Raw genomic sequence first — 52,412 nt, 5'->3', positions numbered from 1 at the left:
CTACAATAAAAAATAGAGTATGATACTTTTATTAAATTTTTGTGTATTTATCTATAACTAATTATAATTTACAAAATTATTAAGCTTAAACTCTATATAAACAAAGGATAGTCATATGAAACATTCAAATTATATGAACATTGACTTAATCAAAATTTATAATATTTCGTATTAAATTATAATTATTAAAAATAACTATTCTATATAACATAAGATATTGTAATATGCTATAAAAAGAACACCAACTATTGAATTACGTAATTCAATTTTTTTTATATACGAAAGTACATTAAAATTATCCATGGTTATGAATGTATTGATATATATCTTCCTTTTAAACGAATAAAAATATTATATTCTTTTAAAACAGTAATATTTTAATATATTATTAAAATAAAATTGTTAAAAATATACAGAAAACGAAATATAACAATCAATGTACATCTGATGATAAACATATATTATTATTTTAAAATAAAAAACTAGTTCCACAATGATTTTACTATGGAAAACTCATATTTTATATTATTTATTTATCTGGTAGTGTATATTTATGAAAGAAAATGAGCACATTTAGAATATGTGTCTCTATTTGCATACATATTATGATTTTACTAGTAAAAATTCATTATTATAAAATATTATTAAAAGTATATATTTAATTTACATGTAATGTTATAGTATATATAAAGTGCACTAAAAATTAAAATGACAAACAACTTAAATGATAAATGTTTAATGTCCACAAAAAAATATAATTGTATGTACTGAAACGATAAATAAATTTTTTTTATTAGAAACTATTTGAAAAATACAAGGACGCACTTATTATACATAATATATCCAATAAGTAATAAGAGGACTATTATAAAGTATCAAAAAGAGGTAACTTATATATTACGTGGGAATATTAATATAGAGTAAAAAAGAGATAATATGATATTGTGCTAAAATTTAAAATAAACCATATAAGAACTATCATAATTGTTGTAACGAAAATAATATATATATTTTAAAAAAATAAAAATATAATATTGTTAATTTTTACTTATTTTCTTTTTTTAATTTAAAAATAGAATTTAAATTAAGTTATATTTTAATATTTTAATTATTTACTAAGAAGAATAATATTTTTTAAAGAGAACAATAATATAAAGTTAAATATTAGATGATTCAAATAATTTACTGTGCATACATTATGTAATTATCATTATAAGGATTACAATATATAGCGAACACAAACATATGAAAATAGCAACTTTTTAATGATCAAATTATTTTTGATAAAATACTATTTATTCAATATCACATTATAAGGTATGCCTCTGAGATATGCTCCTAATATTATGAAAAGTATATGAATAAATGAAAAAATAACATATTTCCCCTAAAATTATCAAGATAAAAATTACTAAATTAAATATATTAATAAATTATATCTGTATTCCTTCCTATTTATTATACATATATAAATAATGTATGTTAATTATATTAGAAAATATATATCACTTAAAATATTGTAAAATTAATGCATCTTCATATTTCATTTCCATCTGAATTTTAACTGTGATATCTTTTTATTTTTATTATTTTTACTAAATATATATATTTAATTAAAAGTAATCCAGAATAAATGATTGGAGTTTTAATTTGCATCATTTAAAAATAATGACATAATTTGAACTTGAATATTATAATTTTCCAAAAAGTATTATTCAAAAATAAAAAACTATAATTTATTTACCTTTTAAATGTATGTTTTTTTACATATTTGTTAGTTCATTATAATTTTAACTCTATAACTATATTAAAAACTTTTAAAAAATGAAAGTTCTATGATTAATGTATTATAAAATGTTATACAAAATAGTACTCTCACCGTTAATCATAACTGCTACTTTATTTGTTTAATTATATAAAAAATATTTTACAATAACAACTTTTTCCAAAATGTAATGTTTATAAATTTATAATTATTAACAGGAAAACTTCTTTTAAATTATTATTTTCTATTTTCATATATAACAGTGCATAACCTATATTCTATATAATTCCTACTCCATAAAATTAATATTTAATAATATTCTTAAATCATATAATTTTTTTTCTATTAATTCAAAAAGAAACTGATAAAAAATTATCTAATTAGTTTAATTTATTAATTAATTAATTTGCATATTTGGAATATTTATCAATGAATTTAAACTTTATTATTTTATTAATAGCTAGTTTTTTATAAGATTAAGATGTAAATTTTATAATATATATTTAAAAATATTTTTATTTGCCATTGCTGTAAAAAAAAATATAGTTATATAAATTTTAAGTTTTTAAAAAAATATTATAAAAAAAAAATAATAATTAATTATAATGTCTGTTATAATTAAAAAAATATTATATTGTTAATAATTTATACTTTATTGTAGAGAACACAATAATAATAATCTATATCATGGAACAAAAAATTAATTCAATTTTTTTTTTCAAATTTTTTTCATTTTTCCTTTTAATTTGGAGACTCTACTTTAACAATAATATTGTATGATAATATAATTTAAGCATATTTTCGTTATCCATATTTTTTGCGTTTCATTTTTAATAATACATTTTTATAACGTTAAATTATTTATTTTTTAAATAAAAATTATTTACTTGGTTTTTTTAGAGTACACACAGCAAATTATTGAAAGTAAAGTACAACATCAATATAAATTTAAGTACAAGAACTTATAGATCATTAACAAAATATAAGCAGGACAAGCATACAAATATTTTAGCATTAAAAGAGATACATTGCAATGGAGTAAACCAAAAAAATGATATATATAATAATGAAAAAAGAGATAATGTAAAATATATACAATTAACTGGAAGTTCCTTAAACGAAATGGAATGCCATAAACAAACTAAGAAAAACAAATCTTATATATTTGAAACAAAAAAATGTTCTCGTTCAGAAAAAAAAATATTTAAAGAACTTGATTATATAAACTTTCTTAAAAACAACAAAACTATTAGTAATAAGCTTTACAACAAAATAATACGTAAAAAATACGGACTAAAAATTACTTCACCTTTAATATTTTTATTGTTGTTCTTAGTAGTATTCATATTAGATTTATTTGTTGGTTATGGCTTTATAAAAGGATTGTTCAAAGTATTTACCGCTTTGAAATTATGGGGTGGACTAAAACCCTTTTATTCATTTTTAATGAAATCCCCTTTTAAATCGCTGTGTTTACCCGTGAATATAACAAAGTGTACAAACGCAGGTAAAAAATATTTTCCCGTTTTAGATGTCTTTTTTGTTTTTCTAATATATATTTTACCTTTCCTTATATTAGGTGCCTTAACTGTATTAAGGCTTATTTATTATCATAAGAAGGTTAAAAAATATGATAAAATTAAGTTCAGAAAAGGGTAATATGAATAATAAAGAATATGTTTCTTTTATGATGAAATATGCTTTATAACATATTATCTATAATATCTTTAGCAATATACTTAAAAAACAGATTCATAATTGCGTGAATTTTAAAGTATATATACATACACTTGGAATTTCTAAAATATAACTCTAAAAAAAATGATACTAGTTTTTTTGTGAATTTAAATTTTTTAGTGTTTTTCACCTTGTATTTTAATCTGATGTTTCAACATAATTAGTTATTTAGTTTTAATGTTTATATTGGTGTATATAAATATATTTATATGAAAAATATATTTGTGTATGTTAATATTAATGTATAATAGTAAAATACATATAATTTTATTCAAGTCTTGTGTTAATTTATTTTTGATATGTACGATATGCTTCTCCCTATTTTTTACTATAGCTTCTGTTCAAAACTATTATTTGTTCAGTTTACTAAATAAATTTGTTATTATTTTTACAGTAAAAATATATGTCTTTTTTGAATAAAATAAAATAAAGTGAATGTATTTGGTTCCTTATATATATTTTTTTTTCTTTTAAAAAAGTTTTATATTTTTTCTATAAATAAGTTTTATAAGAAATATGTTAAAATATATATTTATCGTAAAAAACCTTATATGTTTGCTTTTTTTATTTTGCAAATCATAAATATAAAGTTATAAATATATTATACAAAATATTCCTATCAAATAAATACTATTTTTTTTTTGTTTATTGATTTCTTATTTTTAAAACGTCACAAATATATGAAAAGAAATAAAGTTTAATTTTTCATTATTTTGTTTAATTATGAAGTTAATTAAATTTTATAGAATTATTAAGATATATATTATATAGAAAATTTATAAATAAATATTCTATTAAATTATTATTTTTAATTATTAGTGTATTAATTAAATGATTTAAATATATTCATATATTAATAGGCAATTTTTTGAATTTTTTTTTCTTTTATTTTCTTTATTTTTTCATAATGATAGATAACAAAAAAATACTTTATATATATTTTAAAATTTTTATTAGGAGTCATAAATGTCAATACACTTTTTTCTGAAATAATATAAACATACGTTGGTAAAAAATTTATATATATGAACAATTTTTTACTCTTAACTATAAATATATTATATAAAGTGTTAATATTATTTTAAATATATATAAATATAATAAGTATTTATTTTTTTATAGATATTTTTTAAATTCATAACATTGATTTTATTAGTTATATATGTTTTAATGAGGTATACTTAAAAATCAGTTATTTCATTTCATACAATGTTTAATTAAATATGTATTAAAAATAAGTTTCCCCTTTCAACCTTTTTTAGCGTAATATCTTTTTATTAAAATTATATTTTTTATAGGTATTAATAAAAATAATAATATAATGTTAATGTATTTTTTAGTTTTTATAATTTCATACACTTTAAAATGCACTGTTTAATCAATTAAATGACACATGCATATATTTTTTGCACAAAAATATATAGTCCTCAGAAAAAATGAGACTAGCTTACATGGAAAATGCTTCCTTGGTATGGTCATAACACTAATATTAAAAAATTAATAAAAATTATATATATATTAATATTAAGAATTATACATTTTTTTAAATATTTTTTTCTATGAATAAAATACATATGCGGAAATACTTTAAGATAATATGTTTATTTTATTTTTTTAGTTTATTAATTTTTCTTTATTAATAATAGATATTTATATGAAAAAATATTAATGATTTTCTATTTTTTTCGATCACAAATAATAATTTTTATCACATGATAAATTCTTAATAATTAGCCTAAATATTATAATCCACATAGAAAAAAATAAGTCATAATTTCATTATTATAAAAAATTTTTACATTATATAAAAACATTAACTTTTTATGATTTTTCCTAAAAATATGTTTTTAAAAATATAAAATTATATAAAATAGTACAATATGAATTCCTTATAAATGTTTCCAACAGAATAATTATTAAATCTTCCGTTTTCATAATTTTTTGTTATCGTCCTTTTATATAAATTATGTTTGTTTAATCCATGTTATTTTTGTTCATAATGTTATAAGGACGTAATTATTTTTGAAATTATTTAATTGCACACTAATATCTTATTTCAAACTTATTTTTACTTTCTCTTTTTTTTTTTTCTTTTTAGATATATTAATATTTCTCTAAATAAATATTTATTTATATTTATAAAAGTAAAAAAATAAATTGAATTTATGAATTTTTAAACTATTCATTAAAAAATTAAAAAAAAAAATTATATTTGGATTTATATACAAATTATAATACTGCAAAATAATCACACATATACTGCTCATTATTATAGTACTTCTAAAAATATATATGTAAATTCATAGATTTCTTAATTACCTTAAACTTTATCATATTAATACATAAAATTTTATAAAGTAACTCGTATCTTTTTTTATTTAGATATATAGTACTAGTGTATATTTCATATAATAAAAAGTGTATCACATTGTGATATTTATTTTGTTATTTTACTTATTTTTATAACTAATATTGTTTAGCTATAATACAAGTATATAAAAAAAATATATATAAAACATTAGAGTTATTTTATGATAACAAAACAACATAAACGTTTGTAACTTTTGAATATAAATATTAATATACATTTTTAACATGTAGTACATTCTTTTAAATATACAAAAAATTTTCATTGATGATTATATAATTTTTAATTTTATTTTTAATTATGTACATTATATTATTTTTTTTTCTTTTTTAAAAAGATTATCAAACAAAAAAATTCATAATTTTACTATTAAAAAATAAGATTTAATGCATTTAATATTTATTATTTATTTTTATTTAAAATATTGTCATTAAGTATTCAATTTTATAACATTCTAATATAAAAATTAAATAAACCAATTTTAATGTTATTATGAATTTGTAAAAATTAGTATGATTCATATTTACATAAATTCAATTTATTAAACTTAAATAGAATAGATATATCAATAATAAAAATATAAAAAGATTCTTCTGTAATTTGCAAGATTTAAAAGATAGTTAACAACCTCATAAATCTAACATTTAATAGTATTAAAGCACAATAATGGAAGGAAATTTTAAGTATCACATTTTTATTAAAATACTTGCATTTATCTTTTTAATTTTAATAAGCCATTATAACAATAATTTGGAATTATAATAATATATCTTTTCTTTATTTATCTATTATTTTTTATTTATAAATGTAATAATTTCTTACTGTAGAAATGTACATCCTTAAAAATAATAAATATTTACTTTTTTTACTGTTTATAGAATAACTGTTATAGATCGTTAGATAATAATTATAATATAGATGATCATTTAGAATTAAAATCTAATATAGTACTAGAAGAAGATTCAGTGGATGTAAATTCAACGGATAATATATCAGGGAACAAATTAAATAATGAATTACTACATTAGGAAAAAGATATATTTATAAATAAAAAAGACTCTGTAGCAGAAAGAGAAGAATTAAAAGAAAGTATATTAAACACGGAAAAATGGGATAACATAGATAAGAAAAAAAAGTCTTCTATAGTTAATAAAATAGGTATATATTTAGGACAGAGAATATTCAACCTGTTAAATTCCTTATATAAAATTAAGAATAACACGAAAATTAATAAAAGAACTACTAATGGAATGAAAAATGGGAAGTTATCTTTAGTTTTTACGTTCTCCATTTTAGTTTCTTTGATAATAATAACAGCTTTTATAACAATTATATATTTTATAACTTCGGGAAATTATATATTATTTCAACTTTCAGTTGCATTATTATTAGTTTTATCAATTTTGACTGGATTCGTTATAACAAGTATTCTTTATATTTCAGTGAAAATTGGAAAACATAAAAAAATGAAGGAAATTAATCTTAAAAATTCTAATAATGATTTAAGTTCTTTCATAAAAAAAACTTTTTATGGCCATATGTCACTTATTTAGTTCAATTAAGAATATTATATATATAAGATTTGATCAATGCATTATTTAATTTTTGTAGTACTATATATTCATAACTATTTTCATATGAAATATAAAAAATAAAATATTTTAATCTTAACACTTGGTAAATTTGATTCTTTTACTTTTTAAAATTCTATTTTAAAAAATTGTTTGAATGTAATTTGACAATTTAGAATAATTTACGTATGTTTATTTAAGTATAATATGCATTTAAAATATATTTATTTTCTATAAAATGCACATAAGAAAGTTCAGATAGGTATGGTTTGTTAAATTAGTAAGAATTTTCTTCTTATTATGTTTAAAAGTTTAAATTATTCTGTTTTAATTTCTTAATGACTTTTTAGACCAAAATGACTATTTCGCGACATAATTAAAATAAAATATGTTTTGTGTTTTAAATTAATACTGAATGTCTTTTTCTGTATATAAATTTATTGAATATGCATTTTTATTTTCTATAGTAAAAAGTAAATATAATTAATATTTATAACATATTTTATTATAGTAAGCGTATTACAATGCATATTTATTACAACCTCCTATTTAATATATGATTAAATTTTTACACGTTTTATAAATAAAAATATAAATATGTAATAAAATAGCACTATTTTTAAGAGTGAATTTTATATAGTTCCTTATTAATTTTGAGTTTTATAAATTTTTGTAGGTAAACATATTATAAGAACTTATAATGTTTTACAAATGTTTTTAATTTAATTTATATGAATTAACTAAATAATTATTATAAAAATATGCTTCGAACATATATTCTACTTTTCTTTTTACCTTTTATTAATTTCAACTATTTATTATACTAATGAACTACGGTTAGTAGGTTTTTAAATGTCAGTATATACATATACTCATTTTTATTCTCCCAGAATGAATTATATATATCCAAAGGTTTAATTACGAATAAATTGAACAAAAATAGATATATTTTTTTTTTTGATAATCTTATAATTATTTTCATGATTATCCGATAATGTATATTTCTCTCTATATGTTCTAAAAGTATGATGAATAATGTATTAAAGTTGTTCAAAATTAAGCAAAATTAATATTAGGAACTACCAATATTTTTACACTAATTGTGCTCCTTTAAACATATACAAAAGTAATAAATATAAATCAATATTAATTTTGCTTTATTCAAAAATGTATAATTTACTCTTTATTAATTTGATTTTTTATAATTAGAGTTAATTAAACTAGTAATTCAATTTTTTTTTGTTAATTTAACTGCATACTTTTTTTATAAACATTCATATAAAGATTCATGGGCTACAAAAAGTGAAACTGTCAAATGGAACATTATAAGTTGAAAAATATATAATAAAAAGGATACAAATTTAAACTAAATAAGGTTATCTTTTTTATTTTTTATTTAATAATAAACATTACAAAATTTTGTTAAAATAATGTTATTTACATAATATATATATATATATTATATTGCAAAATATAATAAATAAAAAATACTTTATGCACAAGAACAAATTAAAATTTTCATAACATATTTTTATCCAGGAATAATATGGATATATAAGTTTCCTGTATGTATTCATTATAAATAAGACAAAATTAATATTATAGTTGAAAATATAATGTAACCTTTTACTATCTGTAAGTTTTACCTCTTATCTTTCATTTATTGATATAGTTTAAATTATAAAGTTAAATACTTATATACAAATATATATTTTTTTTAATTTAATTTGAACTATCTATATTTATAAAAATACTTTAAATATATTTAGAACAATTTTAAAAATTAAGTATGTAGCATATTTATATCTGGTAACAAGGTGGTATCACATATTCAATTGGGCATTGTATATTTTTGTAATAAATCTATGCTTAAATAAACAAGAGTACTAAAAAAATGGAAATTTAAAGTTAATTTTAAATTAATTTGTAGCATCATTAAGTAATAATATTTATTTCAACTTAGATAAAAATTTCAAAACTAAAACTCCTTAAATAAAGTAATTTTTTTTTTCTTTTAGTATACTTCAAGAATAACAGATGGAATTAGTATGCATACAATATACTGGTCATATTCAAATATTTTTATTTATAATCATAATAAAATAATTAAAATGATATTATATATTATTATAAGTATGCAATATAATGGCATCTATGATCTCATATGCTAAAAAAATACATTTTTTTTTATTATATGAGGAAACATGGAAAATAATTAACATACATAGTGCAATTAATATTTATTAGCTTTGGTTTAATAAAATAATCAAAAACAATATATAATAATTTAAAGCCTTCTCCTATTTAAGATAATGTTGCATTTTATATTTTTATAAATATATGGTGATAGATAAACTAAAAAACAAAAAAATTTGATTTATGATATTCATTAAAAATTTAATAAATAAATAAATAAACAAAACATAGGGAAACATATAAATTAAAAGGTTTTCTTTTTAAAGTGAAGAAAAATATAATTCACATAAGTAAATAAAATGAAATAATAATTTATTATAATCATATAGCTCATAAAAAGATAAATATTGTTTTAATTAACATTGTATTATATAATTTTATAATTTTATTTAATTATACAATCAAAAATATTATTTCATTTTTTTATAATTATGAATGTTTATTTTATTATCATTTACTGGTATTATTTTATTTGTACGCTTAACACGTAATTGAAAAATTACTGGTCGTAATTCTTATTAATTCAAAAATTGACGTAAGGACATATGTATAGCTATTAATTATGCTTTTATTTATCTTTTACTTTATTTAACAAATATGCATTAAAGATTAATGGTACATAAATTAAATTATGAATGTATATATTTCATTTTATTATTGAAATTATAATTTATAGCTCCTTATATATATTCTATCTTCAGTGAAATACGATTACTGTCATATAACACAAAAATATGGTTATTTATTTGTATTTTCCATATATTTAGGAAAATGCTTTAAAGGATTTAAATTTATATAAAAAATATACATAATAATATAAAGTGATCAATGTAAATGAGTTTGGTTAATAATGTCGCGAATATGCTGTATTCGCAATAGATAGCCACTTAAATAATATCCGTAAAAAAATTTGAAGAAATATTAAAAGTATATTTGATATGAAGAATAAAAAAGGTAAAAATACTTGTTTCCCCTCCAAATACTGTTTATATTATGAAATATCGAAACTTGCTAAAAATACAAATCACAAAAAATTTATATCAGGAATTGATAGTAAATTTAAAATAGGAACAAAAACTATTTGTATTTTATCATGTCACTACACTCGTTCCCACAATATCAAAAATAACTATATGAGTTTCTGATTGAATGTAAAACATTTGTATGATTATTATGAAAGTTATACATGTAAATATAAAATTTTTTCACTTTTTTGCACCAATCTTACAGAATAGGTATAAAGAATATCAAAAACAAAATTAGAATAGTATAGAAAACGTATAAATACTATAAGAAATATTGCCTTTTAGACGCTTCTACCTATCAAATAAGTTTTTTGTAATGTGGAGAAATGTAAAATCTAAATAAACTTTTATAATTATCAGCGTATTAAATTAAAAGAACGAATTCTGTAGTAGCATAGAAAATCAATCTAATATAAGATCCTCTGAAAATTGAGCGATTTCTAACTATTCGAAAACGTATGAGGACACTTAAGCTTTTTATGTTTAATTATGTATCTCACGAGCAATACGAATTATGTCATTTATCTCCAATATTTAAGGAAGCTTCTAACAAATTAAATATAAGAGCTAGCAAGTAAAAAATGGAGAATAATTAAACATATGAATTGGCATTTGGAATTTTAGGAAAAGTAAAAAACATACATATAAAACTTCAAGTATGTTATAAATAATCTGTTATATCAATGTAGAAAACTCTTAATATATCAGGATTGTATATCCTAGTCAAACTTTCTACTAATAATCCTTTTAAAAAGGTAAATCAACTCAGAATCCTAGTCACTACAACATAGAAGATATATGCTATGGAACAATAAGAAAAAAGCTATTATATCACTTTTGAGTATCAACAAATGGAAGTAGAAACAATCATGTAACCAAAAATTCTAGAAGTTTAATAACCACTGATTACATATTTTATCTTATTAAATACAATTCTTCAAGTTAATAAATAAACCCAGACGTTATAAGAAAAACCTTTCCGTTAAAAATTCACATGATAGTTTCTTTATCCTTTGATATGTATTTAGTGTTTTTCCTTTTTAATAAAGTGGATGCAAAATTCATATTAATACGTAAATTCTTAGTGTTATTATCCATAATTTATTCTTTTGAATAAATAATAAATACAAAATAAATATATTATGCACTTTTATTTTCCTTATTCATATTAGATTACTACAATGGAATTTTGATAAAGAATGGTATTATTAAGGAATAAGAAATCTAAGTGAAAGAATCATAACATAAATAGGAATTAATTATCAAAAAATACGCTGCATAATTGCCATATAAATCCTAAAAGGATTTAAGTTGTAAAATTGAATAATTAATAAATGTTATATATACAAAGAGAGAAACAAAAAATCATGAAATTATATGAACGGGGAAATAGTATAATTTGTATGAGAATATATGAAAATATTAGAAAATTTTGATTAACAAAAATATAGCAACAATAAATATACTGAAAAGATATGAAGAAAACGTTATGTATTGAAATAGCGCAGGATTCCTATAAATTTTATAAGTTTAAAAATAAAATTGTAATAATAAACAAAAATTTCTCAACATTTGCACATTAACATAGTTATGAATAATTTAAACTAATGCAAAAAATGTGATGTATGTTATAATTTGTAAAATCCAAAATATACAGAAAATTTGAACTTATCAAAAGATACATTTATAGGAAATAATAATCGTAAACCATTTTATAACTAAAATAGCTTAGATATCTGTACAAAATGTAATTAGAAAAATTAAGATACATATTTGCGTAGTTTACCAAATTTAATTAAACATATAATGTAGTGTTACATTTTATAAATAAAATTCCATTAAATTAAAAATATAAATATTAGCAGTAAATTTAGACTAAACAAAATATATTAATTATAACAATATATAAAAAAAAAAAATATAATTCCATTGCTTCATATCATGTTGTAATATATATATTTTGATAAATAGTTTATGACACATGAGCTAAATATACTAATTTATATAGTGAATTATATATAACTACCTATGTTAGATGAACCATGTTCCATATCATTTTAGTTATAATTAAAAATAATAAAATATTCCCAATCATAGATATATTATCATATGTGTATCGGTGAGTATCGTTATAAAAATCTCATAATTAAAACTTTCAACAACTACGAAAAATAATACTTCTATTATACTTTATAATTTTCTACTTTTATACAAACAAGAGATCATTTATTTATCAAAAGTAGTGAAATATAATCTTATTAATGAATTAAATATAAAAGTTTAATGCTATAATATTATGTTACTAGGTATATCCAAGGAATGTATACTATGCTTAATACGATTACAAACAAATTGTATGAATACATTCTGAAAATATACAAAAAATTTTTATTATATTAAACATTAAATGTATTGTGCAAACTTCATTTAATATATATTAGTTCAAAAAATTTAAATTATGTAACATTTTATACCATTATATATTTACTATTTAAAAACATATTAATATAAAAAATAGAAATGAAAACTATACCATAAATATTTATGATAGTGCTGCGTGAACAATTCGGTGTCTTTTCAAAAATTAACTGCTGCTCACAATATGCAGAATTAAAATTTTTTTGATAATATTTATTGAGAATCTTATTAAAATTACACAATTTTAAATTAAATATGTTTTTAAAAGGTTTATAATTTTTTTTTCTATATATAATATTTTGTGTCATTTATATTTTGTTTAGATTATAAAAAAATAAAATCGTATAAAAAATGGAAAAAATTTGATAAAAATGAAAACAATTTATCACAAAATGTTTACATGATACTCATCTTTTTATCCACAAAACACATTACATATTAAAGAGATAAATTTTATATAAAACATACGAAGACTGAGACATAATATAATAATTTCATTAATTCGATCAATCTCATAGAAATGGTAGGTAAAATGTTGATGTAAGTTGTTCAGGAATTGTAAATAAATTAAAATATTGAAAATTTATTTTTCCAGAAATGTATTATTAAAGACTCCAATTTTGAAGCCTTATTATATGAGACAAATAGTAGGATTTATATATTAATTTATGCATTTTTCATGTAATAACATAGCCTATATATGATTGACTATATATAAATAAATATTCATAGAATATTATATATTTCATTATTTATATAATTTTTTTTGTGTATGCCTGTTTATTTATTTTTTATTTTTTTCTGAGTTATTTTTCCTCCTTTTGTTTTGTTTGATTTTATTATTTTAGGTGATTAGTAGTATTTTGAAAGCACTGTTGTAATTTGTTAGCACAATGATAAGCTTCATATTGATATTTAATAATTTTTTATTATTTTAATGTACCTTAAAACATAAAAGCTTTTAAGCTAAAAACATTTTAATTCATTATGTAATATACATCTAGTATGATGTTTATTTAATTATCTTTTGGGTATCTTCATCTCAACATGCTCACTTTTCATGTTAAGTTTAACAAAAGTACGAAATTTCCAGTGAACTACAATTATTATGATTATATAAAATAAAAATAAATAATTACAACTACCTATTGCTCTAAAAAATGTAATGCTGTTATAACACAAAAAAAGAAATAAATAAATAAAAAAAGTAAACATTTTAAATTAATATTAAAATTTATACTACCCAAAGTTAAATTATATATAAGAAATCCATTAAATTTTATATAAACTTATTTTATATTAAAAATAGTACTAATAATGTGGCTGAATTAAAAATATTATCCTACTATGAATAAGAAAATGTTTGCGCAAGGTTTTTCGCCAATGTAATGTAAGAAATATGTACAACATTAGATTTAGTCATTGTATATTTCTTGCTCTATTTATATTTAAAACCCTTTAATAACTAAAATTCTGCATGTACAACGACAAATATTTGTAATTTAGCAATTTTTTAAAATTAATATATATATATTTAAAATATATTTAATTGGAAAGAAAAAAAAGGTCCTTCACGTTAAAAAATATAAACATCTATATATATATATTTATATAGATAGATATATATTGAATAACCATCAAAAAAATTCACATCGTTATTCTAAATATAAGGAACCGACTAAATTAACTATAATTTTATTATATTTTCATGATTTTATAAATACCCTTATTTTTTATTTTTTTAGCATGAAGTAAATAACTTAATACTATGAACAATAACAATAAATTATTTTTTAAAAAAATAGTATAAAAATTAAAAATATTCTTTAGAGATATTAATATTACATTATAGAAATGTATAGTTAAATAATAGCCTACCGAAAAATATATAAGAATTATAAGCAGTACGTTAATTCAAATTATTAATTAGTGTATCTAGACAATATTTCAGCGAAATAAAAAAAATATACACATATTATTTTATTTAATAACAGGTATATATATGAAAACATAACTAAGTAATGAGATTGCACAAAATATTGAAAATTATAGTAATATTTAATAACATTACTGTATACATAAATATGTATATATTTATTCTAGAATAAATTTTCATAACAAATAAGAAAATTACATTTATATATGTGCAAGGATAATACATTCCTTAGTTTGCATATCTAAGTTATGCTGCCTCCTATATCTATTTATGACACCTAAAATTAAAAATTAAAATATATTTAAGTTTTTTAAAAATACAATTATTGTTCTTAAATTAATTATAAAAAACAATTATAAACATATAAAAAATCTTTAATATGTATGATTAAATATTTATACATGTACATTATTCTTATTATCTATATATTCTGATAAAAAAAAATGGAATAGTCATGCCCATATAATATATTACATAATATTTTACTATAATGCAATATTATTGGAACTAAATATTATAAAGATGCAAAATATTCGTGTAATGGAATTTCATATTCTTAATTTTCTAATAAATTATATTTAAGGATATCGACAATATTAACTTTTTTTTTTTTTTTAAGTTATCTTAATTAATTGTATTATATAATATAAATTTTTGGAATAAATCAAAAATATACTAAAAATGTTTTTTATAAATAAATATTTTTATTATGTATAAATTTATAGAAAATTAAATGTAACTTTTCTTTAATTTTTCATTATTTTTAGAATAGGTATATAAAATAATCAAATTAACTACTGAAAAATAAAGCAGTACATTATTGTTCATTCATTATGTATTTCAAGCTAATATATTTATTAGTTTTTTTTTCTCTTTTACTTTAATATTTTATATACACATTTTACAATTTTCTTAAATTAACTATGAAAATATATTTCATTATATATTTAATATATTTCGAATAATTATAGATTTTTCATATTTTACAAAAGCTATTTATACTAACTATATGTTATTAATAATAATGATTATGAATTAACCTTATACAATTGAACAAGAAATAAAAAATTGTACAAATTACATAATGTATCATATAGTAATTTCAAAATATCTTCTTATGTTTAAAAATTATTTAAAAAAAATTTTTTCCCATGAATTCATGTCAGTGCACCATAAAGGATAATATTTAAAATATAAATTATTCATATTTTCCATATATATATATATATATAAGATATTTCTACATAAATTTGTTTCATGCAATTTAATATAGTATTTCATATTTTATCAATAAAATTGATGAACTAGTAAATCTTTCTTAAGTTAAGTTTCATCCACATTAGAGGATTACTATAATAGACCCACGTTAAGAATTCCCTAATTACAAGTGAAAGCAAATTTTTTGACATTAAAACGTTCTCTTTAAAATGTTAATAAATCATATATATATCCATAAATATAAATATATTTTAACTAGATAACAACAAATTTATCTTTATTAAACTTTACAAAAAGTGATTCTCCATACTAATCAATTCTATAGTTTTTAAAAAATAAAAAATTTTCATGAACTTGTACATATATACAATATACATGAATAAAAAGCGTAAATAAAAATAGTAGAAAGTGATTTAATATAAATATAATAAATATATGAGAACAGAAGTTATATTTATTATTATAGATATATTACATAGAAAAGATATTTAATAAAACTGGAATATGTTTAAATAGGTTCAATAAATATAATTAAATTATGATTTATGAATGGAAGATGATAAAATTTTCATAGTATTTAAATATTATTTTGTATAAATAATTTACACAATTTTAACTAAGAGCTTTTTGTTACACATTGTTAGGATTCGATTTTATTAGTTATTCAGGATCCTTATATTCTTGTCTATATTCATCTGAGTGAAGTTGTTTATCTATTATGTTACATGCATTTTCTTCCAATATAATGTAAAAAAGATAATAATTGTTTGTTAAAGAATCATTGTGTCTATTAATTATATATTTATAATCCTTTATAGTATTTTTACCATAAAAAAAGTTATTTTTTAATATTTTTTATGAATTTCTTTTTTTAAACATATTTTAACCAAAATAATTTTAAAGAAAATTTGTACTTATACAAATTTTTAATTTTAATATTATTTTATATATTACTAAAATATTTAACTTAATATTGAGGATCTTAATATCAACACTATATTATAAAAGTGCGTTTTATGTTATCTAAAAATATGACACTTTAAATTATCTTATATAATATAAAAATAAAATTAAACTTATATAATAAAAATGTATATATTTAACAGTTAACAGACTAGTAGGCTTTTTTTACTAAAATATATAAATGTTCTAACATTGTATATAATGCAGTGTATTAACTGTATTCTATTAAATATTTATAATTATGTATATACTTTGTTCTTTTATTTGTAGAGCTTATGGCAAATTATTTTTAAAAAAATTTTCATACTTAGGAGTTTAAGTATCATCCAATTATTCTTCATTTTTATAGCTATAAGGAAGAAATTTAATTTTATATTTTTTCAAAAGAAAACTTATATATATATTACTTCATGTAATCTTATTACTTTTTTTAATTTTCATAAACAAATTAATGAAAATTCCTAATAATATGTTATAAAATATTTATAAATAACTTTTTATAAATAAATTATTTACATGTTATGCAGATACAATTATTATTAAATAATTACTATATGCTTTTTCATGTTTTCAGAGTACCATATATTTTTATATGATTTTAATTAATAACATTTTTACATATAAAATTTACTAATATATTTTTATTTAATACATTTTTTCCATTTTACAATTAAATATATATTATAATTATCATTAATTAACGGTAAAAAAGTTTTTAACTTTAAGGTAACAGAAAACAATAATCAGAAATTATAACATACCTTCTATTGAATGTTATAAAGAAAACTATATTACTAAAAATTCTAATATCATAAAAGATTTATAATTTGTAAACAAATTCACCACGATATTACAATCAAATAAATTATTTTTTATGAAAATTTTATCATTTTTACTATTACTATAGATATATCGAAATTTCTTTGAGGTAAAATAATTACTATATTTAATAATTTCTATAAACATTTTTCAATTTTATATTTTTATTTTAACCTTAATATATTGCTTTTATGATAATGATATTATTTTTCTAAATATTAAATATTTACCCTAATTTTTAGTCAACTACATCTGACAAAACCTAGAATAAAGAGTTCAATTTAAGTGGTACATTAGATGTAAGGGGAAGCAGATTATTAAATGATGAACCAGATTTAGATTCTCAACAGATTTACTTATCCTTAAAATAAAAATATACGAATATGGAAAATGAAGATGATAATTTTTGTGACCATAAATTACGTACATTGTTACCAAGAAATTACACAATAGATCAGTGTAATAAAAACAATGATGATGAAAAATCTCAAAATTCATTAAATTCAATTAATTATCCATATAATTTATAAAGTTCCCATGATTCTATAGCATCTGAAGATTATCTTAAGACAATATCTGGAGAATTAGAAGAAAAACCATTTCAAGAGGGAAAATATGGATCATTAAAAAAAAATAAATCATTGTCAACTTAACTTTTAAATAAATTAGAAGAATATTATGAAAGAGAAGAAAAAAAAATATTCAATGTAAAATGTAAAATAAAGTATAAAGCATATCTAACAAAAAAGTTAAGTACTTAATAATTACAATATTAACAAATACTAACATCGAATATAGGTTTAATTCATTTCTATCAATTATAAATGAAGCAAATTTAATTTTATCTAATTTAATATATATAATTTATTATTTCCCTCTCATTTTTAAAAATAAATCTAGAAATAAAAAAGATTCTGCACTCCATCAAGATTAACTTAAATAAGGATTTTGAGAAATCTTCAAATTCAATACATGTTTTTAAATGTAGATGAAATTTTATGTATTTAATGCTGTATAAAAATTATCATTAATTATCTGATATATTAATTATATTCTTTTCAACTTCTATCTAAAAAACACTTTTTCTGTGTCATTTCTATATTCCGCTAGTGTGAATAGATTATTTATATGTTTTGTGTTTATTTATATGGTTAATTTTTCTTTACTGTTATAGGGAAATTTTAATTTTAAAATAATTCATTTATTATTATTATTTTTTTTATTTATTTATACGAGAAAATAACTTATATAACTTTGTTTCAGTTACTTTCCTTAAGTTATATTTTTACTATTTGTTTTATAGTGTTTATAAACTTACTGTATTTATTTATATTTCTTAATTTGTATTTAAATATATATGTAAATTTTTAATGATATATAATTATTAATTCTTTATAATTATCCTCTTTATGAGAATCCGTTTAACGCATTTGTATACATCTGCTTTACATGTTTAAATGTGATAGTTCTGTTGAGAAAAACAACTTACTAGGCACCAATATATCTTAATTAATTTTAAGTATTAATTTTTTAATAATTTTTATTTTATAGAAATATTATTTATGCGCTAATTTAATTTTTTTAGATGTTTTATTCTAATTTTAGAGGAAATGATTATATTAAAAAATTACTTTTACATTATAAACAAAAGAAATTTTTTCATGTTTTTCAATTAACTGTCTATATTTAAATGAATAACCTTATTATCTTGTTTTATTTTTATTAATGTTTATATTATTTTATTTCAGTAGTAATTTTTTATTTTGTTATATCCTATTGTCCAAGTATCTTCTTTTTCTTATATCTCATATAAATATATAATATTAATGTACAATAAAATTAATTGGATGCTTTATATGTTTTTCAGGTATCATATTTTTCTTTTTATTCTCATAAAAATTACGCAATTCTTATATTGTATATGTTTTAAGAAATTGTTTATGAGTCTTTCAATTTAAAATAATTACTAAAAATATAAAATATGAAAGAAAAGACGATATATCATTATGGCATTTAGATGAAGGACAATCCTGGTAGCGTAATAAATATGTGTTATTTCAAATGTAATTTTTCCATTACAAATTCTTATAAGTAATAGCTAATTTCCTTTTGACACAGATTTTAATCTTAAATAAAAAAAATTAGTAATGAATAATTTCCATAAAAAAATAATAAAAAAAATTAATGTGTAATTTTTCGTAATTCAGTTGTTCTATATCAATTAACTTTCCGCTTTTATATGCTTAACTTTCATTTGATATACTTTATATGTATGATCATTAAGCATTAAATTAGAGTACATATGAGTTCATACATAAAAAGAAAGTATGAAAAATTATAATGATTCATAAAAAGGTTGACATATCACAGAAAAATTAAAAGTATTAAAATAATTATTATTACGATGTATATTATATATATGTTTAAATATCTTAACCCTTTATAATGTCGCAGATGAATTAATTATTTCGAGGTAATATTTCATAATAATTTGGTTATATGAGAAAAATATTATCTTATTAAGAATTATCCATATTCCATATAAGACATACCAATTGAATTAAGAGAAATACTGTTAAGGTTCTGGAAATCTGTACATCCTTTGTTTTGTCCATTATCCAGTTACCTTCTGATTTATTTTGTTAATGTGTTACATGGTTTATTACTCATTTTAGTAATAATATGTTCGAAATTATATTTTATTATGTATAATTACGTATTCGCTGTTTATACTCTCACTAACATTTTTATTTATTATTAATTCATATTGGATAATAAAGTCATTAATAAGAGATAATTGTAAATATACTACATTGATTGATTCACTACAATAAATTGAATATACAAATATGGAATATAAAATCATAAATAAATAATTTATGCAAAAAGAAATTTATGAAAAAAGGATAACGAATTTAAAAAATAAATTTTATTTTTTAAGAATCTTTTGCTTTATAATACTGTGTTCCTGTTATTATATTTGTTACTTTTTCCAAAATATGGAAAAAAAAAATAGTTTATGAGTGATTGTAACCTTGTATTTTTGATAAAAAGTTATTTTTAAAGCACCTTACTATAAATTTTTCATGATTCGCTCTATTATGGTTAAATGTAGTTAAGGTGTATATTGAATAAGATCATTTTAATAATTATCATTAACAATGAGATACCTATTAAATACATAAAAATACTTTACACATTTTTGTTGATTTCATTATTAAAATATTGTCTGTTCTTAATTATACCGTTCAAAATATAGAAAAAAGTAATACTAAAATTAGTTTTGTTGTATATAATATAAATTATTCTATTATTAAAATATCCATTCTCAAATTTCAAGTAAAATACAAACATCATACTTTATCTATAAGAATTAATTTTAGGATAAATCAGGTTCAAATATATATCTACTTTATAACAAAATAATGTACTTTCAATATTCTTTACTTTTTGTTTATTATTCTTTCTTTTTTTTTTTTTTTTTTTGTTACGTGCTTGCTCTTGTTTTTGCGCATTTTTTTATAAAAATCTATTCCTTATGATGCATTTCATTCATTCAGTAATTCGTTTATAATTATCCTTTTATTAACTAATAATTCTAACTTACAACAACATTTAAATTAATGGTAAAAAAAACGTACCTGAAAACTATAAATTCTTACTTCATGTTTATTCCAACATTATATGAATAATTCATACTATATAATAATATTTATAAATGATCTAAGGCTTTTTATACGTTTATTAAATTTAATCCTTATATCACTTTTAATGTACACTAATAATGTATTCAATTCATAAAATTTATAAATAATATTTACACTTGTAGTTCCACTTAATTTAAGATTTCCACATTTTAAATCATTCTACATAAAAAACTAATAATTCCAACTGTAATTATATGATTTAAACATCAATTATATAAAATAAAAAAATGTTGGATAATAAGAAAGGTACAAGAGTATTTGTTATTGCATTAAATTATAAACATAGAGTTTGTTCATTTATACACCATAAATAATTCATAAATCAAATTAATTTTTTTTTTAATGATTAAATTTTAATATATTAAAGAATGTATTTTTGTGATATATCCAATTATAACATTATGTAAATTAAGTTTAAAACTTAATTGTTTATTATCTTATTACCTTCATTAATAATTATCACCTAACATATTACATATTACTTTGATTACCATAAAAATTATTAGCATACATTCAAACATAACAAACAAGTTATATTCCTTTAACAATTTAATCTGATGGACAAGCATATATAACCTTGCTGTTATTATTGATTATGGTGCATTAATATATATAACAGTTATTAAATATTCATGTTAATTGGAAATGTGTTCACGTACAAATTAATGTGTTAATACTTAATAAATTAGATAAGATATCTTCTTAATAAATTAATAACCCACAGTATAAAAAAGGATCCCATTTAGAATTTTAATATATAGCTGCTGATTAATTTTCGCTTTTTACTATGAATTTACTTTCATTGGGTAAAGATTTATGTACCTTTTTCATTCCTTAATCGAACGGTAGAATTATATTACTTTTTATTAAAATATAAAGATCATATGGTCTATACATTTAATGATAATAAAAATAATCTCGTTAGTTGTCCCCACAATTATTAGAACGAAAAAATACATACAGAAGTTATCAATATATTTTACGTATATTTTATTGATATAAGTAAGGTATTTTCGAAGGGTTTGTTGCTTATCCTTAACAACAGAAATTTTCATTTCTGTACTAACATTATTTTTAAAATAACAAAACAGACGTTTAGTCTCTCTGAAATCTTAGAAAATAAAACCGAAATAATAAAAGTAGTGTTTGCAAATGGTTAATTCATAAATATAACTAAATCTTTCTACCACTAATCTTTTAACCTCACAAATATTGTGATAAAAATTACTTCCATAATGTTTACATTGTAATGCTCTTTACTTTTCACATAATTTGTATTCTATTAGAATATAATTTTTATTAAATCCTCCTCCCTTTTACTCATAATAAATATTATGCGCTACCTTAATATGTCCCGTTAAAATAAAGGTATTTCATATGCTTTTTTTTTCTTACTAATATATATATTTATTATTTCCTAATATATCCAATAAATAATTAAATACAGAGAACAATCACCTTCATTTTTTATATTAACTAGAACAGTAATTAATTTTGTTCCTACATTTCAATATAAATGTTTACAAAGATTATTAATCCATTAGTATTTGTTTTATAAATCTTAGATATATTAACAACTTCAATATCAATTAATATCATCTCTTCCAATAAAATTTCTGCGTGTTTTATTGTACGAGAAATCTTTCGAAATATTTTCCTCTTAATCAATAATAATAAATTAATTTTATAATGCTTATTGGGAAGATGCTAACAAAATAATTTTTTTCGTTTTATAACAACTATAAAATATTAAATTAACTGTTTACATTAATTATTTTTATAAAATTTATAATGTACATAATGATGCTTCTTTTTTCTTTGTAATAGTTAACAGTATTCCTGTGTGTTCTCGTAGCGCACCTCCATCCTTCACGGAATCATTAAATTTTCCACTTTTTGCTTAAGAATTTTATATTCTACAACGAATTCCTCATATAGATCATTCTTAGAATACTTAACTTTTATAAATATAAACTAAGTACGCACAGCATTAAATATTTCTTTAAAATGTTCTATTTTTTTATCATTGTGCACTTCATCATTATTCTTTTTTATAATTTTTCTTAACTTAAAAATATTCCATAATTATATGCAACATTTCTGTTTGTTTGAAGCTTTACTCTTGCTCATTGCGGTTTTTATATTATTATTTAATGTTATAAAAAGAGTGCAATTCTTTTTTATCATTTAGTACTTCTATATTATATTGTTCTGTATCTTTTTCATAGAACTATTCCAACTGTTAATCTTTACAATGTATTCCTTTTAAAGCAGTATCCATCTTCCTGTACAGTTCATTAATGTATACGACATAAAAATCACAGCATTTTATTTTGCCGCATAACAAACAGATCAAGTGATCATAACACATACCATCCTCAAAAGCCATCATATATTTTAAAAAGTTTCGAGCATTCAACCCAGTCTTCTACTATTTTTTTAATAAAACAACAAATTAAACGAATATTGCTCTTGTATTACACCCTTAATTAAATTTCATTAAGATCTTATGCTAAATATAAGAGACATAAATTATTACATATCGTTCATCAAAATTTTTATTATCTTTAAATTAATCTATAAAAAAAAAGAAAAATTAAAAAAAGTATTAATTTATAAATTTTTATTTTCAAGGATAATTTTTTTGATTCTCTTTAAAGAGAAATAGAATAATCAAACAATATGACATGAATAGTTATTTTAAAAGAAAAAATAAAAATTACATTAGTACTTCCATTATGTTAATTACTATTCGCTATTTCTATTGCTGTGATAATTAAAGGTGTATTTTTTTTTTTCTTATATATATATATGAAAAAAAATATATATTACATATAATATCCCATATTCTATTGATGAACATTGTATTCTTTTTTACTACTTATAAAATACAAATAGTTACTTCTTAAATCCATATTTTATTTAATTTCTTTCATTATTAATTTATAGCGTTATTATTGACATATAATAGACAAATTGTTAATTTAAGTAAAAATTAATTCGATATTGATCTACAATATTACATGTAAAATATGATATTACATGGTATAATAGTAATATATAAAAATTTATTTTATGTTTTTATTCTGTAATTACATTTATATGTTATGAAATGTAACAAATGCTTTTTCACTATCCACACTTCAAATTACATTATATATATTAAACTTATAATTTATTCTTGAAGCAAATTTAATGTATGGATTATACATTCATTTTAATATATGGAGGATAAGTTTATCGACAATAATTATTCATCTATTTTATCAAAGACACGTACATAAAAATCTTTTCTAAAGATACCATAAATAGTTAAGACATTTACTTGTGCTTTTTGCAATAATTTATAAAACACAAAATTATAAAATTATAAAATACTACAATTGTTGAAATATATCAGCTAAAGACAATTATAACACATTAAAAATATGAAACATTTTTATTAAATGGAAAATATTTATTACACGAATTTTGTTCAATTATAATTTATTTGTGAAATAATCTACAAATGTTAATTACAAAATTATATCTTCTTTTCCTTTTCATTTTTTATAGTGTAGAAATTATAAATTCATTTTCGTGGGTATTACATTTGTCATTGCATATTATATAAACTTTTTGGTAAATGTATTATTTAAAATAAATTTGCAAAGAAAATATAACGAAATAAATAGTAAAAAAAAATTATAAAAAAAAGTCCAAATAAATTATCGTACGATATTAATATAAATGTGTTACATGGGTATTTATAATTCGAACATAAGTGAAATATTGATCCATATTAAATATGAAACAACACAACTTAATTCACACATTGTTTATTAAAATACGAAAATATATTATGTTGATTTCGCTATTTTTTTAAGATAGTAAAATAACAATGAAATGTTATATTACAATACCGTTAATTTTACTAAAACGTTATAATATTTTTATTTATCTTCTTTTTATAAAAATTATGTCATATAACTATATTTTTCGAAATAAAAAAAAAGGAAGCATAAAAAAAATTATTCTTATATTCGTTGAAGACTCAATTTATGCTGTAATTTATAAATCCATTTTTTAAAATTAAATATACAACACGATAATATAATATTACAATCTATTAAAAAAATTTATGAATTTTCTTTTTAAATTATTATTCATTCTACGTATATTTTCATGTAATATGAAATTTAAAACAAAATCATCGAATTATAGCACACTACTAACTATTATATACTAATATTTTGAAATTCCCATCAAATTATAAATGAATCACTATGCGTGTATAATATAAATGTGTATTATAAGTAGTTCGTTCTAATTCAATTTTATGTATTTTATTATATTTTTAACTATATTTATTAGTTTACCTATTTTATAATGTTTGTACAGTTATGATTACATTATTTAATTACTTTAGCTCATAACTTTTGTTTTTAGAGTGACCAAAAAATATATAAAAAAAAGAATCTTTGCGTATAATAATTAAAAAATAAAGAAGCATATTAATAGCTTATATAATATTCTATGTATTAATTCTATATGAATTTAACAGGGATCTTAAAATATAAAATTTAATAATCTTCTATATTTTTTTTTATTTGTGAAGTTCATAATCATTAAAATGAAATTCATCGTTTATGCTATTATTAAAAATTAAAAATATCTAAATATTAGTGGACTGTGCCAAAAATGATTTAATGCTGAAAAATATAAACATTAATAATAGTTAAATAACATTTATTTCTTCACAAATAATAAATTATGCAATATCGTTTAATCTATCTGTTATAACAAAGTTGTATTGTCCTAAGCAGTTCCATATAATTTAAATGATATACTATTACTTGTTAACCAAAACCATGAATTCAAAAGTGTATTCTCCATTTTAATTGTGTCTATTTCTCCTTACACCAATGTTAGTGCACTACAAAGGTACATAGCGGCCTCATGTTATTCTATGGGTATAATAGAATAAAATATATATGGGTATAAAAATAATATGAAAAAATGAACTTATTAAAGAGAGCCTCCAATTAATTTAAAATCTATACACATTTATCAAGATAACATTTATTCGATAATTATCTTATAATGTTAAATTCCATTAGTATAACAAAAATTATATAAAATAAAAGTTTTTAACGATAATAAAAAGAAAAAAAAAAGAATTCTTAAATATTATAATAATTATTATCATTACAGCATATTTCAGTAATAATAAAATATCCAAAATATATATATAATTGTAAAAATTTTTATACAAAATGAAAATTCTAATTTATATTTTTCATGGATCACTTAATGTAAATACATCATTAGTAGTAAAAATGTTAACTATGTGTTTAGGTGTATGATAAAAGGTACCTTCTGAATAGTCATTAATTTTTTTTTTGTTATTTCTTATTTCATACTTAAACATATTAAATAATATTTATATATACGAAATCTTATTATTATCTCAAATAAATTAAAATATAATATCTTCTAAATATACATTTTCTGAGTTAATTATAATATTTATAATTAAAAGAACAAATTGATTAAATTAAAAAATAAAAAACAGAAAAAAAAATACTTTTATTAATTAAAATTATCAACTATTATTCAAAGTGAACTTTAAAGTAAGCAATTTAAAAAAATAAACCTTAAAAAAGAAAACTATAAAATAAAATGCTATATATTAGCATCATTTATATTCTCTTCATATATAGTAAAATTTCAGTGTATTTACAACTTCATATTTTAGACCTAATCCTATATGGGGAAATGTTATTATTTCTTCTGGGCAACATTCTGAAACTTGTAATTAATATTTTTAAAGTATCTTCATTACTTTAATAAAAAAATAACAACTACATAAAACAAATATATTTTTTATTTATATACACATATATGTATAAATTAATTACAATGTAATTTAAAAATAGAATATAAACTCTAATTCAACAAATTTGCATCAAAACCTAATTTAATTCCTAATTCAAAATCTGGCCTTAACCCTAATAATTTTGCAATGGTTCTTTCAAAATTTTCACCCATTTTCTTAAACTTCTTATAATACGAAGAAAATATATTTGTTCTTTTTGGCATATATTTATCCATTACTAATGATTTTCTTAGATGTTTATGCTTAATGTAATTATCATATATTATTGAATCATGGGATTTTTCAAAATTATCTTTAGAAATTAGTGAGCTACATGATTTTTGAGCATCGCAATAATACAATGGCATATTGTATTCTTTTGCTAAATCACAAATTTTCATTAATTTATTTAATCTATTTCCAAAATTGTATTCATCTTCATTAACTATTTTCTCTGCTTTTTTTTTTAAAGACACATATTTTCGTTCTAATTCTACATCTGTTTCATCATATAGTAATCTACTTACCCTTAGATCTAATGCATTATCCAGGATGCATCTTTTTATACATGATTTGCCGTAAGTATTTGCCTAAAAATTACAGTAAATATTTAATGTTTAAAAAAATAGCCATACTTCCATATAAATTAAATATTAACTATAAAATAAAAATATAAGATTATAAAAAATGGGAATAAATTAATGAATATAATAATTATCTTACTACATAGAAGTTGTGACACTTCCATATCAAAAGGGTAAATAAAAAAATTTTAATGACCTTACCGAATTTTTTTATTTGCACCATTATTTAAAATTATTTATGCTAAAAGCTAATCTTTTGTGTTAATATAAAATTTTATCCATACAACCTTTTCTATAATATTCAATAGAAGACATGTTATAGTTTTTCTTTATTGTTATCAGTTCCTTCAATTTTTAAAACTTTTTAGCGCTCTCTACTTAAGATTTAATTATATCATACATTTAAAAGTAAAAAAAAAAAATGCATTAAATAATAAATAGTATAGTAATATTTCCGTGTAAAAATATTATTAAGATTAAATATATAAAATAAGTTTTAAAAAAAAATAAAAAAACATATAATTATTATATTATAATTGCACCTACAAAAAGCTGCAAATAATGTATATATTAATTTCTCGTATTATTGAAGTGTTTCCTTAATCTTTTATGGAAATATATAAGATCTAATAAAATTAGATAACATAATAGACATAAGATTTTTAAAATATATTTTTAATTGATATTTACATTTAAAAAAAAGCAAATTCTTTTGGAGTCAGCTAAAATCTTATATGTGGAAAATTTTTTTTTTTTAATATGCAAACTAATATTATTATATCGAAAAAAAAATTTATACATTTAATAGAATTTAATTCATTACATAAGCAGTATATAATATATAACATAATATTATATTTTAAACAAATATTCTTAAATGAATTGATAATGAAAATTTATATATATTATTTTGACTGAGGTTACTTTCTGTTATATTATAACAGATAAATTAATATTACCATTTTTAAATAATTAAATCATAATTCTTTCTATATCATATACCTAATGTTCCTATAATATTATATCAAAATTTCAAATATAATAAATAATACTGCAAATAAAAATTTGAACTCGTACAAATTATTTTATAAAATTCTTGCACTAAAAAAATATAATTAAAAAAAAATAAAAAAATTAATAAAAAACTGAAGCTTCATATATATATAAAATGTTATTAAGATTTATATTATATATAATTGACACTTTTTATAATTATACTAAGTTGAATTTTTCTTTTAACGATATATAATAAGAAAATATATTAAACAATATAGAAAATCTCGTTTACTATAAAATACAATAGAACAATATCAAAATTGTTAAGAAAAATGAATCATTATAGTTAGTGATAAAATAATTATTGGTTAAAATTAGATTATTCTTTTTTTTGTAATATACTATTAAAGAGTTTATTTAGACGATTATTCATCAACATTATTTAACCACATTTCTTGATATAATACATATTTTTTATTTATAAAATATAATTTGCTATATAAAGAGTAAATAATCAATAATTTTAATTAACTTATACATTAATTTTATTTTTGAGATGACACATTATTTTAATTATGTTAATATAAACATATACATATAAGTACATGTTATCAGATATTTTTTTCTTTATATATAGATGGGTATATGTAAATTTATATTTAATATATATATAATAAATTCATATAGTTATAAGTGTTACCTTTTTCTTTTTCATTATTATAACAAAATTTAGGATAAAATCTGATGACGAATATCTAGAAAATTATTTCATATATCACTTACATGTAAAAAGTAAATAACATCATGTTAGTTGATTTAAAAAATTTTATTAATTTTTGCTAAATTCGTTTTAAGTGGCCACCAAAATATTCATATATAATAAAAAAAAATTATTTTTTAAAACCAGAAAAATATATTAGTATGTAAAATAGCTTTTTATGAAATTTTATATTGTTAATTATTTAGGTGTTATTTATATTTATATAGCCCTGTATAATATATATTTGAATGTTCAGAACACATACCTAATACATTAAATCTTAACCCACATTGTGATTCTCGGGATTATACCCTACGACACGTGTAATAAGTCCGTAATGTGGATTAAACAAAGCCTAGGAAATTTTCTTTATACGTGAATTTTATATATAAAGTATATATTACTATGTTAAAAGACATGAAAAAAATTAATTAATGTGTGTTTTTATTCTTGCATATTTAATATAAAAATAAGTAATAAGATAGTAAATATATAAAAAAAACTGAATATTATAAAAATTTATATGCAATAATTTATATATATATATACATACATAAAAGAATGATATTAATATGTTACATATTAAGTATTATTGCCCATGTAATTTCGAGGTGAATACATAAACAAAGGATTAATTTTCAGTAAGTTATATACAACCTAGTAAGACTTAAAAATATATAATGAAGAGATATGTAATGATTATTGTTCGTTACTTCTTTACGAATGTTTGGTAAATTCTTACAGTATATATATTATCATAGATATTATAAATAAGACTTATTCTAAACAAATAAGCTATATTTAGTAGAAATATATAATACATAAAATTTATCTACTCATCAATGTAAGTTCAAAACAATTGTATAATGAGTATCCAAAAAAATAAAATATATTTTATTACATACAATAACATTAACAGAAAATCTGAAGGTACAATAATATTGTGCTTTATTTTTCTATTGTAAATATATATTAATTTTCCCTAAATTTAGTTAATAAAAAATTTCTGAGAAATTAGATTTGTCTTATATATAATTTTATAAGTAATAAAATTATTCTTTTTTTAATATTAATTTAAGAATATTTTTTCTTTTTACTTGTAGAATTATATTTTATAACACAAAAAAATACGATAAAATTAAACAATAGTAAATGAAAAAAATTAATGATATATTCAAAATCTTTAAAAATAATTTTTTAGAAAAATAAAAAATAAAATAAAAAATTTCATTATATATATTTTTTTCTTCCTAGTTCGTAAATTTTTTATCATATTTAATATTATTTTATAGAAAAATACTAGGTAATATATTATGTGGACCAAATGGTCTAATATTATCATGTTTCACGACTAATTAAATCATTGTGTACATATATATATGTATTTGTAATTAATTAAGCATACTAAAGCAATAATATATTTTCTTAATTATCTTTTAGAATTAATTTAAAGACAGAAAACATATTTTTCAAATAGTCAGAAATATTTTAATCATTAATTTTTTGTCCCATAATTAGGAAATACAAAACATCATTTCATAGATATCTAAGATATACGATGTATACTACGAGGACACGTCTAAATTGTTTTTTTATTCTTCCTTTTAAAAATATAAAGAATGTAAATTACGAATTATAATAAAATGTTATTAATGAAATTCGCTGTATCTCTAGATTACGCAATTATTTATTACATGTATATTATTATCCCATTTCTTGTTAATCATAGAATATTAATATTTTATTTGTTAAATTATATATTTGGTTAATAACCATTCATTAATCTTTATATAATATTATTTGTATCGAATCATTCTATTAGACGTAACGTGTATCACTATATCTTAACATGAAAGAAAAATAAATTATTAAAGAATCTTATAATTTTTTTTTTTTTTTCATGGCCCCACTATATATGATCTTAATATTAAATATACTAAAAATTTACTCCACTTACGGTAAAACATAACATTATTATGTTATAAAAATAAAAAATTCAGTATTAAATTAAATAAAAGAAGTTTAAACAAATTAATTATTTTAAAAAATATGGAAAAAAAATTAAGAAATAATATAATATATATATAACTAAAAACAAATTCTTATGCAGGATCTTAATATTCGCATAAATATTGATTTTATGGGAAATGAGTACTAAATATTTTACTATGTATTTATCTAAAATATATATAATAAAGTAAATACAATTTAAAAATATAAGTTATAAATTTAATATATCCCATTATTTCATTAAAAACAAATTTATATTAAGGAATCAAACAAAAAAACTTTGCTTAAAACTCCATACATAAATATGCTAAAATATAACATATGAAAATTAATACTTTTTTTATATATACATTACGGTCTTGCTATTTTTATTGAATCTTGTATTATATATAACTTTCTTAGAGATATTCTTAAGGAACAATAAAAAATTATATATTGTGGGAATAATTTTTAAATGAAATCTTTTTAATCTTCATATTTCGTTCCTCATTTTCGCTTTTATATTTTTCGTTACTTTACATTCTTCTTTTTCTTTGTTCCATTTAGGTACCAAAAAATTTAAGAAATTTTGTTCAAGGATATGGTTTGACTTCTCTTGAATATTGTTAAAGTATATTTTTAATGTGTTCTTATCAATTTCTAGGATGTATTATTCTACGATTTGATCAAATTTGTTTACGTTATTATTACTATCTAAGGAATTTACATGGGCATCATTTTCTTTTATCCATTCATCTAATTCCTGTCTGAAACAATCTTCTTCTTTATAAGTATTAATTTTATTATTTTTTCTATTCTGTAAAATATCGCTGTTAGTGTCAATTAAATTTTCTTCAATTTCTGGTTTATTACCTGAATTTTCTTCTGTCATCCATTCATTTATAGAATTATCGAAATGTGATTCCCTATTTTCTATATACTCTTCTTTTTTACAATCTTCTAAAATCATCATAAATACTAGTATACACAGTTTTTTTAGTAATTTTGTTTTAAAATATTTAAATAATTCTTCATAATTTTCTTTGTTTTCCAATTCTTCTTTATTTATAAATAAGGCATCATTTTTTTTTCCTTCATTTTCATATGCATCTGACATATTATATACTTCCTCTGTCAATCTCTCAAACCAGTCCTTTTCCAAATGTTCTTCTACAAAAGTACCCTTCTTTGATGTCCACTGTGTCCAAGTATCTTTTTCTCTTTCTAAAAATGGATCTTTTTTATTATCACTTGAAAGAAGCTTTTTAAATTCTTCACTATTTTTTACGTATGATTTTTCTTCTTTCCATTCATTTTTCAAATTATTAAACCAACATTCTTTTCTCAATTTTTCAGAAAAATTTTTATGTCTTTGCATCCATTTATTCCATAGAATTTTTTGATTTTCAATATCACTGGTACTTTTAATATTTTCCATTATTACTTCATCATCTGTTAAGTTAGTATCGATTATATTTTCTTCTTTTTTTAGTACTTCTTGGCATATTTCTAAAAATTCCCCTTTGTTGTATTCCCATTCTTTATTTCTGCATTCTTCCAGTATTTCCATATGCACTTCTATCATAGTTACGGACCTCTCCTTTTTTCGGTGTAACATATCTTCATTTTTTTTTATGTTATGTTCCTGTATTTTTATTTTTTTTATGATTTGTTCTCTATCATTTATTGGGCCTTCCAAATTATCATGACTTAAAAACTGAATTTTTTTTTTATAATGTGAAGGTATTATTATTCTCAAAAATTTAACTTGTCTTCTTTTTATATCTTTTTTATTTTTAAACATCCCTATTAAAAAATACTGCAATTTTTTTAAAAACGCATTTATATAATAAAATATTACAATAGTTAAAAGTTTATAATGTTTTTAATATTTTTGTTTGTTTTTACTTTAATAAATAAGGAAAATACAATAACTAAAAAGCTTGTTACAATATATGATATGTACATGTTATGCGTATTTCCTGCTCCATCTGTGATATTTTTTAAAAAATATATATTTTATGTTGTTATTACAAAAATAGAAAAATGTATTCCTTTAGTGATACCTGAACTTTTTGGTGTTTAGGTGCAATAGTTTAGGTGAGGAATGCCTTGGAGTTTAAAGATGTAGAAGTAATTTGAGAATTTTGAGATGCATCTGCGATTGCAGATGGATGATTTTGATTAGCTGAAGTGTCTTGATCATCGAAGTTTGTTTAGTACTTGGAATGTTTAGAATGGCTGTAGTTTCTGGAGTATCTGGATCATTAGGTACGCTTGTTGATTGCTTATCTTCAGAACTTTCTGTGTATTTGTTTTTGATTGGTGTAGTTTGTGTATCTTTAATGTGTCACTGATGTTTTCTTTGGTGAGGCTTCAGTTCCTGCTTGATGTGTTGGTGTATATGATACTGGAGTTTCTTTTGGAGTGTTTTGTTTCCTTTTGATTTAGATTTTCTTTTTTTTCGTCTGGTGGGGGTGATCAGAGATTGATATTTAGAAAGTTCACTAAATGTTTCGGATTCATTAAGTTTCCTATTGGTATTGTAAATTTGATTTTCTGATGTTCAGTTTTAAAATTTTTTTCAATTAACATTTTCTTTTCCTCAAAATATTTTTTACTCTTATTAATCCAAACATTATAATCTTGAAGTCTTTTTGTACAACTGCTAATTGTTTTACAATCATATGTATTTTCTTCCAAGTGGAACTGCCTCAGTTGTTTAAGTTCATTATCTCTTCTTTCATAGAAATCTTCTGCTTCATATTTTAATTCTAAAAGATCTCTGTCATTCTTCTCAATAATCATAGGACATCCTCCATATCGCCTTATCTTGTCGTATTGATATTCGTTCCAGTTCTTTAGTACTTGATTCCATTTACTTTGTTCAAATCCTGGTGGTGCATGATTTTCTTTAATTAAATAATCAGCTAAATCTAAGCATGTCTTCCTAAATTCTTTTTTTTCTCTCTGATTATTTAGGGAAGAAGTTATTTCTCTAATATGCTTTCTAATTTTTTTAAATTTTCCATTTAAAATATATGGTTCTGATGAAATACCATATCCATGCCAACTCTAGGTTGAAAAGAATTATAATAAATTATTTAAACATTAATTTTTAAGCTATATTATAATTCTTTTTTATCGTCTATAAAAAATGTATGCATGAATTTAGAAATATTATAAGACAATAAATATTATCCTTACCATTATGACACTATATTACTATAAGTAGTTGTAAATAACTATCGCAATAAAAAAAATACAAATTTATTTCTTTTTATCTATTAATACAGTAATTTTAAATAAATATATGTTAATTAACAGAAAATATAAAAATATAAACCTCTCATAGTATGTAGAACTGTAAAATAAATGAATGCACTACTTTTTGTTTTATATGCTTATCTTTTCTCAAATAAATATATTACAACTTTAGATATATACTAACCATGATTTGATTTTAAATTACAGTTAAGTATATATTTTAATATAAGATGTATACTCTATAATAAAAAAGTTTAATATCCAACAATAAAAAATTACATGTAAGTAATATAAAGGTTATTGTGTAAAATTGAGACTATTATATAATGTACCCTTCTATAATTTTTATTCAAATGATTATGTATTATTATCTGTAATAATATATATAAGTATTTTTATTTTCCTTTTTTCATTAAAATAAATAATCTATAAACAAAATTACTAGTCCTGTTATTGTGTTCCCTATATATTGCGTTAATTTGTTATTTATATTTTACATAAATCTTTATATATATTTTTGTAATAAGTGCATTAATAGTTTTCTGAATTTACTTTGTTGGAACAAGATATAAAAATTAATAATGTAGATGTTTTGTTAAATTATTGCTAAAGTTATGAAAATTTCATTCCATTGAAATGCACTTAGGAAACTTAATATATATATATACATATATATATCAATTTCCAAAAAATTAACTACTAAGGGTGTATATTATTCAACTAATTAATTTTAATATAGTATAATTTATTTTATATAAACGATTCGTATATATTTATTAGCTCTTTTGAATATGATTGACTTCATTTAAACTAAACTTTAATAAATAAAATGCATACTAAGTTATATTAATTAATGAAAATACGTTTGTCTATTTATTCAATATAGGAAACATTATTTGAATAAACTCATAAAAAAATTAATTATAATCTATATGGTCAAAAAAAAAATGAATTTTGCTAGATCATTACAATAAAAAATAATAATATTATAATTCTATGTAAATGCAATAATACATTAAATTAAACAAAAATATTGAAGTTTCATAATTATTTTTCTCTAATCATTAATAGATATGTTCGAATAAATATATTAAAAGTTGTTACTTATGTTTTCTGTTTTTATTGCATTTGATGACAGCATAAATATGTCTCTTTAGTGCTATTGATAAATATTAATTGCCATCAAAAATAAAAAATTTCATGTATTATTTTACAATATTTTTAAGACAAGTAGCAAAAGAAATTACAGAACAATTAATAAGTATTATTAACCTTATAAGTTATTCCATCAGAATGTAACTTTATAACTACTTTTAACGCTTCAGTTGAACTATGTAAATAATAGAATAAAAATATTGAAAAAATTATATAAAAATAAAAAAATATTAATAATTAATTTTTTAATAATTATTTCATGTAAACAATTAAATTTATTATAGTTATATTTAATAATTCTATATAAGAATTATTGAAATAATGTATTCTTAATTTTTCAATTTAGCTGTATACAATGTTTTTTTCCTTTTTAAACAAATACTTTTTATTTTAATCTCTTATGTTTTGTGTCATTTCTTTTTAAATATGTTGTTTAATAAGATATACACTGGAATATATATAAAAATAATTTTAATATATTTTAAGACATTATATATTTAAATTGATGTAATTGAATATATTATTTACATATATAGTAAACATAACATATAACTAAATTTTAATTGTAGATGAATATGTACAAACATAAAAAAGGATATGATTTTCTCAAAAGAAATTTAGATTATGTAAAGAAATAAGTAAAACTAGTTATAAAAACTTATATAACAAAATCTTCTTTTTTTTTTTTTTATTATTTTATAAATACATGAAAATATATATATTTTTTTTCTTAATGTATTTTTTATTATTTTGCTTCTATACATAATCAAGTTTATGTTATCACACTGAAACTTATACATCACAATTCATTAAACGAAATGCAAAAGTAATAAAAATTCAAACTAATTACTGAATATTTCTCCAGAGTACTATGAATGTAATATTTATTTAAAAAATAATATTTAACATTAAAATATATATGCTTAACATTTAAAAATTTCACGTCCAACACTTTAATAGTATTCCAGTATATATAAAGTAGCACAGTTTGTAGCTGAAAATATACTCAAAAATAATCCTATTTAATATTTGTCATTTACTTCGTATAACATATTATAATTTTTTCATATTTAATATTTATAAATAAAGAATTTAAGCAATTGTGATGTATATTATTATAAAATCGTACCTAAGGATTAAAATTTATAGTTCATATTATTTCAATTTACAATATATAATTATTGATATATTGTAACAGTTATAGTAGTATTAAGAGAATAATATAGATGTAAAATAAACATAAAAATTTATATTACAATAAATATATATTAATTTTACCTAATATCTTTTAGTAAAACAAGTAAATATAGATTCAACTAATAATATACAAGAAATTTCCCTTTATGTATGGTTTCATTATTAATACAATAAATTACGTCTTCATTATCTTAATATAAAATACGAGATATTATTGTTAATATTTAATTAATATTTTATAATCCACTTGTACTATATATTTTTGTTCTCTATATAATTTGTTAAATATAAAATTCTATTTTATAGGATTCTAATTTCAAATTTTGTATTCCAGACTTTATGATATTTTTGTCAATTAAATTATTTAAGTACAAAAACTATAATTTATATATTAATTCCACATTAATATATATTACATTCTCTAACTATTACAAATTTTTGGCTAATTTAATTATAAACCTGTTTATCTATAAAAGCTACGATTCATAGTACGCTTATTCAATTATTTAATTGTCTCTTCTTTACTATGCATTTATATGTATTATAAGGATGGAACGCTTATAAGAAACACTACATATTCTAACTATGATAATACTGAACAATTATATGGATATTGATTATCCAATTAAAATTAATGCTTTTTTTATTTATTCTCCATCTGTACTTTATATATTACAATTTTGTTAAAATATTTGTTTTTTAATATAATTTATTTTTTGTTACCTTGTTAAAATAGTTCATATTCGTCATTATATATGAACATTTTAAAGTTCTGTTAGAATCATACTCATATATTATTAAATTTGTAGTATTATTAATAAAAAAATACTATTCTAACTGTTCTTTTTTTTTTTATATATACCATTTTAAAATATGCTTCTATGTGCTAATAAAGGTCTTTTTTTATATTCACAAAGATATCTATTATTGAACATTTATAAATTATAATATTACGTTGCATGTTTTATATAAAATCTCATTTTACCTCAATATTTGTGATCACTTTCAGAGCCATTTATCTTTTTTGTTTGCCATTCTGCTCATCTATATAATTCTAAATCTTTTTATTTTGTTTTTCATTGAAGACAATATCATTGTCAAAATTGAATAAACTAGTATTACTTAAAATTAAATATATATAGAAACAGTGCTATTACGGCAATAAATTATTATCATTATGGATTAGGACTGTAGAAAAGTATTCATATTTTTAGTTCTAATAATATATATTTTTATACAAATGAAAAAATACGAAAAATACTGCAATAAATGCTAATATAATTATGGAATATTAATAGATAAATTAAATCCTAGTAGCATCAAAAAATGGTTCTTGTGATGATAGTACATTCTCTAATCAATATTTTATTGGAATTAATTATGACTTAGATTCAGTAACATTATGTAGTTCATGAATATATTTTAACTATTCTGCACTTTTTAACTTTAACTTATGTTTTTTACCAGTTTTACCTTCATTTTTAAATTTTTACAATTGAGTACAAAAACTATTTATATTATCAGTCTGACTAATTCTGTGACTGGTATATAATTAATAATATTTTTCTTCCTAAATTCTATGATCATATGTATTTAATTGATTTATGGGAACATTTTAGAATCAGAATAACATATAATTTATATTAAAAATATAATTAAATAAAAATTTTAAAGCAATTTTCTTTTATAGATAAGTAAAAAAATAGATATTTTCAAATTATGTCTAAAACACTATAAATAAAACGTTACATATTATAAAAATAAAACATTTTATTTTTTGTATATATTGTTATATATAGATAACATAAATATAAAAATAATATTTTAAAATTTGATAGTTAATATTATTTTGTATTTATTTTCTTTTATATGTCTGTATTATTCAGCAAATATAAAAAAAGACTTTATGTCAAAGGCGCAAGCCTTATTGAGATATAAATGTAAGAACGCAATTTACATAATGTATATATTTTTATTAAGGAGAAAATTAAAAATTTCACAGGAAAATTAAATTCTTTTCATATTATTTCCTAATTTAGAAAAAACATAAATAATTTAGTGAACTACAGATTTACTCTTTTTAAAAATTTCTCAAAAAAATGTTTAAAAACAATGAATGATAGTAAAGTAAAAATCATATTTATATGTAAATGATTAGAGGGATTTCAATATATACAACATTTATTTTTCTTCTTTTTTTTTAAATTACATATATATTAATATAAATATATAAAATTGGGTTAATATACGTTTCATTTAATACATTAGCTACGTGTAATATAGTCACAGGATTCAATTGTGCTAAAATCTAAGAAAAACTAAATGATCCCCTCCATAAATGATGTCACAACAAAATTAAATATATATTAAAACGGTAATAATATATTATTGTTAATTTTTGTAAATTTTTTTTTTCATTATTTTGTAATTTTTCAAATGTAGCATTAATATTTTTTTAGGTGAACAATACTATAATGTATTCATGTGATTACAATTATTATTATTTTGCATAAAATTTTTTTATAATTATTATTTACTTAGTTGTAATACATATGAAATACAAATATTTTTTCATATTTTTTCCCTTAAAATTATTTTTAATAAAATATTAGTTATATATATATATATAAGTATATTTGTGTCAATTCATTATGCTATAATTCCAAAAATATATTTCTGACAGTGTGTAATTTAACATAATAAATAAAAAGTTATTAGATATAAAATTATAAATATAAAACATAATACATTATACATTTTAGTTTATTATATTGATATACTTTCTTATTTTTTAAGCAAATATTATATATTACTTGTAAATTTATTTTATTCGATATATTTGCAAACTACTGGTATTTTATGCAATATTTCGGTATATATTTTATTTTGCCATCCCCTCTTTTTTATTTTCACTATATTAATATTTATTCTAAATATATATAATTAATAAAAAAATCAATAAAAATATTAAGTAGTTGAATATATATATTATTAATTTAGAAATAATCGTATAAATTAAGCCTAATTAAAATTTATGATACAAAGGTAAAAAATCAATTCTTATATCCTATTAAATTATATATTCACTAACACATCACGTTGTACAATGTAAAATATTAAAGTAAAATTTTTTAATATATGATAGATTATATCAGATTAAGTAATAACTAAATCATGTGTTATAATTAACACAACACAAACATTTGTTATTTTCATTATTTTATTTTTACAATAATTAATATTTTTCAAATAATATTAATCATTTCTTTTAAAATGTTATATTTGTAAAATTATAATTACTAATAGGATATCATACTTAAAATTAATAATTATGCTTTTAACACTTAAAGAATTATATGATAAGTATGATCTATGCATTCTATATCGTATATAATCTCAACGATTCTATATAATAACAAACTATATATTTTTTCCTTATTTTATTCTGTAGAGGATTAATAAAAAAAATAAATATTTAGTGAATCTATATTAAATAATTAAATATTAGATTTCCAAAATATATGAATGTAAGCAAATTGCGTTAATTTTATAAGAGATAGCTTTTCATAAGAATATTATGATAAAAATTATTTAATACTTTGTTAAAATTATTTTCCTTGGTCGATGTTGCAAAGTGCATTATAATTATTTACATTTTATTAAGTATTTTCAAATAAGTAAAAAAAAAAAATTAAAATAATATAGTATTCTTTGTTATTAAAAGTATGTTATATTATTGTTAATTATTTCCTACTTAAATATATTGCAATATTAAAAATTTACATAATGGAACAATATATTTACTATTTTTTGTTAAAATTCCCAGTTTTATTCTTTTATTTTGGATACATCCTTTCTACAATGATGCGGAATGATAATATTATTTAATCATATTTTTGTTATTTATATTTTTTGTTTTTTATTTTTATTAATATTGTTATAACGAAATTATTTATACTTTTAAATTATTAATTTTTTTTTTTTGTTATTTTACAGTATCTTTAATAAATGTTTGTATTAAAATAATAGTCATATTAGAAAATAGATACAATAAATTATCTATTACTAACAAAATATAAATGAGGAAAGAAATCAATTATTGAATAAATAAAAGAAAATATTCCAAAAAATGAAGAGACTGAAAAAAAAGATACATCTTACAAAAAAGAACAGGCCAAAGAAAAAATGAAACAATTACATAGATGGTTATATAATAATGAAAGAGGTTATAAATAATCTAGAAAAAGTAAATCTGCTGTATTTACAGTAGAATGTACAAATTTTTAAAAAAAATAATTAACAAAATATATTATTAAAGTTATAAATTATATGTATCTTGACATTAAGAATTTTAGAAAGAATGCAAATATTAATTATAAATTTGTTTTTGTTTTACCTATACTTAAGCCCTATTTGGAGCGTTACTGTTTTAATATATTTAAAATATATAACAGTTAACCTTGATGAATTTTCGATGACATTGGATAATGCAAAATTTATAGAATTCCTGATATTCACGTTTTCAGCCATATTAACAATGATTTATGTCTACATAATTATTCTAAAATATATAAAGTTAACTTAAAAAAAAAAAGAAATACATAATACTCCACTTCCTTCTTTGCATAAAGTATATACTTATAACAAGTTCTATAATTTTCGAAGAAAATACACATATAACAAACATAATTATAATTTAGTATATTTAATAAGGTCATCTTTATGTATTTGACCTTTTAGATTCACAATAGTAAAAATATGCTTTTTCTGATGTTTTTATTAATTTAAATGTTTTAACATTTTTAAACTTGTTCATTAATGTGTTTTCTTTCTATAACACGATAATGTAGTACATATATATATTTCTACATTTAACCAGATATTTTTGAAAAACATAAGTTTGAGCTTTAAAATTAATATACAAAAGCATATTTTACGTAAATCTATTTATAACTTGGTTAATATATATTTGTTCCTGTAAAAAATAATCTGAATTATTTTTTTATTTTTTTCTAGTCTTAAATGTTTATTTTATAATTTAATTACAAAAGTATATTATATGTTTTAAATTAAAAATAAATATATCTTGTTTTCCATGTGGATAAAGTGCATTAATCTAGTTGTATTGTCACATTTTTTTTTTTTTTTTTTGTCCCCTTTAATCTTAAAAGCAATAAAATATCTATTCTACAAAATAAGCTTTACGATAAATAGAACATAAAACTTATATATTTTTAAAAACATTAATGGAAATTTTATTTTTTTTGAACTCTACAAATATGAAGTAATATATAATAAAATAATATCCTTTTTAAATAGGGATCATAGTTTAAGGCTTAGGACAAAGGTTTTAATTTTACTCCTTTTACTATTTTATTTAATTTTATTCGCTTATATATATTATTAACTATGAAATTAGTTCGTTCATAAAACGAAATAAGAAAATTTCAAAGTTTTAATTAATCGGATATAATTTTTCATTTATATAGATAAATTAAAAAAAAAAGAGATTAATGCTAAAATTTAAATGGAAATATTGCATACACTTTCATTAATTTAAAAACATGTCAAATGAACTAAATTTACAAATAATATACATGGTTTAAAATATATAAAACTAATGGAAAAGAAGAACAATATAATCTTCTATAATACATGATTCAGTAGGATTTCTATTTATATTTTTAGAACGAGAATATTTTTTATTTAATTTTTAAAAATACATAGCGCTAAGTATATATTTTAGAGGTGCAGTATAAATAATAACCATATATACATAAATAAATAATATTTCATTAAAAACCCTTTTAGCAGCAAAAATATATTACACCCAGATATTTTTGTTTTTATTTATTATAGCGAAGCGTGCGATAATTATAAATATACTATGTTTATAAGAATTTATTGCAATAATCCGAAATATAACTTTATATGGTTTTTCTTATAATTTATTCTTTTCCAAATGAATAATTAAAAAACTAAGAGCAAGATATCTCTAAATTTAATATATATTTAAATTACAAAAAAAGCAAAACATTTACAAAAGATAACATTATTAAATTTTTATTGTTTTAATATATATACTATTTTCGTGACATAGTTTATAAAGTCTAATATTTAGTCTCGTTTATTTATTTAAGTATTTTGATTGTCTCTTCTTTTTGTTCTTAGTTAATGTATCCATATAATAAATAAGTTAATTCTTTTTAAGAATTTATAATTATACACCTATAACTTATTAAATAAATTATGAAAAATAATATCACTATATAAAAAAATACTAATAAATATTTATATATAAATAAAACTTTTCAGCTTTAGAAACATTGACTGCCTCTATACAATTTTTTTGTAAAAAATTTCAAAAACATGGAGCATACAACATTTAACAATAACTTAATAAATAAAATCCATACATTAAAACATTATGATAACATTGAAAAGAATAAACACAGCACAAAATTTTATTAAAAAATTGACCCAAATATTGAATCGGTTTTATGCAAAATAATCTCAAGTAATAGACATTGTTACGCACATTATCGAGATTTAATTAAAACGATTTCATACTTAATAGTAAATAATACAGTAATTTCTGGAATTGTGTTTATGGTAATTATTTTTACAGTAAATATAATGATATATGCAATTTTTAGTTATATTTTAGTGTTTTTATTTAAGAACTATCTGTTATTATATTATTCTTTAATCCTCTATTTCATGTAGTTCCTAGTAAAATTTATTTAATATTTTGTTCTACTTGTTTTGAGTAATATAAATTTCTTATATGAATAAACAAAAAATAATTTGATAAATAAATCATAAGATAGTATTAAATAGTAAAGAACTATTCATTCCAAAAAATTAATTTTATAAATTTATTACATGAATTCGAAAATAATTAAAGATTTAAATTTTTAATAGTAAAAAAAAAAATGTCCATAGTATAATTATATGATGTTTGAATTATTTATTTTCTCATACTTTATCTCAAAAAATTGTATTAATATAATTATATATATTCCCTTGTATAAGTGTATCAGTTATATTTTAATTGTTTATATTATTAAAGTTTCATGATTCAAGTAAAAACATACTTTCTACCTATTTATGTATATATATATATATATATTTTTTTTTTTTTTTTTTTTTTTCTTTCTTAAATATATTTTTACGAAAAACATTAGCATTTACAAGTTTAAATTAACATTACAGAATTCAATCAAATTACACTATATCGTAGATTTCATTGATATTATGCATAGCTCTTATTTTTTTTTATTTCAAGCATATGATTCTGTTATTAATATATACTAGATAATTAGTTAAATAAAATAGAATTATTCATTAACCATATTTATTTATACAGAAAAATGTAGTATTTCATTTTTTTTTATACTTTTCTGTTAATCATTTGCATATAATATATAAACAACATGTTATTATAGATTCTCTTTCCTGATGTACTTATTCTAGTATCCGATCATTCCCAGATTTTATTATCATAATATTATATATCTTGTAATAAAATCGAACTATTACTTATAAGAAATTCACTTATAATATCTCATCATTAATATAATTCTTAGATAAACTATTTTTAAATATTTTAAAACAAATATGGAATTTTTAACTTCATTTCGTGAACAATTTTTTTTTTAAATATCCATCACAATTTTAAATAACATGTATTAAATATATTCTTATGAATAATTATTTATTAACTAAATATTTTTAAAAATAGATATTAAAATTAATGACATACAAGAATATACATATTTTACAAAAAAATAATATATCATAAAATTCCAGTATTACTCAAATAAATATAATAATTATATGAAATAAAATACCTCTCTATACAACTAATTAACCATGACATTGATATATCGAAAGAAATAGAACAGTTCAAGTATAAGAAATTAAAAATAACTTGTATTTATATAAAAGTGTAATATCTTTCCAGCAATACATCAAACATTGTCTATAATGGAAACAGCTCATAATTCTTATAAGGAAATGTGAACAAAATATTATATTTACCATAACAAGACAATGCATAACAAAATAAGAACAAAGCTAAATTACTAGAAAATACGTAAGAAAATAAATAAATATAATAATGTAAATAATACAAAAATTATATAGAATCTATATTCATACAGTTACCATATATACTCTGATAAACGTCTCATATTAAAAATATCTTAAAAATTTCTAAATATAGCACTACATATACAAGAAAAATTGATTTAATAAGAATGCAGTGCATATAGTTACCAATGTATCAGTGAAAAAATTAAATGAATTTTAACTCTTTTATTATTTTATACAATATTTTTATCAAACCTTTACTTCTCCCATATATATAATACTCTAATATATCAATTAAAATTCCTGCGTTCATTCTCCAATATTAATAAAAAATAATTAAAAAATTAACATATCAAATTAACACATAAAATGAAATTTCACTTAATCTAATATAAAATAATTATAATATTTTTACTGTAATTCATAATTATTGTTATAATTTTATATATTACACTAACTTATAAGCATTAAATTACAATTACAGCTAGTAATACTATAAAAAAGCATTTACGCATGTAATAATGTAAATAATTAATAAATATAATACATTTTATAAAAAAATAAAAATACGTAATAAAAAAATAAGCATATATAAAAATATGATATAACTAAGAAATTCTGATGAAGTATTGTATATATCAAAGAAATTTTTTTTTATATATAACAAATAACCAAAAAAAATAATTTATTATTACTTTTGACTACATAAGATAAAGGAATTATATTTTTAATTCTTACTATATTAATATGGCTTCTTTAATTTAAGAATATAAAAACGTTTTTTATAATAATATTATACATATTAAATTTTATTTTCCAAAGAATTTTATAAACAACAGGAATAAAAATATCAAAATTAATTGTTAATTTTACTCAACAAGCAGAATTCTAATTATAAATAATAAATAATGTTATTAAATACTATATTTTTATATTAATAAATAAATACTGAAATAAATATATTTTATATAAATTATATTTTATAAATATTAATTTGTTAACGTATTTGTTGCACTAAACAGAAGTGATAAATGTGATGAAATATATATATATTTTTTTTTTCTCATTAATTTTTTGCTATATTTTCTTTTTCATTGGAAAATAAATTATATGATAATAATTTTAGTTTTTTTCTTTTTTTTTTTTATACCATTTTATACGCCTTATTAAATGCGTGTTTTTTAAAGTATATTTTTTAATACTTTTTTTCATATTTCATCAACAAATATCGAAGTTAATGCACCTATTTTCACTTCTTCATTTTTATCGTTCCTGTATATTGCATTATTCGATAGATTCATGTTCCTTTATAATACAATGCTAATGTATTTTTCTTCCTTTTATTATATTATATTTGCAATAATTTTCTAATCTGAATATCCTATTTTTTCACTATTATTAATATATTTACATTTCCAGGTTACGTATTTTTTTATATTATGTTTATTTATTTACTACGTAGTTGTAATAATACTAAATAATACTGCTATATTAAAAAAAAAAAAAAAAAATTATAAACAATAATTTGTTTCTTTTATGATATATTATTGTAATACCTTTCGTAAAACGATTTAATAGTGTACATATATTAAAAATAATTATTTTATCAAATTTTATTCATTTTAATATACATAACGCTTAATTAATATATATCCATAGAATTTTTAAAATTAATTATTGTTAAAATATGTATTATGAATGAATATTACTTTTTAGTTTCATCTTACTAATTTTATGAAAAAAAAATAATATTTTTCTTATCTTCTTGATACATTAAATATATATTTAATAAGTAAATATAATCTAAAATTTTATTTACAATTCCCATTTAAAACATGAACAGAAAATATTAGTATATAAAAAAAATTTTTACAAACCCCTGAACTCCATAAAAAATTTATAATTAAATAATATATATTCGCTTCAAAAGAAAAAAACTTATTATTATTATTATTAATTAAGGCATATTCAATTATCTATTAAGAAATATATAAGAAAAATATAAATTTAAAAATATATTCCAACCATTTTTATATTTTAAAATTTTCCTTGAATTCTAATTGCCCATATATTTCATTTATTATTGTTCATAAAATATTTCTAAGTACAAAAATGTTCGTCTGTTCACATACCATTTATAATTTTATTATCAATATCCAATATATACACAAACATTCAAATATTATTAGTTAAACATATGTTTTTTCAAAATGTATTCGTTTTTTTTTTTTTTTATTAACTTATTACTATATACCAAATATCCCATAATTACAAAAGCGCCTTTTATTTTTTATTATCATATAATTTATTTTTATTCAGTTTTCGTATACACAAAATGATATTATCCTATTTATTTATTTAAAATAGTTTTTTATTTATTCTCATGAAATATATTCTCTATTCATGACATTATTTTTTAATTGTACGTATGAAATAACAGAGAAAATTTTCTACGAATGATGTGTATAACAGATTAAATAAAATACATAATTCACACTTTCAGAATACATTATGCATTAATTAAAAGTATATTTAAAATTTTTTTTACATGTTAAGCTTTAAGGAATATTTCTAAAGCTAATCTCATCTACATAAAACTGATATTTTTCTAAAAATTTATATGCTCACTGCATAAAATAAATAATAAAAAATGTATACATTCTATTAGATATGTCAGAAATTATCAGATATAGAATAGTAAACACAATAATAATTATTTATAACAAGTTATAATGCTACCAAAAGGTTATTACTGTACACATTATACATACATATAATATTCTGACGAAACTATATTTGTATTTCATAAGTTATTTTAACTATGCTATATTATAATAAACTACTCAAAATTCCATTTATGTTCTTACATTCATTGTTTCTATTTCAAATATTTACCATGTATATCATACATGATATAATACACTAAAATCCAATCATTTTGCTGTTTCAGGAATATAACATAATACATAAAAATATATATAGATTACATTTTTTTGTGGTTTATAAAATATTAGAATAACAATTATTATTAAATATAGAAAATATATATTTTTATACACATAACATATAATATTCTTATATTATTAAATAAGATAATTAAAAAAAAAAAAAAAAATACATATAAAAATTATTCACTATATAAATTTATTTCTTAATATATATTTCCACAATTAACAAATGAGATTGTATATTTTATTCCTAAAAAAGAATAAAATTCATATGATATTATACACATGACCTAATAAAAAAGAAAAAATAATTCAATTTTCTTATATATTAAGTATAGTAGCTTATCCTTCATTTGTACTTCAAAAATTTTTAAAACCTGACATCATTGTTTAATGCATATATTATTTTCCAATGCCAAAAATTTCTTAATACTGTATTGGTAAAAACTACGTACAAGAAAGATAAAGAACTGTTTATTTGTAACTCCATTATTCTTTTTTAATTATTTCATTGTTATGTAGTAGAGGAGTGATAAATAAATAATCCATGTAAATTGTAAATTAAACACTACTAAATATACATTCAAACAATCATTTTATAATCTAAAAATAATAAAAACATAGTTTCAAATGTATATCAAAACTTTAATTTATAATATGTAAACTCATTTATTCGCTATTATTCAATTATATGATTATTGCGTTAAAAACATAAAAACATCCAAATGCCCTTTTTTTATGATATTCAATTTTAACTTTATTTAAATATATTTTCTAAAAAATAATTTATTGTAAAAATTTTTAATTTATATATGCATTTTCAATAATTTTGATATATTTAATCCCATATATTATATGAAGACAATTTTAATGTAAAAAAAAAAAAAAAATGTACTATTAAAGTCATATTCTAGAAGATGTAAAGAAAGTGAAGAAAGAATTTTGTTACAATACACGTGTTCCTGTTTTTTTAAGTTTCAAAATTATAACTATCCTAAAATTTCACATGTAATTATTTTGTTCTTATTAAAAGCTGTTATTATTTCAAGAGTCAAATTTACTCATACATTAATCTATTGTCACATATATATGTAATATTTTGCATTGTACTTTCATTTAATATTTGATAAAAAAATCATATAATACAACAATTCTCAGAGTAGTTTCTATAGAATAATTATATTAATGCGGTTCTAAACGTTAAATCCAAATAATTATTAATTGTAAAGTAAATGTTATTTCGTTGAAATTTATGTTTAAACATTTTATTAAAAGTACAAAATTTATAAAAACTTATTTTAATGTATTAAAAAAAAATTCTAATTCATATATTTTTGTGTTCTTTTATTTAGTAATAATAAAATATTCTACAAATTAGATACAAACAAAAATTAAGATATAAAAGTGAAATCCATGGCATAGTAGAACTTTAAAAATATAAACACATTTATTTGTTTGGTAATAGATTTATTGTTTAAATTTTTAACATAGTAATGTTTACAGAATGATACATTCGCCTAAGTAATTGTTTTCCAATATCTTAAAATGATTTATAATTAAAAGTAATTTTTCTTAATTTTATTTCCTTACCGATTTTTTTTTATTACAGTTATAATTAAAATTCAACTATAAGAAGCAATGTTTCCATAACACTAAATTTATAGAAAAATAGAAATATTGGTATGAAAATATACTTAAAATTCGTAATAGTTCCTATACTCATGGTAATATAGATCATATATATATTTATACATTAAGCTTCTTAAAAATTTCCAAAATTGGAGAAATAGTTTTATTTATTTAAAAAAGATTAATAAGAAAAAAAAGTTTTATTTAATATACTTTAAAATAAATAGTTTATATATCCTAAATATTTATGATAAACTACTAAAATTATTTCATTTAAAATTTGTTTTCTAAAAATTTCCTTTTATGAAAAACTTACTAAATTATTTTTGAAGTTACTTTTTTTTTTTTTTAACTCTTTAACATGAATTATATACGTATATATATTATTTAATATGTTTAGAAAATAAATAAACGCTATCAAAAGAAAATTATAATTCAGATGATAGATTTTATAGTTGAAAACATAAACACGTAATTAACACTTTTATTACTGAACATGTAATACTAATGAACGAGCAGTCAATGAAAAAAAGAATAAAGTTCTTCATTTTAACTAAAATTGTTACATTTATCCGTATAATATGGAATTCCTATTATATCTATAATCCGTTGTAATAATAATTATATGTCAAAACTTTTTTTTTTTTTTTTGGTTTTATGTTAAGTGTTTGAAAAAGAACCAATAATAAATGATTAGATTATTTTATGATATGTTGGTTATGAAAAAAAAACCTATAAATTTAACAATATTACAGCATAATTTTTCGATTATACTGAAAATATTGGTGAACTTAATTATAAACATAAAAAAGCTTTAAAAAGTTTAAATAATATATTTTAAGCCTCAAAAATATTGAATAACGGAATCATATATCAATATATGAACTCGTTATTACATAGCAACGTAATACACTAATATATTTGTTATAATACTGCTAAAATGCTCTATAATATGTTGACTTTTATTATTAATAGATCGTTCTCTGAAAAATTCATTAATAAATATTTTAATATTGAAGAAGTTGTATTTATAAAAAACAAAAAACTATTTCTTTTTTTTGAAAGTTATTAAATTATAAAACGCTAAATGAAGAATGATAAGACCAATAAGAAGAACAAGTGTTTTGTCTATATAAAGAATACACTTTTATTATACAAGAAAATAAATAAGTAAAATAATTCAGACGCATATAATGAAGAAATAAATAACTTTGAACCAGTCATTCAGTAATTCGGAGATATCTCTCATACATAATAAATGTCCACATATATCCCCATACTTAGAGTAAATCTTATCCATTCATGAATTATTTATATCAAAAAAAAAAAAAAAAAAAAAGAAAAGAAAAGAAAAGAAAAGAAAAAAAGAAAAACGAAAGCAAAAGTCCAGGGAGAATAAAAGTCACAAAAAGATATTAATGGAATTAATAGAGATGAATCTAAAGAATCACTTATATATGTATATTATAATTTTTTTGTAAAAGTACTTTATATAATTATTTATTTTAATGTTCCATAGTTCATCAAATAAAATACAAAATTATATCAACAAAAAGAATATATATGCATTTATATAACACTATTAACCGTATTTATAATCGTGTAACCGTCTTAGAAATGTTACCTGCATATAATATGTAAATAATCAGTTGAATAGAAGGGATAATATAGATTAATAATGTAGTGATTATAAACGTGCATATAAGTTGGAAAAGGGTTACCTCTAAAATAATAAACTTTGTAAAATGATAATAAAAAATTTAAGAAAACTGTATAATATGAACAGCAAAAAGAGTAACGACCTGTGCTAATATTACATTCATTAACTGTTTAATAATACTTGGAAAAGGTTCGGCGCCAATTCAAATAATCTTTGTGATCTACAAAATTGGTAACATAATTCTCTATGTAGGATATAGTATTAATAGTTAGTCAGATGGAAGCTACTATTAATATTGTTTTTATCTCAATATAAATTTCAAAAAATTTAAAGTAAAGAAAGATTTACCAAAATTTTTTAAAAAGTACGAAGTTTTTGAAAGTGAGATTGAGTCCAATACAAATAAAAATGATATATTTTGTAAATACAATTTATATATACAGTCTATATAAAAAGTATATATCGATGTTGTAAATATTATGTTGAACATGTAGATTTTGATGAAACCTGTAAAGACTTTTTTAAACATAAAAAAAAATATAAAAGATATAAT

The 52,412-nt window shown here is 18.7% G+C and overlaps 2 protein-coding genes and 4 pseudogenes across 2 annotated transcripts, besides 4 other annotated features; 4 read left to right on the top strand and 2 right to left on the bottom strand.

Annotated features, from left to right (window-relative positions):
* Nucleotides 1–2,452: 2,452 nt before the first annotated feature.
* PmUG01_01031800 (fam-l protein) lies at nucleotides 2,453–3,424 on the top strand (the record flags this gene model as incomplete). The annotated part of the gene is made up of 2 exons (XM_029008553.1): nucleotides 2,453–2,539; nucleotides 2,666–3,424. 2 exons carry the CDS (start codon nucleotides 2,453–2,455, stop codon nucleotides 3,422–3,424), a joined length of 846 nt encoding a protein of 281 aa, XP_028860101.1.
* A 3,324-nt stretch (nucleotides 3,425–6,748) lies between these two features.
* PmUG01_01031700 lies at nucleotides 6,749–7,423 on the top strand (annotated as a pseudogene).
* Nucleotides 6,749–7,423: a sequence feature (Plasmodium exported protein, unknown function).
* A 10,859-nt stretch (nucleotides 7,424–18,282) lies between these two features.
* Nucleotides 18,283–18,840, top strand: PmUG01_01031650 (annotated as a pseudogene).
* Nucleotides 18,283–18,840: a sequence feature (Plasmodium exported protein, unknown function).
* An 8,811-nt stretch (nucleotides 18,841–27,651) lies between these two features.
* On the bottom strand, nucleotides 27,652–28,387 carry PmUG01_01031600 (Plasmodium exported protein, unknown function; the record flags this gene model as incomplete). The annotated part of the gene is made up of 2 exons (XM_029008551.1): nucleotides 27,652–28,170; nucleotides 28,307–28,387. 2 exons carry the CDS (start codon nucleotides 28,385–28,387, stop codon nucleotides 27,652–27,654), a joined length of 600 nt encoding a protein of 199 aa, XP_028860100.1.
* A 4,189-nt stretch (nucleotides 28,388–32,576) lies between these two features.
* Nucleotides 32,577–35,119, bottom strand: PmUG01_01031500 (annotated as a pseudogene).
* Nucleotides 32,577–35,119: a sequence feature (STP1 protein, pseudogene).
* Nucleotides 35,120–41,566: 6,447 nt separating this feature from the next.
* Nucleotides 41,567–42,260, top strand: PmUG01_01031400 (annotated as a pseudogene).
* Nucleotides 41,567–42,260: a sequence feature (fam-l protein, pseudogene).
* Nucleotides 42,261–52,412: the final 10,152 nt, after the last annotated feature.

Source organism: Plasmodium malariae (genome assembly GCF_900090045.1).
Source record: "Plasmodium malariae genome assembly, chromosome: 1".
Taxonomy (NCBI): domain Eukaryota; phylum Apicomplexa; class Aconoidasida; order Haemosporida; family Plasmodiidae; genus Plasmodium; species Plasmodium malariae.
The sequence above is the reverse complement of the archived record's forward strand: the minus strand, read 5'-3'. Positions and strand labels throughout refer to the sequence as shown.